Raw genomic sequence first — 72,089 nt, 5'->3', positions numbered from 1 at the left:
CAGCTACGTATACACCTCAGCAACAGGGTCTCCACTGAATAAAGACAAATACAAAAAAGGGAGAATCATCAAGAACATCATCAAGAAGGACAATAATTTTAGATGAAGACACCAAAGGAAAAGGAAAAACAACAAAATCTACTTTACAGGATGAGCTGACAGATGCCCAGGACCCAGCAGATATCAATGAAGAATACTCTAAGCTGATGGAACGTCACTACCAAAATATGCTCGATGCGTACAGGCGAGCACATGGTTCTTCCGATGAATTTGATCCTGATAATGACTATGATTCAGATAGGAGTCCTATAGGACCATGGTAGGATATGGTAGAATCTTTTGTACCAGAAAAGTTGAGTAGACACCATCGGCGAAAATTATGCCGAAAGGACCCTTAATTATTATTTTTTTGTCATTTTAGTTTAGAACAGTAGAGTTAGAAAGCCTATAAAAGAGAAGATCGGCAGAAGTTCAATATCATCGCTTGACAGAGAACTCTGAGATCTCTTATTGTAATAAGCCTTATGTATTATACTTGTTTTTATTAATATCGAAGCCTACTAGGCCACCTATCTAAGGACAGTTTCTGTAATCCAAAAGAACTTGGAACTGTAAGGCAAAGGTGTTTGAAGACCCGTGGAGAGAGGTCGTAGTTGCACGCGCATGATCGGTTGAGGAGGAGAAACCTACTTCAGATCTGTTGTTTAGGAGTCTTCGAATTTAATCAGAAGTAAGTTTGGATACCCAAGCTTTCCCTTATTGTTAAGCTACTCATCTATCTGTTTGTCTCTATGTTTATCGATCACCCTATTAAGTGTCATTATTGTAGCATATGAACTCAAATTTCTTGTTGTAACTATGAATTTATTCCATGATTCTTTTAACTCAGTTAATAATCAAATACTTTATAATATAAAAATCACCTTATGAAAGGAATTGCCATCACAAAAATGGCACAACGAACAATCACATAATTAAACACCGATATACCCTGGAAACCTCATAGGGTGAAAACCAACAAATGTTTAATTTTATTATTAAAAACTCGTGAGGGTGTTCACCCCTCACTCAATGGCTTATAAGGGAGTCCATCTCTTAACCATTGTCATAAACTAGTTCAAATAATTATCATTTGAATTGAAGCATAACTAGCTACAAGCTATTACAATCATCATGATATCATTTACCCATGAAGCCATGAACATTAAGTCTTTGCAACCTGGTTCTTCCCATCATTGGATCATCTGGTAGTTGGCATTCATAAATCTGCATGGACCAACAAATATTTATTTGCCACAATGTTAAACGTGAATTATCCTTTTCACAAGTTACTATCTTTTCCTCTCATTGTTTTCATCGGCACACTTGATATCATGATCATATAAAACATAAAATATTAACTAACCAATAATCAATATTTATTAGTGACACTTCAACATTTATTTTTGTGCATACATAAACTACAAACAGCATTTCAGAAAATGTCTTCTTTGACATCATTGCATATGCATTAGTAATAAGAAAATCACTATCAAGTGTCATCTTTCCAAAAAAACACTAACATAATCTTGCATGCACTTTCATATTCTTTCCAAAGGAAAGCTAGCATACTAGATATTATTCTTGTGCGTGCAAATGCGTAACAATCTTTCAAGAGAACTAGCCCAACAAGCAATTTTCTTTGCGACTACTATTATGTTTTCTTTTCCAAACGAATTAATGCACTAGATTTCATACTTATGCATGTGAATGAATGTTCTTTTTCACAAGAGAGTTATTCCCAATGGCTATAATGTATAAAAAAATGTAAGCTTTATTTCAAACAAAGTTAACATAATAGTTATAATTTCTTGCATGCAACTACTTTTCCTCTCCAACAAAAAATATCATGGTATCTTGTTCTTCTTGCATGTGAAGCATATATTTCTTTGCAAAGGAAACTAACTAAAATCTTGCATGGAAAAATAGATTTCTTTTCCAAGGGATCAAATGCATAACATCTATTATTTCATGCATGCAAAGATACATTTTCCTCTTACCAAATGATATAGCCCAATAACTATACATAATTTTCTCCCAAAAGAAAATTAATACCATAGCTAATCCATTTCGGCATGCAAAGGCATATTATTTTTCCCAAAAGAAGTTAACACAATCAATATTATGTGATTGCACCTTTCTTTTCACCAAAATTATATTTTTCCTTTGATGCAAGTGTATATGTTTCTCTAAATAATCTTCCAAATGAAACTTAACACAATAAAGCATGTGATTACCATTTTTCCTCTCCAAGAATCTAATTCAATAATGCATACAAGGACATTTTTTTCTCTTCTCTTCTTTTTGAAGAGTTCTAACACAACAAACACTTCTTTGCATGCAAATATATATATATTTATTTTCCAAGGAATCTAACACACTAATTATTATTTTTCCAAAAATTAGCTAACTCACAAGCTATTATGCATGCAATACAAAATATTTTCCTTTCATTTCACACATTAGACAAATTTGTAAGATTTCTCCAAGAAATAACATGAATAACAAATCATTCTCAAATAACACAACCAGATGTCTTTTATGCAAAGTTTTTATATGAACGCTTTCTCAAAAAAATTGTTTGTCTCCTTCTTGCATGACTAAAGCTTACCATGCATGTAAAATCACATATTCATATCCAATAGATCGAATATACTAGATATTATTCCTATGCACATAAGCACATATTCTCTTTAAGAGTACAATATTTCTCTTTAAAACTTTAATGCATATCAATGATGAGAACATGCTTGGTAATATTTTTAATGAAATAACTTAATTCCTTTTCAAGAAATATCAACGTAATTGTTCTATTTTTGTGCATGCAAATAACTTATTTCTTTTCAAGAAATATCAACATAATTTTTCTATGTTTCTACATGTGAATAACTTATTTCTTTTCAAGAAATATCAAACTTAATAGTTATTTATTTGTGCATGAAATTAATTTATTTCTTTTCAAGAACATTAACACAATCATTATCTATATATGCATATAAACAAATGTTCTTATCGTGTTGACAAATCAAATGGCAACGCTTTGTTTTACTCTGTTTTTCCTGTTTTAGTCATCAACTTTTGCCGCAGTTTCCGAACATCTGGAAATGATTTTTTGAAAGAAAAAAAGAGTTTTTTGTTCGAAACAAGTTCATTAAAAATAACCTCTCTCATTTTTTATACATGTTTCAGGGTCTGGAAGATTTGAATGAATCTTTGCAGCCCATTTTTCCATATTTAAATATTAAATAATTTCTTGTTTTAGTTATCAACTTTGGACGCGATTTTCGAGAATTTGAAAATGAATTTTTCAAATATGAAATAGGTTTCTAGCGATAACGGACTTATTTACAAAAACCTCTTTCCGTTTTTACACATATATCACGTTTTTGGAGGTACGAAGACATATTTGGACCCTAATTTTTCAATAACTCATGCAATTCACACAATTATTTCGCCATTCTTTCAGTTTTTGCACATATATCATGTTTTTGGAGGTACCAAGACATATTTGGACCCTAATTTTTAAATAACTCATGCAATTCACACAATTATTTCGCCATGAAAATCTTTTAAGAATTCAATGCACGGGAAATATTTTAAGAATTCTATTAACAAAACAATTATTCCTCTATGCACGAAATTCCATGGAGTTTTTCCCAAGAAAATAATCTCGATTCTTTATCATATGAAATTTTCCAAGTAAATAAATTTGATTCTTATTTCTTCATGCACCATATGCAAACACAATAATTTTCAAAGAGCATAGTTACTTATCATTTAATGCATGCTTGGAATCCTTCCTTCCTCTCTCTTGGCTTGATTCTACATGTAGTTTTTTATTAGTTCCCATATTTTCCCATAGGCTTACAATAAGTAGAATTAAGAAAATGCAATAATTTTTCTAAATCATAAAAACATTCCATAAATCAGATTTTTCCTAAATTCTAAAATTACTCCATAAATCATCCATAAATTACTTCATAAATCATATTTTTATAAATTCTAAAATCACTCAATAAATCATCCATAAATCTCTCATGTTTTTTTCAAGGCAAATTTTATTTTTCCTTATCGACAAAATATCACTTACCCATAGTTTTTTTTAAACTATGAATCATTAGTTATAAAACTCAAAAATATACTAACTTGGAAATACAATTTATTTAGATAGAAGAATATAAATTATTCTCAATATAAGAATTAAGAACTAATTCTTGTAATATTCTTGTAATTAAGAACTAGAAGAATATTCTTCATCTAATATCAATATAAGAATTAATAATATTTAATTATTCGACAACACTTATTTTACGAGAGTTTTTACAGTAGCTTACGTCGGGGATATTACATACTCCCCCCCTTAAAGAGAACACCATCCTCAATGTTCTTCTATTGTTGGAACATTAAATTTTACTCATAATATAACAATCTAAATAACAAAAAATGGAATCATTTCCCTTCAGAATGAAGGATTTTTATGTTTAATAAGTAGAATCAATAATGCTTGTCAAATGAAATACTTTTCATTATCAATTATTTATGCAATGTCAAATAATACTTTAATCATAATACTTCTACAAGTACTCAGGAGAACCATCTCTTTGATCATCAAAATGATAAAAATTTGCATCAAGTGCATACTGTCTTTTATTTAGGGGTTCCACCAGTATTTCTTTCCCACTGGTGTTGTTTGAAAATTACTATCTCTCTCTCCCATAATGATTTCAATCAAATTCAAACTCATGGCATTTATCTCCAACCATTTTTATCTAGTCTGTGAGGAATTTAGAGCTCAATAGCTCACTATTTTATCTATTACAAATTAATTCACACACACACACACACACATATATCAATTATTTCAATCTCTGAGAAAATTATAAAGACACACACACACACACACACACACATATATTTCAATTATTTCAATCTCTGAGCAAATTATAAAGATGTATTAGCATTCATAAGTTAAATCATAAGTACATACATTAAAAAAATATTTCCTCTATACATGCATATAGATAATTCATTTCTGACATGTTCATTTTCTCATACAAACCTACAAGCACAACCTATTTCATTGAAATTGTCACTTAGATAAATTAATAGATCATGCATGTAGAACTATAACACATACAACAACTTAGAGACATGCAACTTACAACTCATTTTAACATCAAAATTCTTTAGACGATTTCAAAATCAATAGCAAAATATAGACATAATTTCATCTAATCATAGTTAATGCTTGAGAATTATTCAAAAGCTGAGCATATTCCACCCAACCATGAACTATCTCAAATAGTTCCCCCCAAGATAAGATTTACTTGCCACTAGAATCAACGACCTCATTGATTCCTTGATGGTTTCTTCCCAACAGAGTTTTAGCAGCATCTTGCTTTAAGGTCTATCAGCCTTTCGCCTAGGCCTTTTTGCTTTAGCTTTTTCAGAAAAGATTCTTTTATTTTTCTTTAAAGCACGACTTTCTCTCCCACTGTGTTTTACTCCAACCCACTTAGTATTTCTCTCCAACTAAGTGATTAACATAACTTTTCTCTCCCATTATGTTAATATTATATTTTTTTATTATTTTCTCCTATGGATATTTAGGAGACTTTTAGGGAAGGTCCATCATGTGGACTTAACCACTAATAGCTTTTCGTAAGCTGGAAAGAAGTATTGTAAAAATATAGTGCTTTTTCCTAATTATCCCAGACAATGTATTTATTAATTCAATAAGAAAATAAAATATTATATCATCGCATTAGTCTCATCATGGCTTCCATAACCATTTAATCCAATAATAATTCGAAGTCTAAAGATAGTCAATGTCTAAAAATCCATTGTAATTTACATAACTGTCTATTTGCATATTATCATTAAAGAAAAGGAACAATTATGTACATCATGCATCCATACTTTACCCTCAACATAGGTCCCACAATTTATAAAATTACATTCACATAAAATCATCACATGTCATATGGGTGGTATACATTCCAAATTTCCACATAATAACAATCATGCAACTTAGAAAAAAAACATTTGCATATCTTTCATATCATAACATTATACTTTATGTAGGGTCCCACCTTACCAACCATCAATATTATAGATAAATAACAGTCGCAATGAACACTAAGACACAAAATATGATTTCTTTTCTTTTCTTAATTACTTGGTACCCTTACTTTAATCCATCACCCTTTAAGATACTTTATGTCCAATAATAACATTTCTTGGTGGTAAGACAAGCTTCCCTTTTATTATCAAATGATCCACAACATTTATGAATTAAACTCTTACTCAAAACATTTGGCCCTGCTTCACTCCTAACAATTCATTATAAATCTTATAAACTAGCACAACCACATTTACCAATGTGGTTGATAAACGCTGATAGGCCTATATGAAACATATATACAACCACATTTTCCAATGTGATTGATATACGCCGATAGGCTTATATCAACCACATTAATAATTATTATGGGTATTTTTTTAAACACCAACTATTTATCATTATTAATAACTATATAAATAATAACAACCATATTATTTATATATATTATTATATCAATATTATATTAATATTATAATAATAATATAAACTCATAATAATATTAGTAATATTAATTAATTAGATTATCATTATATTATTAAAGAAATAAAATAATATAATTATTATTATATTATTATAATAATAATATAAAATTATAAAAATAATAATAACAATTATCTTGTATAATAATAATTAATAATATTATATTATTATAATATTATTATAATATTATTATAATAATATACAAATATAATTATTAATATGATAATAATATAATTAATATTATTATTATAATAATAATATAATAGCATTTATAATAATAATAATAATAATAATAATAATCAAAATTATATCGAATTATTATTATTATTATAATATTAGCTCATAATAATAATCATGATCCAATAATAATTAGAATTGTGATGAGTGAATTATTATGTGTAATTTTTTAAAGACCAACTATTATTATAATTAATAACTATATAAATAATAACAATGATATTCTTATATCTTTATGATTATTATATTAATATTATTATAATAATATAAACTCATAATAGTATTAGTAATATTAATTATTAATAATTCAAAATTAGTAATATTAATTAATAATAATAATAATTATTATTATTATTAATATTATTCTTAGGCTTTATTAATTCAACCATGTTTATTTTAGTATTTTTAATATTTATCTTAGGGTTTGTATACATTGGGTTTATAATATTAGTCCCTTTTGTTTATTATTACCCAAGGGATAAATACTAAAAACCCAAGGGATTATGAACCAAAGGGAATAATATTAAACATAAGGGACTAATATTATAAACCCAAGGAACTAATATTAGACAACCATAGTCAACCATGGTTGAATGTCACATTGTGACAAGGATTGTCTCACCATGAAAATAAACCATGTTTATTTTAGTCTTCATAATATTTATATTAGGGTTTACCAATGTTGGGTTTATAATATTAGTCCCTTGGGTTTGATATTAAACCCTATGATTAATATTATAAGCCCTAATATCACAAAGTATAAAGCCAATATTAAAATTTAGTATTATGAACTAAATATTAGAAAGTCCTAATATTATAAACTTTGTATTAAACCTAAGTTTTGTAATGTAACAATGTGAATATTAAACCCTAGGACGAATATCCATGATTAACAAACTCAAGGGATAAATATTGTAAACACAAGGATTAATATCAAACCATACGAATATAAAACCTATGATTAATATTATAAACCCGAGGAATTTATATCATAAACCTAATGGATTATAAACCCAAAGAATCTATATTAAACACTCGTTAATATTATAAACCCTATCGTACAGTGATGTGTGGTTTAACGGTAAGTCTACTTGGGCGAAGCTCAAGAGACCATGGTTCAAATCTCATTGAGTACATGACCTGCTGTGGTAGCAACTCGAGAGCAGAATCCCACCCCGCCTTGGCGGCACAAGAGTCTTGCTTTGCTAAAATCATAGGATCTTATTATATCGACTTGCAGGTAGTTGGATGTACTCTTGGCGTTATAGTGGCAGCTACAAGGATTGATCCTAGGTCTCCCATAGATTAGGACTAGCAGTTATCGATTCACCACGTGGTTAAAATATATATATATATATATATATATATATATATATATATATATATATATATATATATATATATATATATATACTATAAACTCTATCAATAATATTATATGCTAGGAATATGAACCCTTAGATTAATAAACCCAAGGGATTAATAATATAAACCTAAGGAACTAATAACAACAAGGGATTAATACTAAAAACATAAAAAACCAAAAGGATTAATAGTATAACCCAAGGTATATAAAACCTAAGATAAACAAAAGGGACTAATATTATAAACCCAAGGAACTAATAAACCCAATGGTTTAATATTATAAACCCAAGGAATTAGTGAACCCAACGGATAAATATTAAAAACCTAAGGGATCAAGAAGTGCAAGGGATTGATATTAAAAATACAAGAGATCAATAAAGATTACCATGATTGATATTATAAACCCAAGTTAATAATAAACCCAAAGGATTAATACTAAAACCACAAGAGATTATGAACCCAAGGAAATAATATTAAACCCAAGGGACTAATATTATAAACCCAACATTGGTAAACCCTAATATAAATATTAGAAAGACTAAAATAAACATGGTTTATTTTCATGATGAGACAAGCCTTGTCACAATGTGACATTCAACCATGGTTGACCATGGTTGTCTATGATTGACAATGGTTGACCATGATCGATATTATAAACCTAAGGGAATAATAAATCCACGAGATTGATATTATAAACCTAAAGGAATAATAAAACTAAGGGATTAATACTAAAACCCCAAGGGATTATGAACCCAAGGGAATAATATTAAACCCATGGGACTAATATTATAAACCCAACATTATTAAACCCAAATATAAACACTACAAACACTAAAATAAACATGGTTTATTTTGATGGTGAGACAATCATTGTCACAATGCGACATTCAAACATGGTTTACCATGCTTTCCTATGATTGACAATGGTTGACCATGATTGATATTAAACCCATGGGTCTAATATTATAAATACAACATTGGTAAAACCAAATATAAATACTACAAACACTAAAATAAACATAGTTTATTTTGATGGTGAGACAATCCTTGTTACAATGCGACATTCAAACATGGTTGACCATGTTTGGCTACGATTTATATTATAAATCTAAGGGAATATAAAACCGAAAGGATTGATATAATAAACCCAAATGAATAATAAACCCAAGGGATTAATACTAAAACCCCAAGAATTATGAACTCAAGGGAATAATATTAAGCCCAATAAACCCAAGGGAATAATATAAACCCAACATTCGTAAACCCAAATATAAATATTACAAACACTAAAATAAACATGGTTTATTTTCATAGTGGGACAATTTTTGTCAAAATGCAACATTCAACCATGGGAATAATATTATAAACCCAACATTGGTAAACCCAAGTACAAATACTAAAATAAACATGGTTTATTTTGATGGTGAGACAATTCTTGTCACAATGCAACATTCAACCATGGTTGACAATGTTTAGCTATGATTGACAATGGTTTACCATGATTGATATTATAAACCTAAGGGAATAATAAACCCAAGGGATTGATATTATAAACCCAAATGAATAATAAACCCAAGGGATTATGGACCCAAGGGAATAATATTAAACCCAAGGGACTAATATTATAAACCCAACATTCGTAAACCCAAATATAAATATTACAAAGACTAAAACAAACATGATTTATTTTCATGGTGAGAAAATCCTTGTCACAATGTGACATTCAACCACGGTTGACCATGATTGATATTATAAACCTAAGGGAATAATAAACCCAAGGGATTGATATTAAAACCCAAATGAATAATAAACCCAAGGGATTAATACTAAAACCCCAAGGGACTATGAACCCAAGGGAATAATATTAAACCCAAGGGATTATGGACCCAAGGGAATAATATTAAACCCAAGGGACTAATATTATAAACCCAACATTCGTGAACCCAAATATAAATATTACAAAGACTAAAATAAACATGGTTTATTTTCATGGTGAGACAATCCTTGTCACAATGTGACATTCAGCCATGGTTGACCATGGTTGGCTATGATTGAGGGATTAATATTGAACCCTAAGATTAATATTATAAACCATATGCTTAATATTAAACTGTAGGAATATAAACCCTATGAATAATATTAGAAACACTAGGAACAATATTATAAACCCAATGGATTACTAAGCCGATTGGATTAATATTAAAAACCCAAGGGATTAAAAACTGAATGGAATAACATTAGACCGTGGGATTAATATTAAACCCTAAGAATATAAACCCTAATTTAATATTATGAACCTTAGGATTAATATTATAAACCCAAGAGATTATTACTATAAATCCAAGGAATTAATATACATGAAGGATTAATATTATAAACTAAATGGATTATAAAGTGAGGAGAATAACTTTAAACCCAAAGGATTAATATTATAAATCTAAGGGATTAATAAACTCAAAATATTAATATTAAAAATCCAAGTGATAGATAAACCCAAGGGATTGATATTAAACCCTATGATTAATATTATAAGCCCTGGTATCACAAATTATAAATCCAATATTAAAATTTAGTATTATAAACTAAATATTAAAAAGTCCTAATATTATAAACCTTGTATTAAACCCAAGTTTTGTAATGGTTGATAATGGTTGATGATGGTTGAAGATGGCTGACGATGGTTGCTTTTGTTGGGTTTATAAAGCCAACATTGTTAAACCCAAATATAAACACTACAAACACTAAAATAAACATGGTTTATTTTGATGATGCGACAATAGTTTTCACAATGCGACATTCAAACATGGTTCACCATGCTTTGCTATGATTGACAATGGTTGACCATGATTGATATTAAACCCATGGGACTAATATTATAAATCCAACATTGGTAAACCCAAATATAAATACTACAAACACTAAAATAAACATAGTTTATTTTGATGGTGAGAAAATCCTTGTTATAATGCGGCATTCAAACATGGTTGATCATGTTGGGCTATGATTTATATTATAAACCTAAGGGAATAAAAAACCCAAAGGATTGATATAATAAACCCAAGGGATTAATACTAAAAACCCAAGGGAATAATATTAAGCCCAATAAACCCAAGGGAATAATATAAACCCAACATTCATAAACCCAAATATAAATATTACAAACACTAAAATAAACATGGTTTATTTTCATGGTGGGACAATCTTGATGGTGAGAAAATCCTTGTTACAATGCGACATTCAAACATGGTTGACTATGTTTGGCTACGATTTATATTATAAACCTAAGGGAATAAAAAACCCAAAGGATTGATATAATAAACCGAAGGGATTAATACTAAAACCCCAAGGGATTATGAACCCAAGGGAATAATATTAAGCCCAATAAACCTAAGGGAATAATATAAACCCAATATTCGTAAACCTAAATATAAATACTACAAACACTAAAATAAACATGGTTTATTTTCAAGCGGGACAATCTTTTTCAAAATGTGACATTCAACCATGGGAATAATATTATAAACCCAACATTGGTAAACCCAAATATAAATACTACAAACACTAAAATAAACATGGTTTATTTTGATGGTGAGACAATTCTTGTCACAATGCGACATTCAACCACGGTTGACCATGTTTGGCTATGATTGACAATGGTTTACCATGATTGATATTATAAACCTAAGGGAATAATAAACCCAAGGGATTGATATTATAAACCCAAATGAATAATAAACCCAAGGGACTAATATTATAGACCCAACATTCGTAAACCCAAATGTAAATATTACAAAGACCAAAATAAACATGATTTATTTTCATGGTGAGACAATATTTTTCAAAATGAGACATTCAACCATTGGACTAATATGGTAAACCCAAATATAAATATTACAAACACTAAAATAAACATGGTTTATTTTCATGGTGAGACACTCTTTGTGAAAATGTGACATTCAACCATGGGACTAATATTATAAACCCAACATTGGTAAACCCAAATATAAATACTACAAACACTAAAATAAACATGGTTTATTTTGATGGTGAGACAATTCTTGTCACAATGCGACATTCAACCATGGTTGACCATGAATGATAATATAAACCTATGGGAATAATAAACCCCAAGGGATTGATATTATAAACCCAAATGAATAATAAACCCAAGGGATTAATAATAAAACCCCAAGGGATTGTGAACCCAAGGGAATAATATTAAACCCAAGGAACTAATATTATAAACCCAACATTCGTAAACCCAAATATAAATATTACAAAGACTAAAATAAACATTGTTTATTTTCATGGTGAGACAATCCTTGTCACAATGTGACATTCAGCCATGGTTGACCATGGTTGGCTATGATTGAGGGATTAATATTGAACCCTAAGATTAATATTATAAACAATATGCTTAATATTAAACCATAGGAATATAAACCCTATGAATAATATTAGAAACCCTAGGAACAATATTATAAACCCAATGGATTACTAAGCCCATTGGATTAATATTAAAAACCCAAGGGATTAAAAACCGAATGGAATAACATTACACCATGGGATTAATATTAAACCCTAAGAATATAAACCCTAATTTAATATTATGAACCTTAGGATTAATATTATAAACCCAAGAGATTATTACTATAAATCCAAGGAATTAATATACATAAAGGATTACTATTATAAACTAAATGGATTATAAAGTGAGGGGAATAATTTTAAACCCAAGGGATTAATATTATAAATGTAAGGGATTAATAAACTCAAAATATTAATATTAAAAATCCAAGTGATCGATAAACCCAAGGGATTGATATTAAACCCTATGATTAATATTATAAGCCCTATTATCACAAATTATAAAGCTAGTATTAAAATTTAGTATTAGAAACTAAATATTAAAAAGTCCTAATATTATAAACCTTGTATTAAACCCAAGTTTTGTAATGGTTGATAATGGTTGACAATGGCTGCTTTTGATATTGAGACAATTTCTGTCACCCTAAAACAAACATGGTTGACCATGGTTTATCATGGTTGACCATGATTTATCCTAGTTGAGTGTGGTTTAATATTAAAAACCCAAGGGATTAAAAACCGAGGGGAATAACATTAAACCCTAGAATGAATATTAAACCATAGGAATATAAACCCTAAAATTAATAAACCCAAGGGATTAATATTGTAAACACTTGGCTTAAAATTAAACCTAGGAACATAAACCCTATGATTAATATCATAAACCCTATGGTTGACCATGGTTGATTTTCATATTGAGACAATATTTGTCACAATTGATGTTGGACCATGGTTGACCATGGATGGCCATTGTTGTTGGACCAAGAGATAATCTTCGTTACATCGTGATCATGATTATTGACCATGGTTAACCATGATAGATCAGAGTTGATTTTAATATTGATAAAATATTTTTCATAATGAGACATTGGACCATGGTTGACCATGGTCGACGATATTCTTATATATTGACCTTGGTTGACCATGGTTGACCATGGTCGACGATATTCTTATATATTCATATTGACACAATCTTTGTCATAAAATAACGTTTGACCATGATTTGTTTTCATATTGAGACAATATTTGTCATAATGCAACATGGGTTAATTTTCATATTAAGACAATCTTTGTCACATTGCGACATTAGACCATGATTAACAATAATAATATTATTTGATAAAAACATTTAATGTTAAAATTAATATTTATAAATATTAATAATACTACAAGTAATATTAATATTCACATTCATATTAATTTATATTATAATTAATATTATAATTAATATTATTATTAAAATTAATATTAAAAATAATATTAATAATAAATTAAAACATCACAAAAGTAAAATAATTTAAAATTACCACATTAAATAAATTAAAATTAAAATAACTTAAATTTATATTATATATTAAATGTATAATGAATATTAATATTAATGTTAGTTATAATATTAATATTATTCATAAATATTAATAGTAATATTAGTTATAATATTAATGTTATTAATATTATTAATTGAATATCATTAATATCAATAATTAACATTAAACTTAATATTAAAAACTCAATATAACTTAATATTATAAGTTCTAATATTGATGAAAACATTAAATAATTTAATATTAAACTTTAATAATACAAACCTAAAATTAAAACATAATAAGAATTAGTAGTGGATATTTATAATATTTACTACTACTTATTAATTATGACTATTAAATTCATATCAAGAATTAACTTTTATTATTATTTATAAATAACTATTAATAAAAATTAGTAGGAATTTTTATATTATTTATAATATTTATTACTAAATATTAATTATTATCATTATAAATTATTACTAATTATTATTATTAAAATTATTATAAATTATTACTTATTATTATTATAAATTATTATAAGCTATTAGTATTATTAATTCATATAAAAAATAAATAATAAATCCAATTAACCCCTAAAATAATCACATTAATATTCAATTTAATAAAAAATTGATTATTATTATAATAATAATACTTATTATAACATTTATTATTAATATTTATTATTTATAAATAACTAGAAATTATAATATCTATTAAAACTATCCATAATAATATAAATTAGTAGTGAATATTTATAAAAATTATAATACTTATTATTTATTATTATTATTATTATTATTATTATTATAAATTATTACTATTAATTATTATTATATATTATTAATTATAATATCTATTAAAACTATCCATAATAATATAAATTAGTAGTAAAAATTATAATACTTATTATTATTTTTTATTATTATTATTATTATAAATTATTACTATTAATTATTATTATATATTATTAATTATTATCAGAAATTTTTACTATTACTATTTAGTATTACTATTCATTTATCATCATATAGTGAAAATTATAGGAATTAGAAAAAGAAAAGAAAAAAAATAAAGAAAAAACCTAATGTAATAAAAAACTTTAAAATTTGGATAATATTAATTATTAAGCAACCGACCTTCATTTTTCCTTAAATCATAACAACTCACCTCATAACTATCTTGCATTTTAGCTTTTCTACCATCAACATTCAGAAATAGTCCTGATGATGGATCCCTGTTGGGATTTGAAACGTTCATAGAATATGGGTATTACTGTGGGTTCTCTAGTTACTAACTCAGAAAATATAAACCATATGTCTAAAATCTTAATACATAATAATCTAAACTTAATATAATGTCAAAACATATTAATACCTAATATAACATAAAAATATATTAATATTAAATTAATTATATTTTAATAAAATTGGATTTTAATTTTGTTATTAAATGTAGATATTTATATTAATATCATTATGAATATAATTAAGTATAAAATTAATAAATAGCAAGTTTATTATCCAATTTAAACAAAAAAATAAATTTTCTCAAAAGAGAAAATTGTATGTTTTAAGAATATCTTAAATAAAAATATTAATAATATAAATCTAAAATTACTCATTTGCTTATGGTCCCTCTCAAATTTAATGTTTTCTTTAAGCTACATTTCATGCCACCATTATCTTGGTTTCCTTGTTTATGAAAACAAAAGATTATATACTGTTAAGATTTATAAAATTAAAACAAAAAAATAAAATTTTCAATTATTATTAAATTACTATGTTATTAGTTACTTGAATATAAATCAATCAAACATTAAGGGGTAATTGTGAATTGTGGTTGTTTAAATAAGTTTTGAAACACAATTTTACATGTTCAAGTTGTAAATTGGTTTAAAATGATTAGTTTTCATCATTTTAAATATTATTATGTATTTGCATTGTTGTTTTTTTTACATTTTTTAATTTTACAATTAAGTTTATATATTTGTAAGTTTTCATGAATGAATAGATTGAAACATAATAATATAAATTTAAAATGATTCATTTCATTATCTGGACTGTAGATCAAGTTTATATATCCATTTTCAATAAAAATGAAATCAAAGTAACTACAAATTTATAGAAAGATCCAAGCTATTAATCCATTACATGTTTATTGCAGGTTTATAAGCATCTAATTTTCTGAGTATTTTAATTTAAAAATATGGAAATTTTATTAGCTCGATATAGTTTCTTCAATAAAAAATTCATATTTGAACAATAAATAAGTTTGAAAATGAGAGATCATTTTAATCATCCTTTCATTTTTTGTATTGTCTACATGGAAACAATTAACAATACTTGTTTTGTATAAATGGTTTTTAGCATTTTTATTCCTAATTTAAACATGAACATGTAGCTATAATGTGGTTGGAGAGACAGTAACACAAGGTTCTTGGCATTTGTGGTAGATGTTATTGTCTGTGTTATGTTTTTATTAGCTGAATGGTTTGTTGAAGGAAGATTGAGGAAACACAAACAAATAATATATAATAATTAAGATTAAGTTTAGTTGTACAAGAATAAAAGAATTTATATAAGTAATTTGTCCATTCAATATCATAGTTGTTTATTTTATTTAAAATTTTGGGATGATAAATAAGATGGGCCATTTTTATAATAACAATTTAAGATCAATTATTTCAATTTTAATAATATACAAACCATTGAATATCAATATTAAAAATCTTAAACCTAAACCTACTGACCTAAAACCTAATCATACTACTCTAAAACCATAAAGCTAAACCTAGTTCCTTAAAACAATATTGTTAAATATAATAGCGAGAAATTTATGTTGGGCTCCTCCAGAAGATTCTGTCAAAAAATAAACCATTTAATATGAGCGTGAGGTTGAACAAAATATTGTATCAGAAATGAAACAAGATTTTCTGGTTGAAGAGAATGTGAAGAGCAATAGTATAAGTACCTTCTCTTTGTAGCAGTTGTTGTAGTAAAGGGATACACCAAAGTGCTTGTACTCAAATATTGGATCGTCGAAGGGCAGTCTGGGAACTAGGTCATTGCAGTAGACGATTCTAAAATATGTGGGTACTGTTTCGTTTATGTTCTTGTTCATAAACTCTGCGAATGCTTCATCTCCAACTCTTGGTTGTCCGAATGTATAAACACCAACCATTTTCTCCAATAGCGCCTCTTCCTTGTGTATAAATAGTATTACTGGAAACAACACAGCCAAGGCTCCACCAAGGCTGTGGCCTGTCACAATGAATTTTGCATTTCTGTGAACTTGTAATAATTCTTTCAATTTCTTACGAAGAACATAATAAGCCAAAGGCTTTTCAGGATCTTCTTTATCAATATCAACAGTAGGCACAACACTGTCAGAATTACTATGATTATCGAAGATCTGGGGGTTTTGTGAACGGTTTGCAAGACCCAAAGCTTCCAGAAATCCAAGATGAACCTTTCCGATTTGGCTGAATTCATACCATGAGAAATCGAGATCTGTTTCCCAGTCATCTGCATTAAATGGCTCTGTTCCTCTGAAGGCTATCACTATTAGTTGGGCGTCCACCTCCTTATCACAGAATATAAAGGCTTGCGTTGATTTCTTTTGCAAGTGATCTGATTATATACAAGTCAATCTTAACATCAATTAATGAACGAAAAATTATTTTCTATATATATATATGACTGAATCATAGATTATTGAAGCCAAAGAGTTGCATATATACCGTTCCAGCAGTCTAAGAACTCCACGAAGTGCATCTGCAGGATCAGGTTGAAATATTTATTAAATCAAATAGAGTTTTGCATGAATAAACAAGTACTAAAATTCATGGAAACTAAACACTACCTCCCAATGTTTTGTGACTCTGTTTCTGATAACCAGTTTGTTTTCATAAGCTACAGTTGAAGCCATGGCACAAAGGCCTGCATAGAACTTTTTCCCGGGTTCAATGGTTGAGTCAATAAGTCCCCTGGTTCTGCCATGATACAAGTTTACGCGATGCTCAAGAAGGCCGATGATACTGAGGAACGTGTCGGACCCTCTTCTCGGTATTACGATTCTTTGGCCTGAACAAATCAAAACATTCAGCCAAACCCTAATTAATGATGTTGGCTGAGGGTGAATTCCTTATTCAATTTTTCAATATATTAAGAAGAGATCTATGAGAAAGAAACAGACCAATAAAAATCACCAGTCCCTAACTCATGATGTTGGCTGAGGATAAAATCCTTAAATTTAATTCTTAATACTTTAAAATCGCGTATAAAATAAAGAAAAAGATGAATAAAATCACCAGTGAGTGGCCTGAAGAGTGTTTTTAGCAATCCACCATTTCTTGAAAGCAGATTTAAATAGAATTCTATCCAGGTCCCCAAGTTGGCTAATGGTACAACAGCAATCTGGATAAGTTTTATCAATATAAGCGAAACCCTGATTTTCCAAGTCTGATTCACGTCTGATTTGATGGAGTTGGGGCATTCTAAAACATCGGATCTCAATGCCCCCGTCAAGAAAGGACTGAACAGAACCTGATCTCAATGCCCCCGAAGAAGAGATAGCAGGAAAAGGGAGAAAATGCAAATGCCCAAGAAACTTTATGAGATGCTTGACGAAGAAACTTTACGTTACTTATCCATGTTGCGAGTTATTCCTCCATGTTCTAACAACCATACGTTTAAGAATTTAAATCGACATTAGGTCAGGTTTATGACATGCTGGGCGAAGAAACTTTACGTTATTTGTTGAGAGTTATTCCTCCATGTTCTAACAACCATACGTTTAAGAATTTAAATGGACATTCGTTTCACATGCATAGAGAATTTTTAATTATTTTTAATTTAAGTTTTTTAATCTCTATACGTGGCCATAAACAAGACCCATCAGAAATACACCTTTCCACTACTATGCCAAGTGTATGTGTAAGGTGTGTGTTACATTTTGTAGTCTTCCCATTATGGTTAATCCTGATAGGTGTCAATTAACAAATGGCATGGTAAATTTTTAATGGAGCTTTGTAAAAAATTAATTTAAACAAGGTTTAATCATGTGATTTAGATATGCAGGGAAGTTAGTAGTGTGAATTCAATCCATTGATATTGTGGCAACTACAAGAATATGCTGGCATCTTTCAATTGAAACCATCCAATCAATTTTTTTGATTAGTAAAATCATTAAAGTGCCAAACTCCAATAGGAGGGATGCCTATCGGCATTAATATTTAACTCTATAATTAATCCATGATGTTTAATGACCTTTCCAAACATTATCTCACATTTTTAATCATATCTTCAATGATTATCAACATGTATATTATTACGTAACGTCATTCTTCATTGCCTCACAATAATACTAATACTTCTCACACAAGTAAATTTATAAACCATCTTCATTGATGCATTCCTATAAACACTTTAGTAAACATGAAAAACCACAGAAAATTGGAGTTTTTTTGTTTTTTACAATTGGCTTGCATCCGTGTAAGCTACAACCATTGGGGAATTTTGAGCAAAAATTTTGCAAGCATGCTATCTACAACCACTGAGACATTTTATCAAATAGTTTGCAAGGATGTAGTCTACAACCATTGAGGAATTTTAACAAATAGATTGCAAGCATGCAATCTACAGCCATAGAGGAATTTTAACAAACAGTTTGTAGACATGAAATAAATTGCCATAAAGATGTTTAAATTATAAGAGAGTGTTGTAGTGGCTACAACCACCCTCCAAAATTTTTCCTATGCTTCACGTTCGACCCTCCCTACTAAAATCTCAGCAGCTTGTCTTAGACTGCCCAGGTACTTGTGCTTTCATTTGAGTTTTATATTTCGCTTTACAACTTGTGTTTTCTTACTTGATGTGTTGTCTAACCACAATTTTACCTTGTGACTTGGTTGCATCTGGTTCTAGCACTGCCTTTATGCACTACGCAATCCTAGAGGGCAACCAAACTTTCTCTTAGGAAAATGTGTAGTTCAACCCAGCAGCGAACTTCGACTCCAGAATTGCGCTGAGCAAGATGTAGCTTGTCTTCAACTGGGAAATTACGCAGAGCATGAGGGCCAGCCAGAACCATGCAGCCCAGGAATTGCACAGAAGAATTCCCTCAGATGTTGTCCGATGCATGTGCCGGTGAGTTACCCGGTTCTCCCTAGAATTGCGCAATTTCTCCATGCATGCATGGCATCCTTTCCCGAAAAATAAAAAACAAAAAAAAATGAAAAATCATCCCTAAAAAATAGGGATCTATTTTTGGTAGTTGGAGTTACACTTAAGTTATTTCTAGAAACTATCGCCATGTGTCGCTTTTTCCTATATTTTTTTTCTTTTCGCGTCATAAGCCCTAAATCGATCAAATCTATTTAATGGACACTCGCATAGCTCATTTGCACATTTAATCTTGGAGCTCTGGCATTCCCGTGGCATCTAGGAACCTTCGGCGCAGTCAACGCAACTTTTCTGGGTAAGTCTTGTTTTTCTTGTCTTTTGCTTCTTTTTCTGTCGCTTTTGTTTCCTTGGCTTGTGAGAGTGATGCTTTACCCATTTTGTTGAATAGTCGTTGGCGTTTTGATTTTTTTAAGCTTTTAGAAGTTTTTTTTTAAGTTTTGCATTTCCTTTCTTAAGCATTGCATGCATAACCCAGTTTTTGCACTAACGGTCGTTATTGCAGCTACTCTCTCCACAAGATTTGTTGTTCTTTTGTTTCTCTGATTCCTTCATTTTTTTTAATTACATTCATCGCCATTCGCTCATACATTCAGATCTTCTCATTTTCATGTTGCCCATGGGCAGATCTAGGCTTCCTTAGCTTGGATCTATCTTTTCCTCGCATGCACTACGCATTTCTGGATCTCAAGGCTCTGCCTTGGCTCCACAAATTGTGCAGAGGCTGCCAGTGACTGGCTCCAACTGAACACTGCGCAGTTCCAGGAGCCAGTCACGGAGTATTTCCCATTGGGATTTCTCAATGCGCATTTCCAGCCAGCATCAAAGCCACACTTGACGGTGCATTACGCAGTTCCAGTCATCATCACCTCTCCTGGTAGTTGGGATTGCGCAATGCGCAAATCCAGCTAACAATCCCTCACCTCTAAAACACATAATTGCGCAATATTGCCCAGCAGTTGCCCGATTGTTGGGAACGGGTCCCCTGGAGTCAATTTTGGGGTTAAAAGCCCAAGTTTTTGTATAAAGAATGTAAAGTCTCCGCATTTTGTGGTTGTGGAGTGCAAAGATGTAAAGAGTCATCAAGGGTTTCCGCCCTTAGTTTATGTAAGTCATGTCGGCATTAAGAGATCCACCCATGGTCCGCAGACCAGGGGATTGTATAAAAGGAGAGTCTTAGAGGAGTCTAAGGCAGTTGAGTCTTGGTATGTTTTGAGTCATTGATGAATGTAATGGGTCTGTGAGAGCTAAGAGCGAAGAGTCTTAGCGTAGGAAAGAGGCTTTACAATTGTGTGCGCAAAGGCCTAGGGTAGAAGTTCGCAACTGAGTGCGCGGACCCCTGCAGCTATGTGCATAGGGCAGTCAAAGTCTGTAAAGAAGATCTGAAGCATCAATAAAGAGAATTATTCTAGAATTATCTATGTATGATCTATTTTACTTCTGTTATAAATGCATATGATTATTTTATGATGAATACTAGGTTTATGTTTTAATGTTGTATTGATGCGTGAATCCATATGTTTTGTTTTGTTATATGAATGCAAGTAAGAATATCTATTTACGTGAAGATCATCTTAATGCATGCTAATTTTATTCAATACTTAAGCTAGTCTGGGTAAATACAGAAGTAAGAGGAGTTATAGAGTCGTGTAAGTGTTTGATCTGCCTATCTAGGGTACATGAAGGATAGTCATAGACCTTTGTAGAGGGTGGTGGGCTCCAGTATTGCAGCATATATGCTTAAACTCCTGGGACTCCCTTCTTTACTTTTATCAACCCGATAGTTCATAAAAAACTTGGAAGCGATGGTGTTATATGCACAAGTACTAGCTCTTGCCGCACGCTGTCACTTGATCAGCTGGAGCCTGGCACAAGTCCGCTAGGAGCTTAAGCCAACTTCTATGAGCTCTTAGAAGAAGCTTTTAACTATGATGGATGAAAAATAACTCAACCAGAGACTAATCTACTTGCTGAAAGAAGTTGAAAGCTAGAAAGGAACGCAAACCCAGACAAACCCTAGTTTAACCGACTAACGCTACTGGTGCAAGGAAAAGGATAAAAGCTATAGAAATGGATGTCATTGACTTCTAGAAAGGTAAAATGCATGTGACTAAGCTACTTATGAAGATAAATATGAAGAAAACATCTTTTTGCATTTTTGAGTAATTTGTCAGAATTATTTTACATGTGCTTTAATTGTTTTTTACTGTGCAGAGGTTGATTGGCAAAAGGGAATGAAGTAGGTGCTTGCAGGAGGTTGGGAAGGTTAGAAGAGGGCATAAGGGGTCCCTATCACCCTTCCAGAGGGTTTCACAGTGTTCGGATCTCAAGAAACCGTTTTCGTGAGCTTCTATAGGAAGTCTGCAGGGGTTCTACAGGATGTACTGTAGCTTCTACAGGATGTTTCTATAGGATGTTCCGAAAGGGAATTTTGAAGGGCTGATGGTGGAAAAAAGGTGAAGAAGTGGGTATGGAGGTGAGATAAGGGTGTGAAGATGTTTAGAACCTGGCAAGTGAAGCTGAAAAGTGAGGGGGATGGTGAGATTTGTTCAAGGGTGGATAGAGCGATGTTGCACAAAGATATGGAAATTATGTCAAAGTGAGGGAACGTGGCAAATGTGAGGCAAGGATTAGAGTTAGAGGAAGGAGCAGGTGGTACTGATGGGGTAGGGGTAGGAAAAGAGGTATCAGAGGTGCTCTGCAAGTTATTTTCCCAACTATTCAAACAAAAACTCGGAAAAGCAAAGACCTAGCTACTTTAACCTAATCTGACCAAAATATCAGCAAAGAAAATGAACAGAAGTTTATTCGCAATGAAATCATGTGAAATAGCTATGAAAACTAAGCAATCGTGAACTTGAGAATGTAACCACAACTGGTATCAACTTCTGCAAATGAGAATCTAACACTAACAATTGCATGATGAAGCAAATATAGTGTTTTTGCTGGCAGCAAGGACAAATTAGTCTCAGCTCATGGTCCCACACAGGGAGAGGTGAGATCAGGGGTGCTTGATGGCCTTTTTCTAAATATCTTCTCTGTTATTAACCTATCAAATCAATATTAACATGAAAATCCTTTTTACTCATCAACAATGACCTATGTAACCAAGCAAGACTGTAATCTACTTAACATAAATTATTTTGCAAAGACATTAAAAACATATAACAGTACGCGAAGGAGGCCTTGGCACTTGGGTTGGGCCCAACCCCAAGAGCTGCAGGCTCCTAAGAAAAAGCTCAGAATTGATGCCAAATGAAACTGCTTTCCATTATTCAAAAATAACCATTTCACAAAAAAAATTGTACAGCAGAAGCTACAAAATGAGCTGAGAAACTAGCAGCACTATAGTGCAGAATACAATTGTTCAAAAAGTAACCTATGAAAGCTGGAAGCCTTCCTATTTATGCACTACGAGGGTCTCCAATAGCCCTCCTTAACTCAAGGGGCTCGACTGCTCGAACTGCCAGTGATCAGTCACTTTACACAAAATTGCTCGGCTGCCCTTGGGAATCCTTTTTAGTGGCCTGCTGAACTCCGAGATGAGGGTGGAGAATTCGAGGAAGGGGTCATTTAGTGCAGGAGACACCCTTCCTACGAATCCTCACCCTTATTCCTTCATGCTTGGCTGTCATCTGGCTCATAAATGCTTGGATTTAGTCCAAAATTTGTCCAAAAATCTGCAATAACCACGTGTTAGCCTTCTTGGTCAAGTGACTATTCTCATTCATTCAACTAACATAAATATACTCAAAAAACATACATAAACTATGAAAAATGGTGGATTGATGAAGAAAAATAGGCAAAATGAGCCCAATAAGTTACCCATTTTTGGGGCTCATCATCACCCCCCTGCTAAATGGGTTGCTCATCCTCTGAGCAACTAATCTAGCTCATCATCCTTGATAGCTTTGACTGCCTCTCTCACGTCCTAAGCCTCTGAGGTGATGTCTTCTTTCCGGTCATGAAATCCTACTTTTCTTTCCACTTCCTCCCACTGCCTATTTTCCTCTTCTTCCTTAACTCCTTCCGACAATCCCAAAAGCAAGGGAGGACTGAACTTTAGGCCGATCCAATTGGCCTGCAAATCTTACATTGACTGTTTATAGAGGGGTACCCTTGCCAAAGCCTCCCTCATCTCGGTTGGAGAGTGGTATTCTTTTATCTTCAAACTGTGGGGCAGTGTGTTCCACCTCCTTGTGCAAGCATGAAGGAAGTTATCCCCCAACAGTCTCTCCATGTCCTCAAAGTGGGCAATAGCTTGAGCTTGTCGTTCAATGTAATCTGGTAACTCCTAAGGGTTGTTGGCCAAGTTCTGGTGGGCGCTTATCAATGCTGAGGGATCCTCCGACTCTGTTATGATCATTAGTGGTTCATTGAGTTCCCTGTTCATAATATCTCAGACCTCTGCTGCCCTTTTTTCCTCATGATTCAACCAAGAGGCCATGGCCATAAGTTGTACATCTCCTACCACAGCATTGGGATCCCACGAATTCATGTGTGGAAGGGCTAGGTTGTGTAAATAAAACTCTGATGATCTAGACTTGTCCTCTGATGAGCTACTGTCACATAAAGCCATGAATTGATGGTAGTTTTGAAATGGAGTAGTGCCCCTTTGGGCCAAGGTGTTAATCTGGAATTGCAACCATTGATATTTAAGGTAAAAAGCATATGACTTGGTAGGCTGCCTACACTGTACAGCCTCTATTGCCAATATTTCCGGTGATTTCCCCCTTTGTTTTTCTGTTTCCATGCTTCATGTAGAAGCCTCTGTGTCAACTGTTTCTGCCTGTACTGTGGCCATTTCAGGATTTGTCTCTACCTTCTGTTTTGGTGTGACTGTTGTGGTTGTGCCAGCCTTTACTTGGGGTGTTTATACCTTCTCTTCTCTCCTCCACAGTCTCTTTTCCCTTGGTGTTTGTGCTGTTGTTCCTTGCTCTGTTTTAGGCTCAACAATTTGGCCCTTTCCCTCTTTCTCTTTTTGTCCTGCTTGTGCTTGTTTTCCCTGTGTTTCTTTACCACTGGTTTTCTCTCTTGCTTCAGTGTGTTCCCCTTCTTCACTGCTGGATGAGGTGAGCTCCTCGGCCAGAATTTTAATATCGTCATCTCTGGACATGTTTCAGAAAATTTCCCAAGAGAGGGGGACAGTGTAGGTGTGGAGGGCATCTTCCACTAAAAGTTTTATGAGGCCATGATGGGCTAACTGATCCAGTGTCCCTTCATTCAATTTTGTGGCATATTCACTTAATGACTGCAGAAGAAAATAGGGGATGGTCAACTTCTATTCTGGAGGTAAATCCATTCCATGTCTTAGTTCACTCAGCAACCTGAAATGATAGTCATCAACAATGTTGAATCTCCCTTCACAGGTAATGTATTTCATGATTTGGAAACTGACTTCGCTACAGAGAGGAGTTAAGCTGGCTCTCCAGACCCCGTTCTTGTCTCCTACAGGATGCTCCTCAGGCAGGAAGATGCTTTCTTGGCTTCCTGGCCCAATGACCTTTCTTCTTTGCTCCAAGGGAGCCCTAATGGGCGACCAGTAACACGACTGATCAGGTCAGGGGTAACTTCTAGGGACAAAACCCTAAAATTCACTATGGCATGTGTCTTTGATTTAGGTTTTAGGGACGTTAAGAATTCCTCCGTTATCTCATCGTCATGACCCTGAATTTTGTCACAAAAGGACATCCAATTGGCGCAAGTGAAGAGGTCCACCACCTCTGGATGCTCACGCAGCTTGCTGGGATCCAAAGGTTCTTTCCTGATAAACCCCCCTAGCATGGTGAGAATGCCCTGTTTTATGCTCTGATCTGAAAAGGGAATGTTGTTTTATGGATTTCTCCCCTGAACTTTGAGAAGGGATTTCAGCTATCAATTAGCACCAATTCCCTGGCTTTAAGGCTATTGCTACCCAGAACTCAGCTGTCCGTTTATGAAGGAATAAATTGGGTTTCCACAGACAGAGTAAAGAGCTCAATGTTTATTCCCAGCATACATACAAACATGCAAATTCAAATTCTTCATACACAAGCTAGCCCTCACATTTGCGTATCTTTCCTACAGGAGAATTTTCTTTTTTAACAGGAACTGTGGAGGAGAATTTTGACGCAAAAATGACTGAGAAATATCATGCAACACAGGAAAACTACTATTTCCAACTCACAGGCGGATTTTTCTCGAACTCCCCAATTTGAGACAGTTCAATTCACCACCTTTTCAAAACATACCATGCATGGAAGAGTGTTTTCGAGCCTACCTCTCTCGGAACTCCAAATTCGACGAAGAAAAGTCCAGGCTTCCCTACTCCGGAAAGTTGTGCCGCATTTCCTGTAGAGCTTCTTCCTGTAGAACTTCTTCCTGTAGAACTCTTGCCAGCTTCTATAGGATGTCACTGCGCCTCTGAACAAGCTCGGTATGCAGGAGATTTTGAAACAGGCCAAAAAACCGGTGGAGAACGACTGGTTAACAGTTTTTTGGAGCAGAGGACGTGTACTTCGGCTGAGGACGTTGCAAGTGCAAATGAACAGTGAGTGGTGAGAGTCTTTAGCCAAGCATATTTTAACTACGGTGCAATTCATGGCGAGGGGATGTGGTGGCTAGACCGAACCGTTGATCCAATGTCACGGCCATCATTTCTCTGTGTGTCCTTCACCACCATCACCTCCCCTCTGCCATTAACCGCCACCACCACTGCCAGTCCTAATGATTTTCCCTAACTAGACACTCCACACGTGTCGACTGCACGTCTCGTCGGTAATTTTGAACTTAACTGAGCCTGTTCGGATCCCACGAAGCTATGTAACTGGCTGAGGGTGGCTAGTTGACTGGCCACCGATCCCGTTCAATCCGAACCATTTTCACAGTCATGCAGTTTTCGAAATATAGTTTATGCCATTGACGAATGAGTTTAGACACTTACCTACATGGCCGTGGACGCGTTATGCAGACTTCGGGTCTTGGAACCACTGCTTTGCATGCTGCTTCCTTGTGCACGGGTGTTAGAACCCATTCCTTCATTTGTTGATGCTATATGCACGGGTTTCGGAACCCGATCCTTCGGTTGTCAACGCTGCATGCACAGGTTCTATTGGGTTTTGGATACCGAGGATGTTTTCACGTCTAAGAGGAGCCTCTTGCATGTTCCCTTTGTTGATTTCGGTTGTCCTTGCCTCCAGAGTATGTCTTCCAGAGGGATCAGCTGCTACAGGATTCCTGTAGGATGTCCTGTAGCTGCTTCTCCTCCTGGGATGCAGGCTAAGCGAGCAGGGTTATATTGCTGACGAGGGATTCGGTTGATGAAGAGTCCATATGGAGATTGACAAGTAGGGTGAGCTAGACATCATTGCTTAATTTGTTGCTGAAACATTCTTGCTAGCAATCTGAGGAAAACAGGGTTTCTTGTATGACTGTGCAGGAACACATAACCAGGTGGGTGACGGAGGTGTAAAGAGATGGAACAGGGTGCCATATGGTGATGGGTGGAAACAGGGGTGGCTATAGGCCTAACAAATAGATTCCAACCTTCAGATTCCCCTCCAAGATTAATTTTGGCTTGCCCTAAGATTCTACAGGATGTTTCCTGTAGAAGACATAGACTGCCTGTAGAATAGGCAGAACTTCCTGTAGAAGGTGAAATCTGCCCCTGAATATGATCAAATTCTAGGAGAGGCGAGTGATCATGGAGGAAGTGTCTGTGAGGGTGTCTTGTAGCCTGGTGTGGGCCCCTATCCTTGTTTTGCGTGACCTTCCTAACTATATTCCCTGCAACCTGCAATTATTCCACAGAGATTAGGCCTGTTTTCTTTTTTCTCTCTTTTTTTTAATTTTTTTTTAGAGAGATGGCTGGGACACCTGCAAGAGGTTTTCACCCTGACTGTCTGCCCCAGGTGCCTCTAAGAGGTTTTCACCCAGGGATATTTTTATTTCACTTCTCTGTTTTTTCCTTTTTTTTTCTTTTTTTTTTTTGATGCTCAAGGTGTGGGTGGAGTAGAGACAGGGTCCTGCTCCACTACCAGCACTAATTTGTCCAAAGTTTCAATGAACTCCTGCCTCGAAAGAGTCTTCCTGTAGATTTTCAATCGATACCCGTTGACGAGCATGGGGATGGCTTCTTCATCAATGGTTCTAATAAGGACCGAACCATTGTCATTGCATTTTTCCACTGTATATGGTCCTAACCACCTTGTCCTCAATTTCCCTTTGAAATCCTTGTATCTTGAGTCATACAGCAGCGCCCAATCTCCTGGATAGAATTTATTTTCATTAAGGTGTCGGTCATGCCATATCTTCCTCTGGAGTTGAACTACTTCTGAGTGGAGGAGGGCCTGCATTCTCTGTTCATCTAATCCATTCAGCTGCAGTAATCTTTCTCGTTGTGCATGGCTGAGATCTAGGTCTAGTTGAGCTGCCACCCTCAATGTGTTGTACTCGAATTCTATGGACAGCAGAGCCTTCTTCCTGTAGACTAGCTCATAAGGTGTGAAACCTGTTGTAGTTTTCCAAGTGGTGTTGTAGGCCCAGGTGGCCTCAACCAAGCGATCTGCCCAATCCTTTTTGCTACTGCTCACCACCTTAGTCAAAATTCCTTCTAAAGCCCTATTAGTGACTTCCACCTGCCCATTTGCTTGCGGATGATAAGGGGTGGAAGTTTTGTGCTTGATCTTGTGATGAGCGAGCAGGTCTTCAATCAGGTTAGAGGTGAACTGACTTCCTTGATCGGTGACTAGCTCTCTTGGGTAGCCAAATTTGTAGAAGATATTTTCCCTTAAAAACTCAGCCACTTTTTCTTCTGTTGCTGCCTTGATTGCCTTTGTTTCTGCTCACTTTGTCAGGTAGTCTGTGCACACAATGATATAAGACTTTTTCTTTGAAGGAGGGTTGATAGGACCCACAAAATCCATGCCCCACTTCTCAAATGGCTCGAAAGTCACTTGAGGTTGGAGGGGCATTTCATCCCTCGGAGTCGGCTTCCCCATCCTTTGACATTGGTCACATTGGCTGATGTATATTCTAAGATCTTGATGAAGAGTGGGCCAATAGTAGCCTGCCTGTAGAATTTTGAAGGCAGTCCTTTTTTCTGCAAAGTGGCCTCCACAAGGTCCATCGTGACAGGTCAGGAGGATGTCAAAAACTTCCTCCTCCCTAACACAACACCTCAAGATCTAATCTGTGCCAAGTTTAAATAGGTTGCCCCTGATCCAAGTGAATGGGGCACTTTTCCTCACAATTTTGCTCTTCTCTCTTGAGGATAGGTGTGGAGGGAACTGTGCTGAGACCAAGTAGTTTTCTATATCAGCAAACCATGGAGAGAGCACTGAAATGGAAAATAGGTGTTCGTCTGGCATCTGGTCATCCACTGTACCTTCTTCACCTGCAAGCAAATCCAATCTAGACAGAAAGTCAGCAACAACATTTTCCTTACCTGGCTTGTCCACAATGGTCAAATCAAATTGCTGCAACAAGAGTAACCATCTAATGATACGAGCATTTACATCAGGCTTATTCATTAAATATCTAATCACAACATGATCAGTGTGTACGAACATTTGATAACCAGTGATGTAGTGTCTAAACTTGTTTAGGGAATGGACTACAGCCAGGAACTCTTTTTTGGTTACAGTATAGTTCATATTTGCCTTTGACAGGTTTTTGTTGACAAAGTATATGGCATATGGTAGTTTCTCCTCAACTTGTCCTAAGGTTGCCCCTGTGGCTTTGTTCAAGGCATCGGTGTGGATGTGGAAAGGTAGGGCCCAGTTTGGACCTCTCAAGATTGGGGTGGACACCAGCTTATCTTTCAACTCATCCAGAGCCCCTTGATAGTCGTTAGTCCATTTAAACTCAACATCTTTCCCTAAGAGGTCAGACAATGGCGAGGCTAGCTTACTGAAATCTTTAATGAATCTTCTATAATATCCTGCTAAGCCTAGAAAATTCCTAATATCTCTTACCTTTTGAGGAGGTGGAACCTTTTGAATGATAGCAATTTTGTTAGGATCCACCTGTAATCCTTGCTGAGAGATTGTATGACCTAGCACGGTCCCTTCAGTCATCAGGAATTCATATTTCTCAGGACTGAGGGACAAGTTCATCTCAATGCACTTGGTTAAAACTTTTCCCAGGTTAGACAATGCTTCTTGGAAGTGGACCCATAAGGAGTAAAGTCATCCATATAGATTTCTACCAAATCATGAACCAGCTCAGCAAATATGCTCAGTACTGCTCTCTGGAAAGTGGCAGGAGCGTTGCATAGCCCAAAGGGAAGGACTTGGTAGGCAAAGGTTCCCCAAGGACAAGTGAAAGTGGTCTTATCTTGGTCTTCCGAGCTGATTTGGATTTGATTATACCCGCTGAACCAATCTAAGAAAGAAAATAACTTCTTCCCTGCCAGCCCATCTAGCACTTGATCTATGAAAGGCAAAGGGAAATGGTCTTTCTTGGTGGCTTTGTCAAGTTCTCGATAATCTACACAGATTCTCCACTTCCCATTTTTCTTGGGTACAAGCACGAGAGGAGAAACCCATTCGCTGTCCGAGATGGGGTAGATGAATCCTGCATCCAACAACTTTTGCAATCCTTCTTTAACAATATCCTTAAGGGCTGGATTCATTCTCCTTTGAGGCTGCCTGACTGGTTTACAATCCTCTTTAATGTAAATGTGATGAGTACAGATCGATTGATGGACTCCTTTCATATCCTTATAGCTCCAAGCGAAAACCTCCAAATGGCGGTTCAATAAGCTACATATCTCCTTCTCTTGAGAGGGAGATAAGGATGAGCTGATCTTCAAGGTTCTTTCAGGGCCAAATTCCACATTCTTAACTCTGGGAGAGGTCGGATTAGTCACACAGAGGTCCACTAAAGCGCTAGCTTGGGTACCTTCCACCAACTCCTCTATTAGCAGCACCCCGGGAGGTGGATTTTGAATCAAATTCTCAATTAGGTCATCCTCGGTTTGAGGACCTCCCCGGGTGGCTTCCATTGTGCACACTGGTGCAGAGTAGACTTCATCCTCATCTTCCTCCTCCAACCATAGAGGTAAGTCATGTTCTAGTAGAGGTTGGGCAGGAGGGTATAGGACTAGCTGTTTAGACATAGGCCCATTCTTGATGGTCATGCTCCCAGCTCGACAACTGATGTAAGCATCCGCAGTAGCTAACCAAGGCCTTCCAAAAATTAGGGGTATCCAGTGAGTTTTGCCTTTGGCTGAAGGACCAAAAAGTCCCTAAGGTACTCCCAAGAATCAACAGAGACCAAGACATCCTCCACAATCCCTTCGGGAGTTGCGGTGGAGGGATCTGCTAACTGCAGTACTGTCGAGGTATTCCTTAAGGAACTCTGAAGGTTGAGTTTGAGCATAGTGTCCCTGGTCATCACATTAATGGCAACCCCTAGATCGATCAGGGTGTGGGGGATTATGGTGCCATTGATGTGGACATCAACTACAGAACTCCCAGGATCCAAATATTTTGGACAGATTATTTCCCCCAACATTAGATCGGACAGTTGTCATATGACATTGATAGTCGGGGCATCTCTCTTGCGCCTGCCTGGTGTTATAGACATTTTTGTGCCTTACAGCTATAAGCACGAAACGTCCATAAACCAAGGGATCCTAAGTCCCTAAAGATGTTGTTCTAGCTCCTAAAGAAACAAGGTCAATAAATGACAGCTTCTCCCAGAAGTTCTCCACCAAAAACTGCTCAAAACTAGTCAAATCAGGATCAATTCAGAGGCTCCACTAGCTGCCTGCGTTGCAAAGCACCCAAATACACTGGCTAGGTGCGTTGCAACGCAGGTGAATGCACTACCAGGGTGCGTTGAGCGGGAAATGACAAATGGCAAGCTCATTCAACGAGGTGGAAAGACCATGGAAGCTTCCAGAATCTTCTCCAATGACACTTACCTCAATAAATTCGACTAATGATGAGTAAGAGGCTCTCAGCCTCCAAGTGGAAGCAAGAACTAACAGAGAGAAGCCACAAGTCAAAACATAAGTTGACTCATCCTCTCTGCTTACATCTATATATGGATCCCTTACCCAGAGATCCAAAGGAGGCTGGAATTTTGTACTTTGCAGAGAATTGTTGTTGGTTTGAGATTGAGATTAGTGCATTGGTTGATTTATGCTTTGTTGGAGGTGAGGAAGGGATTCCTTTGCTGGGAGGTAGATGCTGGATCGGGACTCACTTGGTTGTATCTCCTCTTGGACTTTCTTATTATATCAATAAAACTATTTGAGTTTCTCCTACATGCTGTGTATCAATGATGCTTTGTTATATTTGCATGTTTAGTTTAAATCTGATCCTAAACTAGTTATGAATGTAAATCTACGTCTTTTGTGTAGTTTTCCTCTCTTGTGATCTTGCAGGAACTTGGTGAAGTTGGACCAGTAAGGGAGCAGGCAGCAGGAAGCGAACAAAGGAGAGAACGATTGGATCAACAAACTAGCGAAAGACACAGGTTAGTTACATCCTTCCTCTTTGTTTACATTTCATAAAGAAGAATACGAAAATAGTTTTCCTTGTTTGTTGCTAAGGCACTGTCACACCTTAGAGTGGGATAGGGGCATTACAAATGGATACTTTTCCCAACAAAAAATTGGCGACTCCGCTAGGGATCGTATCTAGTTAGTTTATTTGTGTTTCTATTGTTGTTCATCTCATAAACTCAGGAGTGCCGAATCGAACTGCATTTTCCATTTACAAATGCAAAGTAGAGATCTGCTACTCTAGTCCATTCACTGGGCCTATTTATGATCTGAATAGCTGATCCACAAATGCTCTAACAGCCCTTTGTGATAGCTCTTAGTCCTCCTTTAAATCATCCCTCTAATTGTACCTTATTGATAGCTTTTATCCGGCCAAAAACCATAGATTAAACTACAAACCATGACCCAGAACCCAGAGACAATTCTCATTTCTGCTTTAGCGCAAGCTCGGTGAAGAGGTTTTGCATTTCAACGCAGGTCCCGAGAGGGCTACCTGCGCTGCAATTCAGTTTCTTTGTGCAACAGGTGCGTTGATCAGCCTTTTCCCTGTGCAGCTGTGGCTCTTTGCTTCATTTTGCTCAGTTTTATCTCTGTTTTTTGCAGCCTGTTATCAGTGTGTGTACCTATCTGAAAACCCCTTTTCTTTTCCTTAATTCTGCCTCAGTTGTATAAAATAAACTGTATTTGTTTTTTTGTATTTGTTACATCATTTGCAGTTTCCCATTACAAAAGTAAACTAGTCATACTGTCGCCTTTAGATCTAGACCTGTCGTAAGTGTCGTTCTGATCTTAGGAGTAAGTTTGTTTGCTGTTGACAATTGATTGCGCTTTTACTTTTGTATTTTGGTTTGAATTTACGAATTTCTAGTGTCGAAACAAGTGTTTACTTCAAAATCATAAAGTGTCGTAATCGTCTTTTTTTATTTCGAAAAGAAGCTTGTTTGTGTTTTTCGCTTGAAATCGAATTCAAATTTGTACAACAACTTTCTTTTTAGGCATCAATATTAAGAAAGTGAAAACAAATACATGCATATGTGCATTTGCATTTTGACAGTTTGCATGGTTTGATTTAGGAAAAGTGCATTTACAGTGTGCTCCATGCTCTTTGAGAAAAGATTGTGTCTTTCTTTTCCCCTTGTAGCTAGGATTTTCATTGTTGAAAAGATATAAAAGCTTGCTTATCATCTTTAGACTGCATTTAGGAATTTAATCTACATCTCGTGGTGATCCAAGAAGGCAAACTTCTAAGAAAGATCAACCTAAAATAAATTGAATGAACTTAACAACGCATTGGAACTTAACGCACAACATAGAGGTCTAGGCTAGAGACGTGTTCCGGCGTCGTAAAACCTGGTAACTGTTGCCTCACTGATGGTTGGGTGATTCCTCCTGAGAGACAATAAGTGCCAGTACGGATTGTGCTCCCACGTACCGTCGAGTATATATTGGGAGACCCCTATAGGCATAAAACCTTTATCCATAGGAAGCCGTGTCGTCCGCCCTACTAATCGCAATGCACTGAACACAGCATTCGGGAAGACTGACCACCCGTACCCTAAAAATTATTCTGCGGTTTTGCGATTGGTTTGGCACACCCTCTACCTAGAACTCCAGAGCAGTCCCTTTCGTTCCTTTTCAGACTCCTTAACGGAAAAGGTCCATCTGAGCACTTGTCACTTCAGGCTCATTAAAAATTGAAGGAGACTAGTGTCATCTTTTTCTTTTTCTCGACTCTTTAAAATTGAAAAAACAAGTTGTGTCCAAGCATCGTTAAAATTTATTTTAAACGGAATATTCATACCCTTTTTCCCGCGTTGATCTTTAGGTTGAGAAAATGGAGCCCACCAACCAAGGAATTCCCCTTGGTGGAAATCCTAGTCCCTTCTCCTCTTGGGGAGATGTTGGTGTGCCCCATATGGCCACATTGTCGCTTCCAGGACTGAAAATTGGCCTGCCGGTCTGGCTCTTCTCAACCAATGTCGTTCAGAACACAACTATTCCTGAATAGTCGAATCAGCAGTTAGACGAGTCCATAATTTCCCACCAACCCTCTACTTCCTCTAATTCTTCCTCTCTTCCTTCCTCTTCGCGTGACGGGACTGGTAAAGCTAAAAACCAAGTCCCTAAGGAGAAAAAGGAAAAGAAGAAGAAAGAGAAAAAGAAGAAGGAGCCAAAGGCAAATAAGGGAAAACAAGTGTCGTCTAATGAAAATCCACACACAACACTGACCAGGCCTAAATCGCCATGTGTCATTTGCAAGGGAGACCACTTTCACAGAGATTGTCCTTGCATCCCTCGGATACTAAGGGACTGGTCTCCCCGTTTGCACAATCCGGTGTCGTCAACCTCTGATGGCCATGTTGAAAGTACATCGTCAACTAGCGAAAGTGAAGTTCCAGGACAAAAAGGGAGAGCTAGACCTCACTGTAGATTGTGCGAAGGCAATCATGCCCTCCACCGTTGTCCCTTCTTAGACGAGGCTAAAAGAGTCTTGGAAGATCGTCCGGTTTCACCGTTACGACTTCCTCCTGGATATAAAAAACTCTTGTTGAGTCCTTTGTTAGTTGAGAATCCAGCTAGCCCGCTCAAGTGGTCAGCTGAAGCGTCTATCATTGAAGATAAACCAACTGAATCCATACCAGACGAAAGTCAAAAGGTCGAGGCGGCAGTTGACCCGGTCTTGCCTTCAGAGGTTTTATCTTCGAATGATACAGTCACTGAAGAGGATAAGGATGACACCATCCAAATTCTCTTCATCAACGCAAACTCCGACGAACACGGGGGCAATCCACCCATTCCTTTATCGCAGGAAGGAAGTTCATCAGAGTCATACCCAGCCATCTATTCGGTCCCACCACCAAGCAACCTAGTTGTGTCCTTCGACTGGAACCAACTACGCAGACCCCGCTTGCCAGCCAGCATACCATTCAGAATTATCGTCCAAATATATAGAATGGTCATGGCTAGCACCATCATTGATGAGGGGGAATCTGTGAGTATCCTTTCCTCTATTGCTTGGAAAGCGCTTGGTTCGCCATCGCTTTTGCCTGAGATGAGAAATCTGACAGGCTTCGATAAAGGAACCAGTCGACCTTTAGGGATCCTCCCCAATGTGCCTATCACATTGAAAGGGAAGACCGTTCAAATGAACGTGATGGTCGTTCAAGGACCCTTGGATTATAACCTACTCCTTGGACGAGACTATATATATTGCATGGGAGCCATCGTCTCCTCACTCTTTAGAGTAATGTGTTTTCCGCACGAAGGAAGAGTGGTCAAGCTCGTGGACTAGCTTTCATTTCCCGGATCACGCATCACAAATAGTCATATACCATCCCTAAATGGTCTCTTCACGCAAGAAATGTCTCAACCCACGGTCCGTCCTCCTGATGAGCGCGAGTAATGTTGGAAATAATACTGAGAGAGGAGGGGGGTGAATCACTATTATCACATTAATAAAACTTTTTCATTTCCATAATCAGATTCATATATGCTACTTCCACAACTTCTTATGATTAAGTTAATTAATCTTCAATGAGTGCATTAGAACTTTATCAACCATATTATTAGTTAACAAATGCAGTAACATAGAATAGATCATCACACATAAGGCACACATGAACACCATGATATAAGGTGGAAACCCAATGCGGGAGAAAACCACCTGCTGCAAGTCATCTCAATCTTCTTTAATAAGAAAATCCTTTTACAATATTTTGTATTGGTGCAGTCTTATACCAGCACGGGAGCTACAACCCCCTTTGCTCTTGTACTAGCCGATCCATTTACTAGTACGCAGGCTACTACCTGCTACAATGCTCCAAAGATTTCCTTTAGCTCTTCTACTAGCTTAGATACTAGTACGTAGGTGCTGACCTACAATCTTCTCCCCTCCAGGTACCACGTTTCATCAATTTTCATACTAGATACACTGAAGCACAACACATAATCTGAAAGGCCACATTTCATCCAATTTTCATACTAGACCCAACAACAACATTGAAGCTTGTAATCAAACAACCTTCTGAATCACCCAATCACTAGATCAATACATATACAATGAGAGTCATCAATCAGATCTAGTCCATCAGATCATTAAGAAGCTGATCCATTCATTCATCAATTCTGAAGCTAATCATAATTATTCACTCAATCACTGCTGTTATCAAAACATAATACCAGAAACCAGACATCATTTCAAAACCCAGAACACAACAATGATAAACATGAACAGCTAAATTGATTTCAAGAGAAGTACGCAGCTTCACCCATGTAATGCCTACGTCCAGTACGCACTGTTCTGAACTGTGCACCTGCGTACCCACGCACTGTGCCAAATAGACTTCCTGCGTACCTCCGCAACTGCAGCGCTTCTGCGCCTGCGTACCGGTGCACTTGCAACGCTTCTGTGCCTGCGTACCGGCGCACTTTTCTTTCACTGTACCTGCGTACCTTCGGGCATAGATGATTTCAAGATTTCAAGAATAACCCAGACAGTCAAATCTACAGATCTGGACATGCGCCGAAGAGATCTCAGTCCATCAGTAGATTCGCCTTATTTAGATCTAGACCAGATCTAGCCCTCATAAGATATTCAACCCAAAACATCCTCAAGCCAAATGATCTCCTTTGCTTTATATAGGAAAGCTCTTCCTTAAATCATGGATCAATACCACGAGCCGCCACCATAATAACACAATACCGTCGGCTAAATACCAAGAGTAAAACATAAGAAAACCCCACATGTGAATTTCTTTGCCTTGAAATGTGTGCACTGGGGGTACGCACCTCCTGAACGGGATAACTGCGGGTATGTACGCACCTTATGTAACACTGACCTGTGTGTACGCACCTTATGCAAGGTGTACCTGGGTACCCTTATTTTCTTCAATATTTGACAGCTGATCATCAATCTCTGCTGCTGACTTGAAGTACTGTGATCTATCACCTGAATGGGTTGCCATCAAGGACAACACTTTAGCCATAATGCCAACAATCTCCCCCTTTGGACTTGATGGCAAAGCTTACTAAGAACTTGCCATTTGATTCCTTTGAGTTGTTCTGCATCTATGTATTATGTCACATCTGATATCTCTTCTGTAGATTCATCTGAATGTATATAAGTGAGATGATCTTCTATGCGAGGGTTGCCATCAAGTACAACACATGCATCATAATGCCAACTATCTCCCCCTTTGGACTTGATGGCAACAACACCAAATCACTCTCCCCCTTTGACATCAAGGGAAAAGGGGTATGCTCTCCCTAAGAACATGCTCCCCTTGACTATAAACCAGATCTGCTGAAGTCTCTGAATGAGCTCCCCCTTTGTATATGTCATGGTGCTCCAATCTGATAATGGTCTTTCTGAGAAAAAGCTGAGATGTCTGCTCTGCTATATAGTGTTGTTCATGCTCAAGCTCCCCCTGACTGTAAGCAAGGTCCGCAAAAAGATGTTCTACAAGAAGAACATGACCTTCCTATCACCAAAAGACTCAATACATACATCCATCACCCATCACAATAAGGATCATCCATCCAATCAAGTGGGAATACATCAGAAATATGAAAACCAAATACATTACATCTTCATCCCATGCATAGTGGGGGGGACATAGGCCGTTACATGACCTGAAGAAATGACTACAATAGATAGACCATTACAACATGAGTCTTGCTATGACCTTTACATCAAACATCTAAAGATCATGACAAACATCATCAACAGCACTGTGTAATCTGCTCCATAGTATCTGTCAACATCAAGGACTTCTGCATCAACTCATAACCATCCAGATCTACATGAATCAAGAGCCATCAAATGCAAGCATCTGCATCAATCAACATATGTATGAATAATCATCCCTGTATCCAGCCAACAATCCTCATCCATTTGTGCCAAGAAAGAAATCATGCATTATGCACATGTCAACAGCAGCATATGAGTGACTCATCATCATTATGTCTCCAACAATGCAACTTTGAATAATCATCCACGAAATCAGCCAACCTCATCCATATATGTGCCAAGAACATTAAAGACTCCATGCAAGCATCATTAGAGAATCAACCATAAATCTGATCATGTGACCAACTCATAACCATAGCAAGATGAATCATAAGCATTGTCACCAAGGACCATAATGCCAACAATGCATTCAGGACATATGCTCGCCCTGAGCCAGTGCCATCTGTCAAATCTGATCATGCATATCAATAAGAAGAATCAACCAATAAATGCCTTAAGACAAGTACGCACTTCATCTTCTGCTCCCCTGCGTACACCCGCAGATATCCTTCTGCTGCACTGTGTATATACGCAGACAGTCTTCTATTACAGAGTGTACCCATGCACCTGTTACATCAGTTGTGTCGCGTACTGCACGCACCTTTTATTTTATCGCGCTGCGTACTTTTCTGTAAGTACGTAGGGTATCCTTTATCACGCCGCGTACCGCACGCACTCTTTGCTTCTATCGCGCCGCGTACTCCTTTGTAAGTCTGCACCTCTTTTTAGGTTTCTCCGCGTCCGTCTACATGTCCTCTTCTGATAAGCCGTGTACCTCCGCATAGGGACTGTGCCTTCACTTGCGTACATCCGTACCCAGTCTTACGCTCTGCTGCGTACGCCCGCACTTTCACAGTTGATGATCTGCATACTTCTAATTAGGGCCAAATTAACAGTCCTCCTTTGTGCCACTGACAGTCAGATTCCCAAATCCGATAGATTCATTTCCCACTTCACTTGCCTACTGCCTTCAAACAAGCATATACGTGATTGTGCAGTATCCAACTCGCGTATATATGCGACTTGCCTTTATGATGTTTGCATATGAGATTCAGGAACCTGAAGTTTTGTACTTTCAGCTTCCTCTAATTCTGGTATGTCTGTACATTGTGCTGTGCCATCCTTTTCTGACTGTACTTCCTTTTTCCTCCATGTCTTCAAGCGTGATGATGACATTTTCTCCTTTTGATATGGTGTCCACACTTTGTTCCTGCATTCCTTAGCTATATGTCCAGGCTTGTTACATGCATAACATCTTACATGTTTCATATTCCTCCTGTAACAATCAGCAGCTTTGTGACCAAACGTATTGCAAGCAAAGCAATATCCATAAAAATACCTTGATTGAGATGACTTGTCTGCATAATGGTCTTGAACTCTTCTTCTTCTAAATCTAGTTGCAATATGTCCAAGATTATGACATACATAACATTCAACATTATTCATAGGAGGAGTAAAGGATTTTCTTTGAGGAATCTCTTTCCTTGGTTGATGATGAGATTGATCTTTCATTTCTTCATTGATCACTTTAGATTTCTCTTTAGAATTCCTTGCCTCACCTTGTGAACTAGATTCACTTTCAACAGATTCATGGAAACCAAGACCAGTCTTTATAGCAGGGGACCTTTGACTACTAAGAATATCATCCAATACTTTAGAGCTATCTTGAAATCGTAAAAGCTTATCCTTTTCTTCTAGTTTACCTTTCAAAATATTTACCTCAACCTGAAGCTGTTCTTCCTTTTCAAGAGATTTCTTTTTCAAAACTTCTTCAGCTTTCCTTCCTTCTTCCATTTGTTCCCTTAGTTTGAGAATCTCCTTTTCTTGTTCTTCATTCAGATCCTGCTGCATTTGACGAAACCGGAAGGCACATTCTAGTTGAGATTTTAAGCTGGTGACTTCGTTTTCTTGTTTTTCAATAGCTTGGAGTAGATCTGTATTCTGCTTCTTTGATTCTTCAAGATCTCCTTTTAGTGAGAGGATTGTAGCTTCAAGATTTTCATAATAACTGGATCGATCTCTGAGCTCCTTGATTGTTGTGTTCTTTTCAATCACTTCATTTCTTAGAGATGTTGCTTCATCCTGCAGCTTTTGATACCTTTCCTTGCATAACTTGAGGGCACCACTCTTTACGTCAAAACGTTTTTCTTGTTCAATAATTTTGTTTGTCAGCCTGTTAAGTTCTGCCTCTATTTGACATCTTTCTTGCTCACCCATAAGAGCAAGTTCAGTAGTCTCACTATCACTTTCATCTCTTTCACAAGGAAATATAGTTGGAACATCAGAGGATAACACATTCATACCTGATAATGATTCTGAATCTGATTCTGAATCTGAAGAGCTTCTTATGCCTAATCCCCAATCGATTCTTCCACTGTCATAGTTTTTCTGAGATGACTTCTTTTTCTTATGAGCTTTCTTCTTAAGCTTCTTTCCCATTGTTCCACGGATCTCCTTCGAGCGATCAAGCTTCTATCAAAGGACCTGCTCTGATACCAATTGTTGGAAATAATACTAAGAGGGGGAGGGGGGTGAATCAGTATTATCACATTAATAAAACTTTTTCATTTCCATAATCAGATTCATATATGCTACTTCCACAACTTCTTATGATTAAGTTAATTAATCTTCAATGAGTGCATTAGAACTTTATCAACCATATTATTAGTTAACAAATGCAGTAACATAGAGTAGATCATCACACATAAGGCACACATGAACACCATGATATAAGGTGGAAACCCAATGCGGGAGAAAACCACCTGCTGCAAGTCATCTCAATCTTCTTTAATAAGAAAATCCTTTTACAATATTTTGTACTGGTGCAGTCTTATACCAGCACGAGAGCTACAACCCCCTTTGCTCTTGTACTAGCCGATCCATTTACTAGTACGCAGGCTACTACCTGCTACAATGCTCCAAAGATTTCCTTTAGCTCTTCTACTAGCTTAGATACTAGTACGTAGGTGCTGACCTACAATCTTCTCCCCTCCAGGTACCACGTTTCATCAATTTTCATATTGGATACACTGAAGCACAACACATAATCTAAAAGGCCACATTTCATCCAATTTTCATACTGGACCCAACAACAACATTGAAGCTCATAATCAAACAACCTTCTGAATCGCCCAATCACTAGATCAATACATATACAATGAGAGTCATCAATCAAATCTAGTCCATCAGATCATTAAGAACCTGATCCATTCATTCATCAATTCTGAAGCTAATCATAATTATTCACTCAATCACTACTGTTATCAGAACATAATACCAGAAACCAGACATCACTTCAAAACCCAGAACACAGCAATGATAAACATGAACAGCTAAATTGATTTTAAGAGAAGTACGCAGCTTCACCCATGTAATGCCTGTGTCCAGTACGTACTGTTCTGAACTGTGCACCTGCGTACCCACGCACTGTGCCAAATAGACTTCCTGCGTACCTCCGCAACTGCAGCGCTTCTGCGCCTGCGTACCGGCGCACTTGCAACGCTTTTGTGCCTGCGTACCAGCGCACTTTTCTTTCACTGTACCTGCGTACCTTCGGGCATAGATGATTTCAAGATTTCAAGAATAACCCAGACAGTCAGATCTACAGATCTGAACATGCGCCGAAGAGATCTCAATCCATCAGTAGATTCGCCTTATTTAGATCTAGACCAGATCTAGCCCTCATAAGATATTCAACCCAAAACATGCTCAAGCCAAATGATCTCCTTTGCTTTATATAGGAAAGCTCTTCCTTAAATCATGGATCAATACCACGAGCCGCCACCATAATAACACAATACCGTCGGCTAAATACCAAGAGTAAAACATAAGAAAACCCCACATGTGAATTTCTTTGCCTTGAAATGTGTGCACTGGGGGTACGCACCTCCTGAACGGGATAACTGCGGGTATGTACGCACCTTATGTAACACTGACCTGCGTGTACGCACCTTATGCAAGGTGTACCTGCGTACCCCTTATTTTCTTCAATATTTGATAGCTGATAATCAATCTCTGCTGCTGACTTGAAGTACTGTGATCTATCACCTGAATGGGTTGCCATCAAGGACAACACTTTAGCCATAATGCCAACAATCTCCCCCTTTGGACTTGATGGCAAAGCTTACTAAGAACTTGCCATTTGATTCCTTTGAGCTGTTCTGCATCTATGTATTATGTCACATCTGATATCTCTTCTGTAGATTCATCTCAATGTATATAAGTGAGATGGTCTTCTATGCGAGGGTTGCCATCAAGTACAACACATGCATCATAATGCCAACAATCTCCCCCTTTGGACTTGATGGCAACAACACCAAATCACTCTCCCCCTTTGACATCAAGGGCAAAGGGGTATGCTCCCCCTAAGAACATGCTCCCCTTGACTATAAACCAGATCTGCTGAAGTCTCTGAATGAGCTCCCCCTTTGTATATGTCATGGTGCTCCAATCTGATAATGGTCTTTCTGAGAACAAGCTGAGATGTCTGCTCTGCTATATAGTGTTGTTCATGCTCAAGCTCCCCCTGACTGTAAGCAAGGTCCGCAAAAAGATGTTCTACAAGAAGAACATGACCTTCCTATCACCAAAAGACTCAATACATACATCCATCACCCATCACAATAAGGATCATCCATCCAATCAAGTGGGAATACATCAGAAATATGAAAACCAAATACATTACATCTTCATCCCATGCATAGTGGGGGGACATAGGCCGTTACATGACCTGAAGAAATGACTACAATACATAGACCATTACAACATGAGTCTTGCTATGACCTTTACATCAAACATCTAAAGATCATGACAAACATCATCAACAGCACTGTATAATCTGCTCCATAGTATTTGTCAACATCAAGGACTTCTGCATCAACTCATAACCATCAAGATCTACATGAATCAAGAGCCATCAAATGAAAGCATCTGCATCAATCAACATATGTATGAATAATCATCCCTGTATCCTGTTAGCTACCTATACCAATAGGTTTCATATTTCATGATTGACAATGGAAAGTTCCAAATATGCTCTGCTTTGATCATGCAAAGATCACATATTTCCAAGAGAAAACAACCTGTGTATATGGCTTGATCATGTTCAAATTTTGATGGATGGTCCAACAGCCTAATCTGGATCATGCCATGTTTTAAATTTTCAATTGTAGAATAGAGAAAGAAGTCTGTCCAAACTGGTTAATCTTGGCAGACAAGTAGCTTAGGTAGAGAAGTAAGGCTCCCAACTGCATAATCTGGGACCTTGGAAGAAATAAGGGTAGAAGTAGACAGAAAATCAAAGGGAAAAAGCCAAAGAAAAGAAAAGGCAAATAAGGGTCTGCAAATTCAAGTACACCCTCCAAGAAGAAACAAAAAATGCTAGGCAAAGTAGCTGGGTAAGTAGATGGGGTTGCAGAAGTGGTATTCATTTCAGATTGAATCTTGTTGGTCAAGATAAGAAAAGCAAGGCAAAGGAGCATGTCTAACTTCCCAAATTCACCCTTCCACTCTTATAACTAACATCCCTTCATCCATGGAGATTGATGAAAAGATCTGAGGTTTTATGGTGGTTCTTGTTCCTTTAAAAGCCACATTTCTTGTGTAAAAATCTTTTCATTTTGATCTACTCCTTAAGTTAAGTGTTTTTCAAATAAACTTAGTATTATCTCCCCTAATCCACTCCTTTCATCCATATTAACCCCTAACTCTATTATATAAACCCCCTATGTTACCCCTTTCCTAGTACTATAACACCATGGTGTATAAACCCCAAACATGGTATAAATATTCCCCCCCTTTGGCACTATAGCTAAATAAGTTGTTTAGGGAGACTTCAGTCCACCAAGGGCTGTGGTCAACCCTGTCTTGGGGCTGCTCAAACCTCTGGCAATGAGCAACAACCTTTCCCCTAAGCCCTCACCTTCCCTCTGCTCAAAAAACACAGAAAAACCCTTTCCCCTGCTAAACCCACTCCTAAGAAACCTCTTTTCCCTTATAAAACCCTTGGAAAACCCAAAAATCCCCAAAACACATGCAAAAACCCCTAACCCCAAGGTTCTCCGCCCGAAAATATTTAATTTAATATTTTAATAGGCCAGCGAGACCCCCCCAACCTGCACGATCTGTCGGAGGACCCGCCAGCCGTCAGATCTCCGCCGCCCAGATCTAACGGTGGGCGGTAATTTTCACTCCCTGACCTGCCGACCTTTAGCGTCCGGGGAAAGTGGTTTTCCGCCCCGTACAAGGGACGCGTGGCAGGCGGTGGGGTTGTTCGGAGCCCCCCTCCCTGATACCGCCTTTGCCCAAAGGTGGTGCGGGGAACCCGCTTACCACCGTTCCTTTACCACCTTCCCTTACGTCATCACTACGTCAGCATGACGTAACGCCCTCCTCCGCCCCCGCGCCATATGATCCTCCACGTAGCCTTGCCACCTTATCCACCCGCCACCGTGTCCTGCCACCCTGGCCTACACCTCAGCAGCCACGTCATCCTCCGTACCCGGGCCCGCCATGACGTCATCGGCGGAAAGGCGCCAATTACCCATATTTTCCGAATTTTGTCGTTAAAGTCATGTTTTGGGCAGTTTTTATGTCATTTTCGCGTGAAGGAAGAGTTAGCCGTTGCAGCTGCCAAAGCACCTCCAGACCTCCAAATTCAAAATCCAACCGCTCAAGTTCATCAATTCAACCTCCAGAGTTTGGCCCGCATGCTGTTCAAGTGTTTCATCTAGGTATTCACCATAATTACTCTGTTTGACCCATGCATACCATTTCTCTGTAAATTGCCCTTAAAACACCTGTTGAATTCCATTTAAAATCTGCACCTACTACCTAAAGTAAGCCAAGGCAACCTGCTTACCCTCAGAACCAGAAATTCAGCATTCAAACAAGAAATTCGAGGGCCAAAACTGTAAGATTATCTTCGAGGTGCCCGGCATTGTTCCCTTTTGCCGGGTGTAGACCAACAGCTTCTTTCCACCAAAGTAAAACTCATTCACCCTCTGCAGCTCACCCCTAGCAATTCACAACCTCTGTGAACCTACCAAGACTGCAGAAGCAAGCCTGTGTTTTCACTATAAAAAGCATTTCAGACTTAGTCCATAGTTGGCCTAACACTTAAGCTCTTAAAAAGCTTTACAAACCAGTGCACTCATATCATTCCAAATCAAACAATACAATGGCTGCCCCTGTACCCACAGCTCTCAGTGTTGCTCCACTAAATCCACCCAATAAAGACCTGCAGTCTTTAGCTCTTGCTGACCAGGACTACCTTATTGAAGACTATGTGGGAAGCAGAGACTTTCTGCAGACCTTCAGACAGTTGAGAGAGGACTATCTGATGGGTCATGACACATATGACATCTGGGAGTTAAACCTGCCATACTATTGCCTCCCCTCTGTGAATGTATTTCCTAAAATCATTCGCCTATGTGCTGGGAACTATGATGTACACCACAGGGCAATCAGCACCCCATCTGGGAGGGTCCTTTTCTACATCAATCCTGAGACCATCAACAAAATGCTGCATTTTGACCAGACAGAGTTGTTGTTCCCATTTTCTATGAACTATCTGCTGGACACTGGTACCAAAATGACTAGTGAGGAGATTCAAAGGGTCACCAGGACATTCATGAGACCTGAGTGCCAGCCTACAGGGCCACCTCCTTACTTGGATGTCCACTTCACTAAAGTAGGCAGATTACTCCTGGACATGATTGCATATGTGCTGGGGTACAGCACCAGTGAGCATGTGGATCAAACCATGCTAGTATTGCTGGTTGTTTACAGCCCGGGCCAACCCCCTACCTGCAAATACAACTTTTCCAAGTTCATTGCTAATAAAATTCATGATCAGCTGAGCAAAGTAGACAGGCAGGGTGTCTTCAGGTACTCATCCTATATTTATCATCTCTTCATGTATTATCAGATTGAAGCTTTTCCATGCTATATCAAAAAGCTGGATTATAGAAGGGAAAGAAGATTTGTCATCTTCTGGACCTCTATCTATCACAATGTCACAAACTCGCCCTATTCCTATTGTGAGTTTGTTGACCAATTTGTGTACCCAGTCTCTTGCCTGTTAATGAGGTCCCCTCCTCCCAGAATGTCAACAAAGATACAGAAGGCTCTGCAGCTTTCCAAAAAATGCAAAATAGGTGATTGGTACCTATATGAGGAACACACAGTCATCAGGATCTATGGCTGTGAGCTCTGTCCTTTCAGACTCCCAAAGTATGTGCCCATGAGGATATTTGCCTTGGAATATTATAGGCAATTGATTCAGTCTGACCTCACCCATTTCCACAGCTCCAGGAAGAAGGCTCACCTCAAGTTCAAACACCAGTTGGGCCCATTCATCATGAATAAAAAGGAAGGATGGGAAGATGCTGACCTTATCCTCAAGGACAAATATAAACTGTCATACAGTTTCCGCTGGGTCCCTTATGACCCTGAGGGCGTCATCACTGCAAGGAGAATCAAATACAGACTTATAGGCATTAAGCATTGCCAGTACCCACACATTGAGAAATATGCCAACCAGCAAGAATGGCTACAGGGTACTTTAGTTGAAAAGATGACTGAAGATGAAATAATGCTTAAGAATATGATGGAGCTTGAAAAGACCTTTGACCTAGACTCTGTGCAGCAGGTACCCCTCAAATGGCCTCACTCAGCAGGAGAAGGGACCTCGGCCACAAGGACTGCACCACAGGCACCCTCTACATCAGCACCGGCGACAGACAAAGGCAAAGGCATAATGGGTGCAGAGGAAGAAGCAGTGAAAGAAAAGCCTGCCCCTGTAACAGAGCAGCAAACAGGGCAGCAAACAGAACAGCAGCAAGAGCAAACTGTCCTACCACAAACTGGGCTGCCAGCAGCTCCAATAATGCAAACACCACCACCTCAAACTGAGCCATTGACTGCCCCAATTTTGCAGACCCCAGCACATGAGGAAAGGGGTACAAAAAGAGATAGAGAAGAGTCCACTCCTCTTAGTGGATCCTCCCAGCAAACAGAAGCCAAAAGGCAAAGGCTAGACTCCCCAGAGGTGGAAGACATCACTGAAGAATTCCTTGACAGCTCAAGGAAAAACAGGGAGGACAGCCAGCGCACAGGAACAAGCTCCTTTCAGCAGGAGCAAGGATTGCAGCTTGGCCTAGAGGTGTCCTCCTCTTCCCAGCAGAGCAAGAAGCCCAAGAGCACTAAGGCTTCTTTCAAACAAATAAAAGCTCAGAATGAGCTGCTAAGGGCTGAGGTCTACAAGCAGTTCATAGATGCAACACCAGCCCAGCAAGAAAGGCTAATGTCGGTATATGACATTCAGAAGGAAAAATTGCTCCTCAGCCACTTTAAGCCCAAAGGGCCGCAGCCTAAGTCAGCTTCAGATTTTGTAAAGACAAGGGTGGAGGTCCTAGCCAGAGATATACATCCCATGGACCAGATTGAACTCCACAAGCAAGCTGGGGAGATGGTCTATGCAACCTTGGTGGAGAAGACCACCATGGCCCATGAGCTGAAAGAGTCCCTAAAAAACACCAACACCCAGTTGGATTTTGAGAGAATGTCCTCTCTGGCGAAGGACAATAGAATAAAGTTTCTTGAGGAGATCATCATTGATCTAGGACATGATCCTAGTGATCCAACGGGTGTGAAGGCCCTCATGAAGAAAAAAGATGATGACCTAAACGCATTAAAGAAGAGGTTCAAGTTGCAGCCCACAGAGCACCCTCAAACAGCAAAACTTCAAAAGCAAAAATAGGCTGAGGACCAACTAGACCTCCTAATGCAGCAAGACCAGAGGATCAGAGAATTGGAGAAAGAGATAGAAGGAGCGCTACAAGATAAACAGGGAGAATCCACTTCCCAAGCTCCTCCAACTACTTCCACAACAGCAGCAACTTCAGGGGCAGCAGTGGCCCCCACAACAGTAGCAGCAGGAACAACAACAGCTCCAGAAGCCAGCAAAATCGTAGAGGAGTTGACCAAGGCCATCAAAGAAATGGAGCTCCAGGCCAATGAAATAAATAAGGCCAAGGAAAAATTGGCAGAACTGGATGCCAAGTATGACAAGTCGAAGGTAACTGTGGCAGAACAGGGCAGAGAGATAAAGGTCCTCAAGGATAAGATAAAGGCCTTAGAAAAAGAGCTGAATCTAGAAACAGCTATGGCCGATATAAAAAGAATTCTATGGGCCAAAATAGGCCAATCCATCACTCAACAATGGAGATCAATAAAAACAATGCATGAACAGATGGACTTGTTGGGCCAAGCACAAATAGAAATTAATAAGGCCAAAACACTACTGCAAAACAGACCAGAGCAGGCCAACAGAATGATAGACTTCCTGAACAGGCAGGAAAAGAAGGAACTGGAAGCCATAGGCATTCCCAACAGAACAGAGGTTGTCCTCACTGTCAAGAAGGTGCTGACTCTCAGGAACTATGTGCAAGCTGTGGAGAGGAAGTGCTATGAGATCATAGCAGATGTGGAGGAATTTAAGGTCAAGTTGGCAGTGCTGCAAGCAAAAGGCCTGCCCAACCTCCTAACTGGTGTAGGAAAACTAGTCTCCCGGGATCAATTTGCCAACAGAATGGCAACATACATTGAGAATCAGATTACTGCATCTGGCAGTACATCTGAACAAACAGGACCTCCCTCAGGACAGAGCTTGTATGACAAATTGGAAGGCCTGTTCTTTATTGAGAATGAAGTGAATCATCTTTTTGAGACTCCTCCTAATTTCTACAGATATACAGAGGCCGATGAGACCTTGATAAAGATTAGGAGGCATCAAATGCCAAAAGAGGATTGGTGGCAAGCAATGCTTCAGATTCTGCCACGGTAACTTCAGCTATTCGGTCACTGCCAGCTCCAGATCACTACAAGACAAACAGTATAATAAAGTCAGCATTAAAAGCAGCTGAAATGTGACTCAGCACATAGACAACAACGGCTAGCCCAAAAGGTGAAAGAAGTGCGCAAATTCTGATAGCATACCATCAGCCGACTCTAGCTGCCACCAAGACAACAGGCTCTGACCAATTTTTGACAGCTAAAGGAACAAAAGTTATTAGAGCATTAACTTTCTCAGCTGCTACACTCCAGCGGTTGGCATGCTATTAATGCAGCATTCACTCTCCATGCAGATATTTTCTTATGTAAACTTTTTATATATACTCCCCTTAGTAACGCATAAGGGGTTGGTAATTTTCTCTATGAGACAAATGTATTGTACACTTTCAGAATTATCTAATACAAAGGGCTGGATGAGCTCAGTGATTTCCTGAAATATTTGATGTCTGGATGATGCCCCATGTGCTGATGCAGAATTCCTGTGCTGTCTGATAAAATAACAAGTTTTTTCCAAACTCTGTTCTTGTTTTACTTATGTTTGTCAAAATCATACTCATCTTATACTAAGCTAGTACTAAAAAGAAAGAATAGTGCAGGACTTGTTTCGCTACACCTTGTACTCAATTTTTACTACTGTAAATGTTTGTCTTCAGAATTACTATGCACATGAATTCTTAATTGCTCATGTCTATATTGATTCTATAAGTATGAATACTACCTAGAAATTCTTAATTGCTTCTAGGACAATATTCCCTTTGTGTTTCCTTAGCAGTTCACTGCAAGATTCTTCACTGCCTTGCATTAACTGGATACACTCCACTCAATCACTATTATAAACGTTGTTCTCAGACACTAATCTGGCTCTGCAGCATCACCACAGCTAATCACTCAGCACCTCAAAATAACTAAAGGACCACTGACTCCATAGCCCAATGGACTAGAACACTTTGGAGAATGCATAAGCACCTTGACTGAAATTATCATCCAACCAAAACCTTAAACAAACCTGAACTTATAGCTAGCCTAAAATTCTATCATAACAGAGACAAATCATACAGAGAGAGCCCTCTCTGATTACAGTTTGGCTAGATACTGTAATCCAAAGATTGGTTAGTGGTTACCCCGGCCGTATTCCCTTGGGAGTCATAGGGAACAACCTGGGTGTTAACATAATTGGTGACTCAACTGGGGAACTAAAGCATACTTTTCAAACTGCTGTCTGTCCATAGACAGTGGTCCTAAAAGCTTAAACAGTCCCTTAAACAATCCTAAAAAATCTTAGAAAATACCAAAAAACAAATCCAGAAGCTGGCTCCTAAAAAGGAAACCAGGCACACTAGGTCAAATCCTGACCCCAATCCACCAGCAGTTTTTGAAAATCCTAATATAATCCCTAGAATCATTAGGAAGCAGCAAAGGCAGGAAAATCCTAGTGATTTCAGTCCTGAGACAGCTCACCCTGAACCTGTTCCAACCCCTATTAAGGTCCTATTTCGTTCCACCCCTGTCTCCCCCAGTTCACCATCTACATCTCAAAGCCCTCCTTTCACATCTTCACCCACTGCACATATCCCCTTGAACAACACTCTAGGTGCTGCCACACCTGTTACCCCTGTAGTACACACCGTTCCTTTTATCCCAGTTGCCCCTATAAATCCCCCAAACCTTGTGAATATGGCTAACAGATATGCACCCTTGCAGATACCAGCTAATGCTGCAGCTCTACCCCAAGACTACCAAACCAAAATCTCGTATTTTGACTCTAATGGCCCTTTGACAGCTATCCAGCACGCCAAAAGGATGCAAGACCATTTTGAGACCTATGAAATAAATGATGACAGTGTGAGAATGAGGATGTTTGTTCAAAGCCTAACTGGGGATGTAAGAACTTGGTTTAGATCCCTGAATGCAAATTCCATCACAACTCCTAATGAGCTGTATCAAGCCTTTACTAACAGATGGGAGAAAAAGAAAGATCCTCTGCACATACTTGGGGAATATGACACTATCAAAAGAGGTCCCCAAGAGACTGTTTTGGAGTATTGTGCAAGATTCAACAATGTATATAACGCAATCCCACAAAATTTAAGACCCCCTCCTGATTTAGCTTTGTACAAATTCCCTGATGGTTTTGACCCTAACATGGCTTATCAGTTAAAGGAAAGGGACCTTCAGACCCTTGCAGAGGCCCAAAGGGTTGTTGTCACAGTGGAAGCTAACCTGATTGCCAAAAGAAACAGAGCAAGGTTGGAAAAAAGAACTGCTTTCAAAGAGGAACCATCAGCCTTTGATCAAAAACTGGATGCAATACTCACTAGTATGAAGATATTGGGGGATAGAGTGGAATCGGTTGAGAGAAAATCATCATGGGAAGCACCACAAAACAATCCTCCTAGGAATCCAAATTTTAGGAGAACTCAAAACCCAAACGTTGGCAAGGCCAGTGCCGACCAAGACATAAGACCCCCTTTCCAAGAAAACTATGCTGAAACTTCCACATCAAGTGAACCCAATGAAGATTCTCAGATTAATTTAATGGGTCTAGATGGTGAAAGTCAAGTCTTTTTGACACAAGAAGACAATGAGGATGAGGTAATCAAGCTGTTCCCAATCAAATCAGGTGAATCCTTTGACTTTAAACAAGGCTATGACATTGTTGTTTATGAAGTCCATAAGCAATACAAGCTAAGGAGCAGAACTGTGAATATAAATCAGCCTGAAAAGATAAAGGATAATCAGCAGCCTAAAAAAACCATAGTCACAGAGCCTAATGACAAAACAAATTCACCTACAGAAGAAGTAATTATTGAAGAGATCACTGAACCATTGTCCTTAAATCAGCAGCCTGTGGCTACTTCATTCCCCACCTTAATCTAAATATCACTCCTCAAGAGTTGAGTAAAAAGGACAAGTCCCAAAATCAAGATAAAAATCAAGAAGAAGATCTAGTGAACAAGGAAAGGACTGTTATCCATAACCCTAAGACCCAATCTGAAAAACCCTTTGACCTAGAAACTGAAATTGGCAAACTAAAGATAGCAATTCCTCTCTTAGAACTAGCCAAGCATGACATCTATAAACAACAGATCAAGAAGTCCCTTCAACTCACCAGCAACAAAGATGATGTCAATGTGTTGGATGACACCCCAGAATTACTGTTTGGCCCAGAAGTGGATGGAAAAACAGTAGTTACAGGGGTATTACCTTTTTATGTCAGCTTACATATTCACGATAAGATATTACATAATGCAATGTTTGACTCAGGTGCCTCTCACAATCTCATGCCAAAAGCAGTCATGGAGAGATTGAATCTAGATATAACAAGACCATACAAGGACCTGTTTTCCTTTGACTCCAGCCAAGTCAAGTGTTTAGGTCTCATAAAATATTTATGCGTGTCTCTGGTTCAATACCCAAACAAGACAATTCTAATGGATGTTGTAGTTGCTGATATCCCACCTAAGTATGGGATGTTGTTATCAATATCGTGAGGAGCTAAAATCCAAGGTTCCCTACAACTAGACATGTCATATGCCACTATTTCTGTTTTTGGGCAACCAAAAAGACTATACAGGGAAACACTCATGAAATACATGGTCAGCAGTGAAGAAAAGCCTCAAAACTTTCCCATATATGCTGTCCATTCAGATGTAGACTCATACATTCTCTTCAATGATAGCACAACTCTTTCAAATAATGTTGTTGAAACCAAGACACTCATACAAGAGGAAGACACTAATGAACAAACTGCTACCCAAGAAATAATGGTCCAACCATCATTAAGCCAAGCTGCTGCTCTAGAAGTCACATTGATTCCATCAAGTGAAGAGACTGCCCTAGAAGACAAACAAGATGGCAAACCAGAACTTCAACTTACATTGCCAGCCCATGAACAAATCATTAAATCTCCTTCACAACAAGATATTCTATGGTTCCTTGAATTTGATGGCTCAGTCAACAAATTAGGGGCAGGAGCTGGAGTTTGGGTACACAATAAAGAAAACAGTCATGCAGAAGGCAGAGCCTATAGATTAAACTTCAGATTTACTAATAACATGGCAGAATATGAAGCTCTGTTACTAGGTCTCAAGTTAGTAAAGTTCCTACAAGCTGCCAGGGTTTCAATCATAGGTGATTCAGATTTAGTTATTCAACAATTGAAGGGAAATTTTGTCACAAATGACAAAAGACTAAGGTCTTATCGGTCTGCTGTTGCTGAAGTACTAAACTTTTTCTCTGAATTCCAAATTACTAAAATTCCTAGGACCCACAATCTGCATGCTCATAGTTTAGCCACATTTGCTAGTACCTGCAAGCTGCCTTTTAAGCCCCATCATTGCTTTACAGCTGAGGTAAAACACAGACCCTCCATTCCAAACAATGTTAATGATTGGCAAGTATTTGAGGATGATATGCAAATAAACAATTTTTTAATGCTGCAACAAGAATTTACAGGATTAAATATTGACATTGACAGAGCAAGTCAATCACAAATACTTGACAGAGCAAGTCAATCACAAATACAGTTTGAACAAACTAACCACCCAATATCACCTAGAACAGCAAAACAAATGCTAAATCCAACTATTTTCAACAAGGAAAGCATTCAGCAAATTCGACCAATCAGTTGTGAAGAAGTGGCCAATGCTGAAGCTGAAATCATAGAGCTGAAAGACAACTTTTTTCCAACAGGCCTAACTCCACTAGAGGACATCTTTGATTCAAATGATATTCCCAGAAAACCAAAAATGCAGCCCTTAAATGCAGCCATTGAAGAATGCAACATTGGCACCAGTGACAAGCCCAAGATAATAAAATTATCTGCATATTTACCTCCTGATCAAAAGCCTAAATACATTGACCTCTTTAAATAATTCCAAGATGTTTTTGCATGGAGTTATGAGGACCTAAATTCCTATGATACCTCTGTTATCCAGCACACAATCCCTCTCAATCCTAATCAAAAACCCTTTAAACAAAAATTGAGGAGAATCAATCCTATGCTTCTCCCAGCAATGGAACAAGAGGTACAGAAAATGTTCAAGGCGGGCATCATAGCACCTATCAGATTCTCTGAGTGGATTTCAAACTTAGTCCCTACAAGAAAGAAAACTGGTGAAATAAGGCTGTGTGTGGATCTAAGAAATCTGAATCAAGTATCTGTTGTGGGGAAAAGTATCCGACTCGGATGACCCTATCCCTACTCTAAAGGTGACAGTCTTTAGCAACAACTGAAAGTAAAGCTTTGATATTTTCCTTTATGAAAGTACAGAGAGAAAGAAGACAAGATTAACCAACCTGGTGTCTTTCGCTTAGTCGATCCTTATCCTCTCTCTTTGTCTCTTGTTCCCAGCTCCTTGCTCTCTTTGCCGGTCCAGCTACACACAGATCCTGCACAAAACAAGAGAGGAAACTACAAGATACATGTACTCATAACTGATGCATGGATTAGAGTGAATCAAATATACAAGTAAATACAATACATCAATGCAATACAAGTATATAGGAGAACATGCAAAACTTTATTGATAGAAGTAACAGGGTTCTGAGAAGGTTACAACCATTGATGGCTCCAATCCAGCAACACCTCCCCAGCAGCAAGAACTCTCCTCTTCACCTCTAGTAAAAAAATCACCCAATAGCTCTAACTGTAAACCAACAGCACCTCCTTGCTTTACACAAAATTCCAGCCCCCTTAGACCTCATAGAAGAGCTCTATATATAGGAGAGAAGAAGAGAGGATGAGTCAGCTTGAGACTGACATGAAGCTGCCTTGTGTCCTCTCCCTCTTCAGTTAATCTTCAGTTCTTGAGTCCACTTGGAGATCCTTGCTTACACATGGTGATCAAGTACCTCTTACTCATCACAGGGCGAATCTCATGAACCAAGTGTCAGTTTGGAAGCTTCCTGGGCAGTTGACACCTTGCAGAATGACTGTGCCACTTGGCCAATCTCGCCCAGCGCAGGTAGCCTTCATTAGATTTGACTTCCAGCGCAGGTACAAGGAGGAGCAGTTGCATTCCAGCGCAGATGCTCAGTGGAGCAGCTGACATGATCCAAAATTAGCCTGTTTTGAAGTGTTTTCAGGTGGAGAACTGATTGGAAGTGCTGTGGTTTGATGACCTTGCTCTTTTAGGGGTAAGAACAACATGTTTAGGGACTGAGGATCCCTGTAATTATTGACATTTCATGCTCCATGTCGCGAGGCACAAAAATGTCTATAACAGTTTCCCCCTAAAGTATGAGGCCGTTTATCGGGTGAAATGCTTTATCTAGAGGGTCCGAAGTTCATTCCAGTGCTGAGGAGGCGCCCTGTAATACAATACAATACAATACATTATTTTTCATTCTATTTTCATGATCTAGCTGAGGCGGGCATTCCCATGCTCAGCTTTTATAAATACATTTTGGTACATATGACAGACGATTGTCTGAAGGTAGACTGATAATTTTCTGCTGAAATTATCATCCTTTGAATAGGATGATCATCTGCTGCAATGATGTACATGGCAAATGCTTTTATATTTCCTGAATATATATCGCAGCCCGGATGGATGAAACTAGATCCGGGTCTTCAAACTCGTTCGATCTTCACTCTAAGTACAAGTCGATCCATGTGAGAATTTCGCTGAAGTCGAACATGGAAAGACATCGCTTGATTACCGGTCAATAATGAAAACCGTTAACAAGCGCGAGAGGAATCACCAATAATGACGATGATCCTCAAGGTACTGCAGTACAATTCACGTGGCGTGAATAAAGGACTTGGCGTCGAACGCCACGCAAAATCTTCTAGTCGAAGGTCATTGATGTATACCTGTCGCCGGAAGTGAGAAACTTGCCATTGAGGCATGCAAGCTTCAAAGTACTGATGGGGGTGTTCCTAGATCAACTTCTTGGATAATGAGCTGAAGTCGACAAGAAGCGATCCGTCAAAGGAGGGCCTTAATGAATCCCACATCAATGACACGGAACGGAGCTAATGATTTTAGTGGAGGTGAAAACAAACTGTGACATATGATTCAGGGTGGCGATCATGAATGGATGAAGGATAATGTATGGCAGTGGATGGGACATGGTTGACACTTTCAGAATGACCCCTCTTGAACATATAACGGCACTGATGCGATGGATCGGTAGCATTACCCCAAATGTGGATGGTTTGGCGAGGACCATGGCGATGAGACCGGTGAATGAAACAACCCAACCCGATGTGGTACGGAGGAAAAGTGTCATGTTCAAGAGTGACTTGCTACCATTAAACTTTGATGTTCTCCCAATTTTTCCCCAGTCATTTCTGACCAGTACCCCTTTATTTTTGTCAAGCTTGAGGGGGATAACATATGCTTGTTCTATAACCTGCCCTTCGGGCAAGCCCATCGCTATGATTTAACGAGCCTAGCGATAGGGAAACTCGTTCTCGTCTAAAGACAAGTTTGTCGCTATTTAATCATTTTAACGAGTCTAACGACAAGGAAAACTCGGTCCTTTTCATTTTTAGAGAGTCTGAAAAGGTACATAAAGTTAACTCCAAAATTCCTTTTTTGTCATCTAATCCCTTAAGTCCGAAAAAGTATAAAACAATACAGAAGGGATGAGTTTTCGGTTGCTTTAACGAGCCGAACAAGACAAGCGCTCGATCTTTTTGTGCAATAATCCCTCAGGTCCAAAAAGATTAAAATCTAGAGGAGGGATAGCGTTTCGGTCGTTTAACGAGCTGGAAGGCCAAAACTCGGCAAACTTTTCATATTTTACGAGTCAGTGAAAAGAGCTCAAAGAAGACTCGTCTTTTGAGGAACGAGTGATAAACAGGGATAGCAGCAGATTCCAGGTACAGGTTGGAATTTTCCAATCACGGCAGTGTCACAAGGATGGCTAGGTGAAATCACTCTTCGCAGCTGTTTCTCAAAAGAGGTAAACACACAAATGGAGGTGAATGATCGGCCAAATGAACAGTGGAGGTGACAACACAACACGACCAAGGCTTTTATGGCTGATGAATTTACGATCTCAAAAGGTTATTTACCGGTTCATTTTTTCTGAATGAGCTTGAACGCTAAAGGAAAGCCTGCTCATAACTCATGTTTATTTTTTAACGAGCATGAACTATGTGCTAAAACTGCTCGGATCTTGCGTTTATTTTTTAACGAGCATGAACTATATGCTAAAACTGCTCGATGATTCCCCCAGCATAATAATAATGCATATGATGAGGCCCATGCCCCCTAAATTTCATAGGGTCGTTTCATTTTTTAACAAGGTTGACATGGTAAAGAACTATCCTTATTTCATTTTTTAATGAGGTTGACCTGAGATAGGAACTATCCTCGAAGCTTTAGATCCATTAGAAACAGAAAGTTTCATATTCCATTGTAGCCATTTCTGCCAGATTACTTGGAGGCGGTAAGGCGAAAGTGCCCATCGACGGAGGGTTTTTTAGGAAGATGAATCCGATATTTTGGAGAGAACAATTGTTCCCATGGATCATAGGAATGCTTCCCGTAGTAAATGGTGGCACAACTTCTGTCGAAGTTGTCGTCGAACTGCTTGGTTGATCATTTCCTTTACCGTTCGACGACTGCGGATTCCCGCAGTTTTTGCACTTTGTCGAAATCAAAGCATCATTTTGCTGTTCAGAGGTCGACACCATTAGTACCTGGCACCGGGAAGTATCTCCATTATCAACCAGATTTTGACTTGGATCGGGAAACGGATCAGTCAATACAGCTGGGGTTTGTGAATTCTTTAAGAATTTTTTAAACTCGGCTTTATATGGACAATCTTTTGTCCAATGATCCTCATCACATATCTGACACCCAGAAGGTGGTTTCCCTTTTCCAAAAGAAGTTTTTCGAGGAGACGAATCTCCTTGTTTTTTCTTCTCTTTGTTTTGATTTTTCTTGCTTCCTGGTTGACTGGAGTTTTTGCCTTTATCCGTAGATACAGCATTTACCTCCGAAGCAAGAATCTCTCGATTTGATTTCTGATTCGAAGTCTTACGGGCTTTCTTATTTGAATCCCTTGTCGACTTAGCGTTTGCAGTTCCAATCACGCCATCGCCGGCATGAGAGTCACTATTCGATCCGGGAGGAGGAGGGATTGAAAATTCCGGTCTGGGGGCATCAGGTATCTTATCATAGAGCGTGCCCAACTGAGTATATACTAAGTCCAAATATTGAGCACGAGCAATAACCTGCTCCTCTGTTACGACGCCTCCCTTGGCCACATCTTCTGTTATAGCAGGAAGAAGCGACTTTATAAACCACTCAGCTAATAGCTGATCTGGAACATAGGTCTTTACCATTTTGCGATGACGACGCCACTCATGTATATGATCTGATATATGTGTGGCTGTTGTCTGCTTGAAATTGGTCAAGATCTATGTTCCAGTTTCGTACCTTATAGGTAACTGAAAGTGTGTTAAGAAAGTCGTGGCTAGGGAACTAAAATTGTCGAAAGAGGCTCTAGGTAATTCAATATACCATTTGGCCGCCGGACCAGTCAATGTCCTCTGGAAAAGACGAAGCCTTATCGAATCATCATTCAAGGTATTCGATGAACACCACAGATGGAATGTCATCACATGATTCGACGGGTCTTCGCCAGGATTTCCATTGAATTTAGGAATGTCCGGAGGAAGTTTGTGAGGAATCGCTGGCCACCAATGGGCATAGGCGATTGGATCGTTCGTTAATCGATGTAAATCTGGTAATTCTAGGGTCGCCACAAATGGCAACTGCTGATTCAGGTTTGGCGAGGCGTACCCAGGGTACGATGGAATCGCCTGAGCAGTAGGTCTTTGCATACCAGCATAATGCAACTGATGTTGATATGACTGATACGGCTGGTGGGCTTGGCCACTGTAAAGTGGTTGATTTAACCCGTTCTGAATATAGGGTTGCCCACTATTCGCAAAGATCTGTTGTTCAGATCCCTGGTACACCTGTTGAAATTGAGGTTGTTGGTATTGCACCATCCATGGTTGTGAAGCCATGTTTTGCTGTGCGACACTAACCGACGGACCAAGATGCGGGGTTATAGTTCCCGTTTGTATCTGTGTCGTCCCGGCAGTTGGCGATTGTGGTTGTGTTGCAGGGTCAATAGGCTGTTGCATTACAACTTGGGGTTGACATACAACAGGCATCGATTGAACTTGCGACACGGTTACAATTGCTGGCGTCGTCGGGATACTAGACATAGGTACACACTGTTGCATGGAATATACAACTCTTGGTTGTTGGGGTAACATAGGTACCCAACCACTCGTCGTTACTTCAGTCAAACCTGAATGTTGTTGAAAACTGCCGTATGGGTATCCCCCCGGAAGGGGAAGTGAAAGGGCATATTGCCCCCCATACGGTAACAATCCGGAGCTCAAGGGTATAGATGGCCTTTGAGGACTGGATGGCCCAAACTGATTCCCAAAGGGATCAATTTGTCTAGTTTCAACATAAGAATTACCGGGTATTATACCGGAAGAACAAACTGGAACAGACCAAGTTGTCATAATAGTCCCTGGGTGGACTCCTTCTAGCTGATGAGAACTAGTCGGGACAGCTGGTATGCCGGCAAACATCGTTGGATTGGCAGCAGGAGCTTCTGCTGTCGCTGTGTCGTTTGGCACAGTTCTAGATGTCGACGGTTGTTCAGACATTTTAAGTCTATCCAATAAACTGCCTATCGATTCTACAGGAACTTCCTGTGGCGATGGACAAACTTCTGATGCAGAAGGAAAAAGAGTGGTACCTACTCCAAAATGAGTTGGAGTATTTGCTTGCTGGTCCTCTACGATTTCCTCTATTGCGATCAGACCAGGAGGAAGAGGAAGACCGTCAGGTCCGTAAAAGATTTCTGGTGCTGAAGAAGGGGTTGCTTCGACAGCGACAGTTGTTTGAACAACAAGACTCTGTGGACCGGTTTCAGATGGAACTGGTTCAGTTATGCAAGTACTTGTCTTCAGACTAGGATCAGTACAACTGTCCCTCTGTTGCTGTTGAACTTCTTCAATAGAGGCAGGGATTCCAGAAATATTAGGAGTGACCAGAATCTCAGATGTTGTCGGAACTGTTGTTCCAACTTTAATAGGAGATTTTGACCTGGTCAAGCGAGTTCGCTTTGTCCGTACTACTCTCGGTTCCGGAGACAAAGACGGTTGACTCGCGAGTCTCCCCGAACGACGGAGTTTTAATTGACTTTCCTCCACGGTTGCGGATTACTTGATCAACTAAAATACAAAAAGGGGAATTATGTTTCCGTATTGAATGAATTTTATTAGACGCTTTTAGACACAACTTTGCTTTTTCATGTTTTAAGAGTCGAGAAAAAGCTAAAGATGACTCTAGTCGCCTTCGATGTATTAACGAGCCCGAAGTGACAAATGCTCGGTTGGACCTTTTCAGTTATAGAGTTTGAAAAGGGCCAAAAGAAACTGCTCTGGAGATCTAGGCAGAGGGTGTGCCAAACCTTTCGCGAAACCACAGAATACGTTTTACGGTACGGGTGGTCGATCTTCGTGAATGCTGTGTTCACTGCATCGCGATCAGTAGGGCGGCCGACATGGCTTCCTAAGGATAAAGGATAAATTCCTATAGGGGTCTCCCAATATACGCGACGGTACGCGGGAGCACAAGTCCGTATTAGTGCTATCGTCCCTCAGGAGGAATCACCCACCTTCGTAGAGATCGACAGTCACTACGTTTAACGACGTCGGAACACGTCTCTACCTAGACCTCTATTGTGAGCGTTATGTTATAATGCGTTTTTAGATTCATTCAATATATTTTAAGTTGATCTTGTTTAGCAGTTTGTCTTTCAGGATCACCACAAGATGTATTGGTACAAATTCCTAAATGCAGCTAAAATGATAAGCAAGCTTTCACAATCTTTTTAGCTTTGAAAATCCTAACTACTGAGGGGAGAGAAAAACAATATCTTTCCACACAGGGCACAAAGCACAAACTAATGCACTTTCTCCTAGATCAGACACGCAAACTTATCAAAAATGCAAATGCAAGATGCATGTATTTCTTTTCTTTTCCTTTAATGTTGATGTAGACAAAAGGAAATTGTTGTATAATTTTCGAATTCAATTTGAAGCGTAAACAAACAAGTTTCGTCTAAAATGAAAAGACACCTTACAGGTACTTGTTTCAACACTAAAAATATATGAATTCAAACCATAAAACAAAAAACAAACAAACTCAAACAGCCATGAACAGTAATAAAACTAGCTCTTTAAGATCACAAAGACACTTTTACAGTTCAGGATCTAAGAGGCCACAGCTATACTGGTTCGCTTTTCACAATGGGAAACTGTGACTGAAACAAGAAATACTGAAAGAACACTCACAGTTTCATCACACAACTGAGGCGGAATAAAGTCAAGGAAAATGGTTTACAGCAAGTACAATGACCAGCAAGCAATCAGCAAAAAATCAGTGAAAACAGGGCTCAGACACTAAGGGAAACCTCAGCAAGACACTGGCTAACTGGACCAGCGCAGGCTCTGGTCTATCAGTTTGATTCTCAGCGCAGTTCCCGAAGGGAGTACCTGCGCTGGAATGCAGACTGCCTGTGGACAGCCTTCACTGAGACACGAGAGTTGCGTTTACAAGGAATTCCGGGTCATAAAAAGCTCAAAAATGCACTGTTTTTGCTGAAATAAAAAGCTATAGGTCAAGTACAGGCTAAGGGATGATCAAGAGGATGAAAAGCTATCACAAAGAGTACAAGAGTCTTTTGTAGATCGGCTCTTCAAATCATGAATCTGCTCAGTAAATGAGCAAGAGTAGCAGACCCTCTACTTCGCTTTTGATATAGTCAAAAGCTTTTCGATTTGGTACTCTTTGGTTCAGGAAATGAATAGCAAAGATACTACAAACACCAACAAGATACTAGGCTCCCCAGCGGAGTCGCCAGTTTGTTGTGGGGAAACGTATCTGACTCGGATGACCCTATCCCTACTCTAAAGGTGACAGTCTTTAGCAACAACTGAAAGTAAAGCTTTGATATTTTCCTTTATGAAAGTACAGAGAGAAAGAAGACAAGATTAACCAACCTGGTGTCTTTCACTTAGTCGATCCTTATCCTCTCTCTTTGTCTCTTGTTCCCAGCTCCTTGCTCTCTTTGCCAGTCCAGCTACACACAGATCCTGCACAAAACAAGAGAGGAAACTACAAGATACATGTACTCATAACTGATGCATGGATTAGAGTGAATCAAATATACAAGTAAATACAATACATCAATGCAATACAAGTATATAGGAGAACATGCAAAACTTTATTGATAGAAGTAACAGGGTTCTGAGAAGGTTACAACCATTGATGGCTCCAATCCAGCAGCACCTCCCCAGCAGCAAGAACTCTCCTCTTCACCTCTAGTAAAACAATCACCCAATAGCTCTAACTGTAAACCAACAGCACCTCCTTGCTTTACACAAAATTCCAGCCCCCTTAGACCTCATAGAAGAGCTCTATATATAGGAGAGAAGAAGAGAGGATGAGTCAGCTTGAGACTGACATGAAGCTGCCTTGTGTCCTCTCCCTCTTCAGTTAATCTTCAGTTCTTGAGTCCACTTGGAGATCCTTGCTTACACATGGTGATCAAGTACCTCTTACTCATCACAGGGCGAATCTCATGAACCAAGTGTCAGTTTGGAAGCTTCCTGGGCAGTTGACACCTTGCAGAATGACTGTGCCACTTGGCCAATCTCGCCCAGCGCAGGTAGCCTTCATTAGATTTGACTTCCAGCGCAGGTACAAGGAGGAGCAGTTGCATTCCAGCGCAGATGCTCAGTGGAGCAGCTGACATGATCCAAAATTAGCCTGTTTTGAAGTGTTTTCAGGTGGAGAACTGATTGGAAGTGTTGTGGTTTGATGACCTTGCTCTTTTAGGGGTAAGAACAACATGTTTAGGGACTGAGGATCCCTGTAATTATTGACATTTCATGCTCCATGTCGCGAGGCACAAAAATGTCTATAACAGTATCCCTCAAAGACAGCTATCCCTTACCCAAGATGGATCACATTCTCCAAAGAGTGGTAGGGGCCTCAAGGATCTCATTACTGGATGGATTCTCAGGATTCAATCAAATCCTGGTGCACCCTGATGACCAAGACAAAACAGCGTTTACAACCCCATGGGGAACTTTCAAATATGTAAAAATGCCTTTTGGATTGAAAAATGCAGGGGCAACCTTTCAAAGAGCAATGGATATTGCTTTTGCAAAGGAGATTCATGACTTTTTAGTCATTTATTTGGATGACCTAACACCCTTCTCAAAATCTGACCAAGAACATTTAAAACATTTGAGACAGATCTTCCTAACATGCAGGAAATATGGAATTTCATTGAATCCCAAGAAATCCCTGTTTGGTTTAGAGGAAGGTAAATTATTGGGCCACATCATTTCTAAAGATGGCATTAGGATAGATCCAGATAGGATACAAGCTATCCTACAAATGCCCCACCCAAGAAATATCAAAGAATTGCAGGGGTTTTTGGGAAAAATCAATTTCTTGAGAAGGTTTATCCCAAACTTAGCAGAACTAATCAGATTACTAAATAACATGCTAAAGAAAGATTCAAAAGTGAAATGGACAGTTGAAGCAAATCAAGCCTTTGAAGGTATAAAACTGGCCCTCACCCAAACCCCAGTCCTAACAAATCCTAAATTTGATAGGGAATTCATCATATTTTCTTTTGCTTCCCAACACACAATTGTTGTTGTCTTGTTACAGAAAGATGACCAAGGAAATGAGAAGCCAATTGCTTTCTTTAGCAGAGCTCTTAGAGATGCACCTTTAAAATATCAAATCATGGAGAAGCAAGCTTATGCTTTGGTCAAGGCTATCAAAGACTTTAGGATTTACATCCTCTATTCACATGTAATAGCTTATGTACCAAGCCCGATTGTAAAGGACATACTCACTCAAGAAAACTTAGAGGGCAGAAGAGGAAAGTGGATTGCCAACATTTTGGAATTTGATATTGAGATAAAACCTACAAAATTAATAAAAGGACAAGGTTTGGCCAAACTAATGACAGAAGCCAATTTCCAAGCCTTAGACATCAACCAGCTGGACAGTGAACCGGAGCTGGCGACTCCAAAGATCAATGTAGCCTTTGAACAATCCCCTTGGTACTCTGATATATGTTATGTGTTACAAAACCTGTGTGCTCCCCCAGGATTGTCCAGAACTAAATGTAGGTTCTTAAAAATGAAAGCCTCAAGATTTTGTGTGATGGATGGAAATTTGCTTTGGAAAAACCATGAAGGGATACTACTGAACTGCTTAATTGAAAATGAAACTAACAATATCATGAAAGAATTTCATGCAGGTGACTGTGGTGGACACTTATATTGGAAGTCCACTGTGGATAAAATACTGAGGGCTGGTTACTACTGGCCCACTATGTTCTCTGATATCAAGAAATTTACCACCTCATGTCACAAATGTCAGGTGTTTGAGGGAAAGAGACAGCTGCTGCCACTTCCCTTAAGGCCTATTGCAACAGAGAGACCTTTTCAACAATGGGGCTTGGATTTCATTGGGGAAATTCACCCCTCATCCTCAGGACAGCACAGGTGGATTCTAACAGCTACAGACTACTTCACTAAGTGGATTGAAGCTGTTCCATGCAGACAAGCAAATGATTCAACAATCATTCAGTTTTTGGAGAACAACATACTGGCTAGATTTGGCTGCCCTGACAAAATAATAACAGACAATGCTGCTGCTTTCAGATCCAAGAAAATGGTGAATTTCTGCCACAAATTCCACATTACCTTGGGCCATTCTACTGCATACTATCCCCAAGGAAATGGCCTTGCTGAATCATCAAATAAAAGCCTAGTAAACATCATAAAGAAGGTGCTGGAAGAAAATAAAAAGAATTGGCATAAGAAGCTTGTGAATGCCTTATGGGCAGATAGACTAACAACCAAGAGATCAATTGGGACCAGCCCATATGAGTTGGTTTATGGATTAGAAGCCAAATTTCCTTCATCACTAGGGGTGCCTGTCATGAAACTTCTTCAAGAGAGCCAAGCTGAACCAAATGATATGCAAAGAAGGATCAATCAAATAATTGGTTTACAGCAAACTAGGGACCAAGTTTTCAGCAGAGTCCAAGTTTTACAAGAGAAATTAAAGAAGGCCTTTGACAGAAGAACTAAGGCAGAGGACTTCTGCATTGGAGACAAAGTCCTCAAGTGGGATGCAAGAAGAGAGGATAAAGGAAAACATGGAAAATTTGATTCCCTTTGGAGAGGACCATTTGCTATCCAAGCAGTACAAGGAAACAATACTTATTTCCTTAAAAGTCTAAATAAAACTGACTTGGATGAAGGTCCTGTGAATGGTAGGATGCTGAAGCACTATTTTGACTGCTACCCATAAGTGCAGCCTGAGTTTCCCTTGTACATATCCAGATGTATATAATATTTTCTGTTAAAGATGTAAAAATGCAGTTTCTCAAGTTTTATTAACTACCAGCAAAAGGTAAAATAGGTTCAGATATCTACCAAGAAAGGGAAGATCACAATTTTGGCATCTCAGAGCAGCATACTTCAAGCTTGGTAAAAGCAGTCAAGGGCCAAGGCATTCTGACCTGCTGTTCTTGGTCTTTCAAATGAAAAACCATCCCCATGTGGAGCCACTGTTAGCTACCTATACCAATAGGTTTTATATTTCATGATTGACAATGGAAAGTTCCAAATATGCTCTGCTTTGATCATGCAAAGATCACATATTTCCAAGAGAAAACAACCTGTGTATATGGCTTGATCATGTTCAAATTTTGATGGATGGTCCAACAGCCTAATCTGGATCATGCCATGTTTTAAATTTTCAGTTGTAGAATAGAGAAAGAAGTCTGTCCAAACTGGTTAATCTTGGCAGACAAGTAGCTTAGGTAGAGAAGTAAGGCTCCCAACTGCATAATCTGGGACCTTGGAAGAAATAAGGGTAGCAGTAGACAGAAAATCAAAGGGAAAAAGCCAAAGAAAAGAAAAGGCAAATAAGGGTCTGCAAATTCAAGTACACGCTCCAAGAAGAAACAAAAAATGCTAGGCAAAGTAGCTAGGTAAGTAGATGGGGTTGCAGAAGTGGTATTCATTTCAGATTGAATCTTGTTGGTCAAGATAAGAAAAGCAAGGCAAAGGAGCATGTCTAACTTCCCAAATTCCCCCTTCCACTCTTATAACTAACATCCCTTCATCCATGGAGATTGATGAAAAGATCTGAGGTTTTATGGTGGTTCTTGTTCCTTTAAAAGCCACATTTCTTGTGTAAAAATCTTTTCATTTTGATCTACTCCTTAAGTTAAGTGTTTTTCAAATAAACTTAGTATTATCTCCCCTCGTCCACTCCTTTCATCTATATTAACCCCTAACTCTATTATATAAACCCCCTATGTTACCCCTTTCCTAGTACTATAACACCATGGTGTATAAACCCCAAACATGGTATAAATATTCCCCCCCTTTGGCACTATAGCTAAATAAGTTGTTTAGGGAGACTTCAGTCCACCAGGGGCTGTGGTCAACCCTGTCTTGGGGCTGCTCAAACCTCTGGCTATGAGCAACAACCTTTACCCTAAGCCCTCACCTTCCCTCTGCTCAAAAAACACAGAAAAACCCTTTCCCCCTGCTAAACCCACTCCTAAGAAACCTCTTTTCCCTTATGAAACCCTTGGAAAACCCAAAAATCCCCAAAACACATGCAAAAACCCCTAACCCCAAGGTTCTCCGCCCGAAAATATTTAATTTAATATTTTAATAGGCCAGTGGGACCCCCCCAACCTGCACAATCCGTCGGAGGACCCACCAGCCGTCAGATCTCCGCCACCCAGATCTAACGGTGGGCGGTAATTTTCACTCCCCGACCTGCCGACCTTTAGCGTCCGGGGAAAGTGGTTTTCTGCCCCGTACAAGGGACGCGTGGCAGGCGGTGGGGTTGTTCGGAGCCCCCCTCCCTGATACCGCCTTTGCCCAAAGGTGATGCGGGGAACCCGCTTACCACCGTTCCTTTACCACCTTCCCTTACATCATCACTACGTCAGCATGACGTAACGCCCTCCTCCGCCCCCGCGCCATATGATCCTCCACGTAGCCTTGCCACCTTATCCACCCGCCACCGTGTCCTGCCACCCTGGCCTACACCTCAGCAGCCACGTCATCCTCCGTACCCGGGCCCGCTATGACGTCATCGGCGGAAAGGCGCCAATTACCCATATTTTCCGAATTTTGTCGTTAAAGTCATGTTTTGGGCAGTTTTTATGTCATTTTCGCGTGAAGGAAGAGTTAGCCGTTGCAGCTGCCAAAGCACCTCCAAATTCAAAATCCAACCGCTCAAGTTCATCAATTCAACCTCCAGAGTTCGGCCCGCAGGCTGTTCAAGCGTTTCATCCAGGTATTCACCGTAATTCCTCTGTTTGGCCCATGCATACCATTTCTCTGTAAATTGCCCTTAAAACACCTGTTGAATTCCATTTAAAATCTGCACCTACTACCTAAAGTAAGCCAAGGCAACCTGCTTACCCTCAGAACCAGAAATTCAGCATTCAAACAGGCAATTCAAGGGCCAAAACTGTAAAATTATCTTCGAGGTGCCCGGCATTGTTCCCTTTTGCCGGGTGTAGACCAACAGCTTCTTTCCACCAAAGTAAAACTCATTCACCCTCTGCAGTTCACCCCTAGCAATTCACAACCTCTTTGAACCTACCAAGACTGCAGAAGCAAGCATGTGTTTCACTATAAAAAGCATTTCAGACTTAGTCCATAGTTGGCCTAACACTTAAGCTCTTAAAAAGCTTTACAAACCAGTGCACTCATATCATTCCAAATCAAACAATACAATGGCTGCCCCTGTACCCACAGCTCTCAGTGTTGCTCCACTAAATCCACCAAATAAAGACCTACAGTCTTTAGCTCTTGCTAACCAGGACTACCTTATTGAAGACTATGTGGGAAGCAGAGACTTTCTGCAGACCTTCAGACAGTTGAGAGAGGACTATCTGATGGGTCATGACACATATGGCATCTGGGAGTCAAACCTGCCATACTATTGCCTCCCCTCTGTGAATGTATTTCCTGAAATCATTCGCCTATGTGCTGGGAACTATGATGTACACCACAGGGCAATCAGCACCCCATCTGGGAGGGTCCTTTTCTACATCAATCCTGAGACCATCAACAAAATGCTGCATTTTGACCAGACAGAGTTGTTGTTCCCATTTTCTATGAACTATCTGCTGGACACTGGTACCAAAATGACCAGTGAGGAGATTCAAAGGGTCACCAGGACATTCATGAGACCTGAGTGCCAGCCTACAGGGCCACCTCCTTACTTGGATGTCCACTTCACTAAAGTAGGCAGATTACTCCTGGACATGATTGCCTATGTGCTGGGGTACAGCACCAGTGAGCATGTGGATCAAACCATGCTAGTATTGCTGGCTGTTTACAGCCCAGGCCAACCCCCTGCCCGCAAATACAACTTTGCCAAGTTCATTGCTAATAAAATTCATGATCAGCTGAGCAAAGTAGACAGGCAGGGTGTCTTTAGGTACTCATCCTATATTTATCATCTCTTCATGTATTATCAAACTGAAGCTTTTCCATGCTATATCAAAAAGCTGGATTATAGAGGGGAAAGAAGATCTGTCATCTTCTGGACCTCTGTTTATCACAATGTCACAAACTCGCCCTATTCCTATTGTGAGTTTGTTGACCAATTTGTGTACCCAGTCTCTTGCCTGTTAATGAGGTCCCCTCCTCCCAGAATGTCAACAGAGATACAGAAGGCTCTGCAGCTTTCCAAAAAATGCAAAATAGGTTATTGGTACCTATATGAGGAACACACAGTCATCAGGATCTATGGTTGTGAGCTCTATCCTTTCAGACTCCCAAAGTATGTGCCCATGAGGATATTTGCCTTGGAATATTATAGGCAATTGATTCAGTCTGACCTCACCCATTTCCACAGCTCCAGGAAGAAGGCTCACCTCAAGTTCAAACACCAGTTGGGCCCATTCATCATGAATAAAAAGGAAGGACGGGAAGATGCTGACCTTATCCTCAAGGACAAATATAAACTGTCATACAGTTTCCGCTGGGTCCCTTATGACCCTGAGGGCGTCATCACTGCAAGGAGAATCAAATACAGACTTATAGGCATTAAGCATTGCCAGTACCCACACATTGAGAAATATGCCAACCAGCAAGAATGGCTACAGGGTACTTTAGTTGAAAAGCTGAATGAAGATGAAATAATGCTTAAGAATATTATGGAGCTTGAAAAGACCTTTGACCTAGACTCTGTGCAGCAGGTACCCCTCAAACGGCCTCACTCAGCAGGAGAAGGGACCTTGGCCACAAGGACTGCACCACAGGCACCCTCTACATCAGCACCGGCGACAGACAAAGGCAAAGGCATAATGGGTGCAGAGGAAGAAGCAGTGAAAGAAAAGCCTGCCCCTATAACAGAGCAACAAACAGGGCAGCAAACAGAACAGCAGCAAGAGCAAGCTGTCCTACCACAAACTGGGCTGCCAGCAGCTCCAATAATGCAAACACCACCACCTCAAACTGAGCCATTGACTGCCCCAATTTTGCAGACCCCAGCACATGAGGAAAGGGGTACAAAAAGAGATAGAGAAGAGTCCACTCCTCTTAGTGGATCCTCCCAGCAAACAGAAGCCAAAAGACAAAGGCTAGACTCCCCAGAGGTCGAAGGCATCACTGAAGAATTCCTTGACAGCTCAAGGAAAAACAGGGAGGACAGCCAGCGCACAGGAACAAGCTCCTTTCAGCAGGAGCAAGGATTGCAGCTTGGCCTAGAAGTGTCCTCCTCTTCCCAGCAGAGCAAGAATCCCAAGAGCACTAAGGCTTCTTTCAAACAAATAAAAGCTCAGAATGAGCTGCTAAGGGCTGAGGTCTACAAGCAGTTCATAGATGCAACACCAGCCCAACAAGAAAGGCTAATGTCGGTATATGACATTCAGAAGGAAAAATTGCTCCTCAGCCACTTTAAGCCCAAAGGGCCGCAGCCTAAGTCAGCTGCAGATTTTGTAAAGACAAGGGTGGAGGTCCTAGCCAGAGATATACATCTCATGGACCAGATTGAACTCCACAAGCAAGCTGGGGAGATGGTCTATGCAACCTTGGTGGAGAAGGCCACCATGGCCCATGAGCTGAAAGAGTCCCTAAAAAATACCAACACCCAGTTGGATTTTGAGAGAATGTCCTCTCTGGCCAAGGACAATAGAATAAAGTCTCTTGAGGAGATCATCATTGATCTAGGACATGATCCTAGTGATCCAACAGATGCGAAGGCCCTCATGAAGAAAAAAGATGATGACCTGAACGCATTAAAGAAGAGGTTCGAGCTGCAGCCCACAGAGCACCCTCAAACAACAGAACTTCAAAAGCAAAAACAGGCTGAGGACCAACTAGACCTCCTAATGCAGCAAGACCATAGGATCAGAGAATTGGAGAAAGAGCTGGAAGGAGCACTACAAGATAAACGGGGAGAATCCACTTCCCAAGCTCCTCCAACTACTTCCACAACAGCATCAACTTCAGGGGCAGCAGTGGCCCCCACAACAGAAGCAGCAGGAACAACAACAACTCCAGAAGCCAGCAAAAGCGTAGAGGAGTTGACCAGGGCCATCAAAGAAATGGATCTCCAGGCCAATGAAATAAATAAGGCCAAGGAAAAATTGGCAGAACTGGATGCCAAGTGTGACAAGTCGAAGGTAACTGTGGTAGAACAGGGCAGAGAGATAAAGGCCCTCAAGGACAAGATAAAGGCCTTAGAAAAAGAGCTGAATCTAGAAACAGCTATGGCCGATATAAAAAGAATTCTATGGGCCAAAATAGGCCAATCCATCACTCAACAATGGAGATCAATAAAAACAATGCATGAACAGATGGAATTGTTGGGCCAAGCACAAATAGAAATTAATAAGGCCAAAACACTACTGCAAAACAGACCAGAGCAGGCCAACAGAATGATAGACTTCCTAAACAGGCAGGAAAAGGACTTCCTAAACAGGCAGGAAAAGGAGGAACTGGCAGCCATAGGCATTCCCAACAGAACAGAGGTTGTCCTCACTGTCAAGAATGTGCTGACTCTCAAGAACTATGTGCAAGCTGTGGAGAGGAAGTGCTATGAGATCACAGCAGATGTGGAGGAATTTAAGGTCAAGTTGGCAGTGCTACAAGCAAAAGGCCTGCCCAGCCTCCTAACTGGTGCAGGAAAACTAGTCTCCCGGGATCAATTTGCCAACAGAATGGCAACATACATTGAGAATCAGATTACTGCATCTGGCAGTACATCTGAACAAACAGGACCTCCCTCAGGACAGAGCTTGTATGACAAATTGGAAGGCCTGTTCTTTATTGAGAATGAAGTGAATCATCTTTTTGAGACTCCTCCTAATTTCTACAGATATACAGAGGCCGATGAGACCTTGATAAAGATTAGGAGGCATCAAATGCCAAAAGAGGATTGGTGGCAAGCAATGCTTCAGATTCTGCCACAGTAACTTCAGTTGTTCGGTCACTGCCAGCTCCAGATCACTACAAGACAAACAGCATAATAAAGTCAGCATTAAAAGCAGC

The 72,089-nt window shown here is 38.7% G+C and overlaps 1 protein-coding gene across 1 annotated transcript; it reads right to left on the bottom strand.

The window, feature by feature from the left end:
- Positions 1 to 16,943: 16,943 nt before the first annotated feature.
- On the bottom strand, positions 16,944 to 47,111 carry LOC149206355 (triacylglycerol lipase OBL1-like). Its single transcript, XM_089397669.1, has 6 exons — positions 47,031 to 47,111; positions 18,455 to 18,689; positions 18,007 to 18,227; positions 17,885 to 17,918; positions 17,116 to 17,774; positions 16,944 to 17,003 (listed from the first exon to the last, which is right to left on the bottom strand). The coding sequence occupies exons 1-6, from the start codon at positions 47,109 to 47,111 to the stop codon at positions 16,944 to 16,946; spliced, it is 1,290 nt and encodes a 429-aa protein (XP_089253795.1).
- Positions 47,112 to 72,089: the final 24,978 nt, after the last annotated feature.

This window comes from Pinus tabuliformis, chromosome 1_2, assembly GCF_031772625.1.
Source record: "Pinus tabuliformis cultivar Carrire ecotype Pingquan chromosome 1_2, CPIR1, whole genome shotgun sequence".
NCBI lineage: Eukaryota > Viridiplantae > Streptophyta > Pinopsida > Pinales > Pinaceae > Pinus > Pinus tabuliformis.
The sequence above is the reverse complement of the archived record's forward strand: the minus strand, read 5'-3'. Positions and strand labels throughout refer to the sequence as shown.

Coding starts and splice junctions, on each gene's coding strand:
- LOC149206355 (XM_089397669.1), bottom strand. CDS start 47,111: ATGCTTAATGCCTATAAGTCTGTATTTGATTCTCCTTGCAGTGATGAC. Junction 17,775..17,884: donor GTTCTTAGACTGCTGGAACG/GTATATATGCAA, acceptor GTATATAATCAG/ATCACTTGCAAAAGAAATCA. Junction 17,004..17,115: donor ACAACTGCTACAAAGAGAAG/GTACTTATACTA, acceptor ATTTTTTGACAG/AATCTTCTGGAGGAGCCCAA.